General features: G+C 39.8%; 6 protein-coding genes across 8 annotated transcripts; 2 read left to right on the top strand and 4 right to left on the bottom strand.

Annotated features, from left to right (window-relative positions):
- The first annotated feature begins 5892 nt into the window (after nt 1-5892).
- On the top strand, nt 5893-11313 carry LOC125591524 (ABC transporter B family member 11-like). Of its 3 annotated transcripts, none has more exons than XM_048765910.1 (11): nt 5893-6035; nt 6440-6744; nt 6837-6891; nt 6988-7163; nt 7260-7481; nt 7574-7812; nt 7880-9530; nt 9651-9917; nt 9984-10247; nt 10358-10657; nt 10738-11313. In XM_048765910.1, the coding sequence occupies exons 2-11, from the start codon at nt 6448-6450 to the stop codon at nt 11089-11091; spliced, it is 3825 nt and encodes a 1274-aa protein (XP_048621867.1). In that variant the 5' UTR covers nt 5893-6035; nt 6440-6447; the 3' UTR covers nt 11092-11313. The 3 variants fall into 3 exon arrangements, with proteins under 3 accessions (XP_048621867.1, XP_048621866.1, XP_048621868.1); XM_048765911.1 differs by lacking the exon at nt 5893-6035 and adding an exon at nt 6135-6352; XM_048765909.1 differs by lacking the exon at nt 5893-6035 and having other exon boundaries at nt 6132-6744.
- Nucleotides 11314-25405: 14092 nt separating this feature from the next.
- On the top strand, nt 25406-27361 carry LOC125591783 (ATP-dependent Clp protease proteolytic subunit 5, chloroplastic-like). Its single transcript, XM_048766631.1, has 8 exons — nt 25406-25722; nt 25793-25907; nt 26006-26098; nt 26176-26221; nt 26323-26395; nt 26589-26623; nt 26725-26813; nt 26941-27361. The coding sequence occupies exons 1-8, from the start codon at nt 25541-25543 to the stop codon at nt 27133-27135; spliced, it is 828 nt and encodes a 275-aa protein (XP_048622588.1). The 5' UTR covers nt 25406-25540; the 3' UTR covers nt 27136-27361.
- Nucleotides 27362-50172: 22811 nt separating this feature from the next.
- LOC125591782 (zinc finger MYM-type protein 1-like) lies at nt 50173-56847 on the bottom strand. Its single transcript, XM_048766628.1, has one exon. It carries the CDS (start codon nt 53291-53293, stop codon nt 50708-50710), a length of 2586 nt encoding a protein of 861 aa, XP_048622585.1. The 5' UTR covers nt 53294-56847; the 3' UTR covers nt 50173-50707.
- Nucleotides 56848-57444: 597 nt separating this feature from the next.
- Nucleotides 57445-59076, bottom strand: LOC106399906 (equilibrative nucleotide transporter 8). The gene is made up of 2 exons (XM_013840351.3): nt 58495-59076; nt 57445-58197 (listed from the first exon to the last, which is right to left on the bottom strand). The coding sequence occupies exons 1-2, from the start codon at nt 58973-58975 to the stop codon at nt 57509-57511; spliced, it is 1170 nt and encodes a 389-aa protein (XP_013695805.2). The 5' UTR covers nt 58976-59076; the 3' UTR covers nt 57445-57508.
- A 143-nt stretch (nt 59077-59219) lies between these two features.
- On the bottom strand, nt 59220-61939 carry LOC106398651 (phospholipase A1 PLIP2, chloroplastic-like). The gene is made up of 3 exons (XM_048766629.1): nt 61036-61939; nt 60531-60950; nt 59220-60461 (listed from the first exon to the last, which is right to left on the bottom strand). Exons 1-3 carry the CDS (start codon nt 61594-61596, stop codon nt 59415-59417), a joined length of 2028 nt encoding a protein of 675 aa, XP_048622586.1. The 5' UTR covers nt 61597-61939; the 3' UTR covers nt 59220-59414.
- A 2483-nt stretch (nt 61940-64422) lies between these two features.
- LOC125591511 (F-box/kelch-repeat protein At4g38940-like) lies at nt 64423-65047 on the bottom strand. Its single transcript, XM_048765880.1, has 2 exons — nt 65032-65047; nt 64423-64955 (listed from the first exon to the last, which is right to left on the bottom strand). Exons 1-2 carry the CDS (start codon nt 65045-65047, stop codon nt 64423-64425), a joined length of 549 nt encoding a protein of 182 aa, XP_048621837.1.
- Nucleotides 65048-70673: the final 5626 nt, after the last annotated feature.

The raw sequence follows: 70673 nt of genomic DNA on the forward strand, positions 1-70673 counted from the left end.
ATGAGACGCTCTTTATCTATCACCACTTCGTCCATAAAGTTATGGACAACTATGGGAAGCAGATCCACGAGTGGAAGAAGAAGTGGAAAATCAATAAGGTTCGATTTAATTAATTGAACAATTTTTAATTTATTAAACTATTTTTTAATTTATTAAACTATTTTCTTTTTTTATTATTAAAAGGTTCCAAAGTCGATAAACAACACGGTCTGGACTGAGTTGTGTGCGCATTGGGATAAGGAAGAGACGAAAGAAACTTCTTCCACCAACTCCACCAACCGCAGGAGCGACCGTAAAGGGAAGGGCGTCTTCAAGCATAACTTGGGTGCTCAATCTATTGCCTCTCTGGGAGATCGCATGGAAAGTTCAGCCGTTTTTTCTTCAATTATTTAAGTTTTGAAATTTTATTTTTTGTCCATTTCTTCTAATTTCTAGTGTTTCTTTAATTTATGTTTTTTTTCAAGGCGGAAGAAAATGATGGCGAGCCGGTTGATGATCCCGCCCTAATGAAGAGGGCGTATACCAACAAGAAGACCGGCCAGATTGATGACGGTCTTGTGAGGGAAGTGGCGAGCCTGGTCCAAACTCAGGTGCAAGACGAAGTGTCTCAGCTTCAAACCGAGGATGACGCTTCGACGGCTTCGACCAACTTGTCCCGGTTTCGAATCAACGAAATCGTTGAATCCGTAAGTTCTTTTTTTAAGTTCAATTTATTTATTTCTTGATTTAAATTTGTAAATTTGGCTATTTTCTATTTCAGTCGGTTCCAAAGAAGAAGAGACGTTTGGTCGGTTTGGGTCGTCGCACCCGGTCGGTTGCTCCTTCTTCTGCACCACCGCTCTTTGTTGATCCAGAAGTACTTACGGCTCAGTTGAAGGACAAGGATGATCGCATATCTTTGTTGGAGACCCAGATGGCGGCTCAACAGGCGGGCTATGAGACACAGAGGAGGCTGAACCAGCAAATGATGGAGATGATGCAGAGGATGTACCCGAACGAGGTGTTCCCGGACGTGCCAGACCCGTAGTTTTTTTTTTTCCAAAAACTCGGAATGTTTTATTTTTATTTGTGAAACTTTGAATATTTACAAATTTTAATTTTAATTTTAATTTTAATTTTAATTTTAATTTTAATTTTTATTTTAATTTTAATTTTAATTTTAATTTAAATTTTAATTTTAATGATTTCAATTTTAATTTTAATTTTATATTTTCGAATTTAAATTTCAAAAATTTTATTTTTAAAAAAAAATTAATTTTTTTTTAAATTCCGAGGAACGGGGTCCCTCAGAATATACCGAGGGACATGTTCCTCGGAATATACCGAGGGCCCCCGTTCCTCAGAATATACCAAGGGACATGTTCCTCGGAATATACCGAGGGAAATGTTCCTCGGAATATTCCGAGGGACACCGTTCCTCGGAATTTTCCGAGGGACACGTTCCTCGGAATTTTCCGATGAACATTTCGTCGGAACTTCCGAGGATTGGACCATCGGAAAATCCATCGAAATATCACGAGGAAGCTCTCCCTCGGTATATTCCGAGGAGCTTTCCGACGAACAGGTGGTCCTCGGAATTTCCTCGAAAATTTGTTTACTCGGAATTCCGTTGGAAAATTCCGAGGGATTTCCGAGGAAAAATAAATTTCCGAGGAATTATTTCCGAGGACTTGTTTCGTCGGTATGTCGTTGGAATAACGTTATTCCGACGACATACCGTTGATTTTTTCCCTCAGTATGTCGCTGTTTTCTTGTAGTGTTGTGTTTACAGCAGAAAAGTTTTCTCTTAAAAAATATATGCTGTGATGTGTTTCTTTTATTATTTATGGTTTGGTTATGTTTATTCCTTTGGGTCTGTATTGAAATTTTTTCTTAAATGCTTATGCCTGTCCGTCAAAGGTCAGGTTGTGCTTCATTTTCATGTGTCTGCATGGTGAGCTATGTAGTCTTGTACCTTATCCCGGTTCTGGTTACCAATGTGATAACCGGATAAACCTCTATAATCAGCAGTTCCTCTGGAGAGCTCTTTTCTTAGCTGAACATTTTGGTTATAGATTTTTAGGTTCTTGTTTGGTTTGTTTGGTTCCTATTGGGGTTCTGTCAATCACGGCCGAAACTTATGGTGGTTTTTTTTAGTTCCTCTTTGTCTTGGTGACCTTAAACCAGAAGTTCTGTGATGAGAGAAGTAGGGAGCTCTCTAACCATATATTACACAATGACACAATGAATTTAGAATGTTTTAGATAATTTCAGATACACAACTGCCATCAGAAAATGCAAAAGAATGTATTCAAAAAATGTAATGTAGGTAAATCAGCTGATTAGAAAGGCCATTTAAAGGCCCAATTGTTAAAATGTACAAGTCCAAGCCAGAGCTTTGTATTAGATAGGGTCTATATATAACAAATGTGATAGCTTAACAATTGTAAGAGACGTCCAAAAAAAAAGATATCTGGACATAAAAATACGACGACGTTAAAGTAATCATACAGTTTAATGCAAGCGGGGCATGGGAATTGCGGCCCCCACGTTTACAGCGAATAGATTCAGTTTTTCAAGATAGTAAAAATATTCTCATGTTGTAGTCAGCGTCATGTGTAATGTGTTTGTACGAACACTGACGCAAGCAGTGACGGTGCAGGTAGTTCGAGTTGCTTTCATGACTTTGGGGGATTTTACATTGGCCAAATCTTAAAAATAGCACATTTTTAAATTTATATCACAAAAATAGCATTCAAAAACTAAAATGACCAAAATAACATCTTTCTAAGTTTATCCTTTGAAAATTTTAATTTTTATATTTTTCAAAATTTGAAATCTTATCCCCAAAACCTCATTTCTCAACTCTAAACCCTAAACCTTAAACTCTAAACCCTAAACTCTAAATTCTAAACCCTAAACCCTAAACCCTAAACCCTAAACTCTAAACCCTAAACCCTAAATCCTAAACCCCACCCTTTAACTCTAAACCCTAAGTTTGTGACTTTTGATAAACATTAAGTGCTATTTTTGTGAATTTTGACCTTGAGTGCTAGTTTGGGAACAAAAACTTGATTTAGTGCTATTTTTGTCTTTTTGTCTTTTACATTTCATGTCTATTAAGAATAAATACTCATATTAACATCTTCTAAAACCCCTCTTTACTTAGTACTAGTATTTTATTTTTACTGTTACATTTACATGAAATCTTTAATTATAGTTTCACACAAAATGATGTTTTCTACATTGTATAATGTATACGATTACTATATAGGATTCTGAGATTTTTCTTAGCTTGCATTTAATCACCCACCTGCAAGTTGCAACATTTTATATTAACCTGTGATTTGAATTTCTGACATGTGATTTTTATAATTATTAGATCAAATCGTTGGGATTTTATATTTCCCCTGGTCTTATTAGGAGTAGTCAGCATTCAAATTTACTTTTTCGGCACATAAACATTAACTTCTATGAGGTTGGTTTGGTTACAAAGCTATGATTAACTTTTATTTTATAATTATTGGACTATCATGACATAATTAAGTTCCTTACTACGGAAGACAACATAAACGGACGAATGATTATAATCAATCACGAAAAGAGCGAGTGAAAAAAAAAGGCTGAGCGAGTGAAAAAAAAGCAGAGTCGTCGTCTTTTCACCTTCTCCGGCCGCGGCATCTCGCCGTTGGTTCCGTGAGAAGGTGATTGCATGTTCCTTCTAGTTTTATGCTCTTTTTAGTTTAGATGGTCTCGAATCTGAATAGAAGCTTCATGTCTTCGGATTGAAGTGAAGAGATTCAGATCTGGACGCAGCAGACATCGATCTTGTCATATCTATGGTCTGTGGTGGTTGGCTAATGGTTACCTGCTGTATGGAGAAGAATCGTGTTAAGTAAGGCTTGGGTGGCCTTGTTGTGGTGTGGAGGCACGTACGTAGAAGGCGTGTGGTGAGTCCTTTCAAAGTCTAATGGCGAGTTTAAGTTGGAATTGGAGGAGGTCAGTGGAGTACAGGCGCAGAGGAGGAGGAGGCGCAGTCTACAGCAACGGTTATATATTAGCTAACAGTCCAGTTTGTTTCTTGTATAAATGGGTTTGAGTCTCGTCTAGATGTTTGTAGTCATCTGCCTTTATGGTCTGTGTCTTCTAGTTTATGTGTTGTTTTCTATATTTTCATCTTTGGCTCCAGGTAATATTGTTTACTATGCTGGCTACTGGCTCCGGAAGAATCTTTGTCTTGTCGGCTTGATGTAACCTTTGTTCAAGTTTCAATATTAATCTAACAAATGACAAAAAAAAAAAATTATAATCAATCACTAATTGTATAAAATCAGTCAATGCTTGAACATAAATACTAATATTTATATACATACATTATGACAATAGAGTTTATCGAAATGCCTTAGCGGCCAAGAAAATGAATGTATACACTCTTAAGGGTTGATTTATGTTTTACTGCAATATATAAAGTTGACTTTTAGCTTCCTTTCCAAGGAAGTAGCCAACTTCCTCAAAAGTGAAAATTATCTCCATCCTCCGTAATTTTCATTTTTAGACCGTTTGATTATTTGATCACGCTGATAATTCAATGCACGTGGCTCCTTAGTAAGAGTATTTGATCATGATTCAGAGCAATGCGGGTTTCGAGATTTTTAATATATGTATATAAATATTAGTATCTATGTTCAAGATATTTAATAGCCACTTATTAGTTTTTTTAATTAAAAATTAAAAGACGGTTTATTATACTACGCTAAGAAGCTCTTCCTAAATCCCCCATTAATCATGCTTTAGAATACGTTTTTTAGTTTTTTTTAGTTAAAAGCTAAGAGACGTTTCTTATATTACGTTAAGAACTCCACCCTTAAAACACCTCCAATAGAAGTTCTACCCATTGGAGTTCTAAACTTGCATATATATATATATGTATATATTGTATATGTTTTATGACTAACTCCGGTCTCTTAACCAGGGTTTTTGACTCATGATATAACATTTTTTTAATTTTTTTGACTAAAAATCGTCTCTTAGCCGAAACTAAGAACTCTAGTTAAAAGACTGGGGTTAATCATAGTCTAAAAAACTTGCATTAATCATGTTCTTATGTGTAAGAGGTTAGTGCTTTAGAAAAATATTTCCCCCAAACAATCAAGTAGTTATTAAAAACATTTCCAATCATACTCCGTTTTTTTATTCTAAAATAAAATTTAAAGTAAAAAACGTTTAAACTTTACTTTATTTTCTAGTCCATAATAAAACAAGAATGGATATAATTCATAATATAGAATAATATATTTATTTTTTTGTTCTTTATTAATTTTTTAATTCCAAAATAATATAGAATTAAACTAAACTACATTTCATATGAAATTACTATATTTCAAAATAAAATAAAGAATTTTAAATTATAGATACTCTAAGTGAAATGTATTTAATATGTGTTGGTCTAATATATATTAGAAGTTGATTCACTTATCTCCAATTAGAATAATTTAATTTAACAGCTATTAATTTTACAACTAAATTAAAGTTATATATATATATATATATTATGTGTTGATCGGATAAAATTGTATTTATCGGATCTATATATTAGACCAGATAAATTCAATTTTAGTATGTTCACTAAAATTCTGCAATAAAAACCCTATAATATTATTTGAATGTACATAAATATTTTAAATTTCAATAAATACTTCTCTAGGAGGCATAAGTATACTTTTTCTTGCGTTTGGTTCAAGGAAATAAACACATCAAAATGCATAATTATGACGTTTTTTGACTGAACGAGACGGTGAGAATAGTTTAATGAAATTGCAGTACTCCTTGCTTCTCAAGCAATTTTCACAGAACCCAAAAGGAAGAGTTGTATATAAAATGGCCAAAATGCTCTTTAGTTTCAGCAGATACAAATTGGAATCTTTAAAAGTAGAAATGGTATAAAATAAGAGGTAAACAAAGTCTTTTAACAACTTCAAGACAACTACACAGTTTTTGTCTCACGTCAAGCTTTCAAAATATTTTGCTTTTCTCAGCTTAGCATCTTCAGTAATCAGGTCCGTTCTCTTTTTAACTTCTTCATTCATCTTTAATTTTCTAATTGAGTTGCGTATTAAGTATGATTCCTGAATTTTCGGGTAATACAAAAAATGTGACTTCTTTTCCCATAACAGACTCTGTTTCATTGGGAAAACTCTTTGGATTGTAATTACAAAAAAGGAACAAATTCTTCTTTTTTTCTGCACAAGTGGTGTCTTTTTTATTTACATTAGCAAACTCTTTAGGTTTCTCTAAAAAAGGATTCAAATTGTAAATGTTTTCTTAAATTCTCCAACTTCTCAGCCTTTTCTGGTTTTTAAGAAAAAGTCAAAAGGTGCCTTCCTTTATGGTCATTCTTTCTTTTATTATATACCGTCGGTCTCCATCTGTGTATTCGAACTCTTTTTTCTTTCTCTACCAGCGTCGAAAATGAATCGTGACGGCGCCGGAGCAGGCAACTCTGTTTCACACGAACCTTCAACTTCAAAAACTCCCAGAGAGGGAGGAGAAGAAGAGACAAAGAAGGATGAAAAGGCGAAGACAGTTCCCTTCTACAAGCTATTTGCATTTGCGGATTCATATGATGTTCTCTTGATGATATGTGGCTCAGTTGGAGCTATGGGGAACGGTGTTGGTTTGCCTCTCATGACATTGTTGTTTGGTGACCTCATTGATTCCTTTGGTCAGAATCAGAACAACAAAGACATCGTTGATGTTATCTCAAAGGTATGTCTTGTTATCACCATTTAAAAATTCAGAATTATGTTCTTTTGGTTTAATATAGATAACATTTACTGATAATGTTATTCTCTTAATAGGTTTGTGTGAAATTCGTCTACCTTGGACTTGGAACACTAGGAGCAGCCTTTCTTCGTAAGTCTACTATTTAAGCGTGTTTCTCCATTTATACAAAAAAAACAAAGAACTCAGGAATAGAGGTTTTCAACTGTAATTTTACTATTTTTGTAGAGGTGGCTTGTTGGATGATAACGGGAGAAAGACAAGCGGCGAGGATAAGGAATATGTATCTGAAAACAATTCTGAGACAAGACATTGGATTCTTCGATGTGGAAACAAACACAGGAGAGGTTGTTGGTAGAATGTCTGGAGATACTGTTCTTATTCAAGAGGCCATGGGTGAGAAGGTAAGTAAGCATTAGGATCCTCTATATATTGCAAAAAAGAGGCTTTATATATAATATAATGACCCCATCTGTTCTGTTAAATATTGAATATTGAAGGTTGGGAAGTTTATTCAGTTGATAGCAACGTTTATCGGTGGATTTGCATTAGCTTTTGCTAAAGGATGGTTATTAACATTGGTTATGTTAACTTCAATACCTCTCCTGGCAATGGCTGGTGCAGCCATGGCTATTATAGTCACTAAAGCTTCTTCTCAGGGACAAGCTGCTTATGCCAAAGCAGCTACTGTTGTCGAACAGACTATCGGTTCTATCCGAACGGTAATAAAACTCAAACTTCCTCCTAAGCTACAAATTATTTAAAAGAAAAACATCTTTAACTGAAATGTGTTTCTTCAAATTTTGTCTTTTAGGTTGCATCATTTACGGGAGAGAAAGAAGCGATAAACAAGTACAAAAAGTTCATAACATCGGCGTATAAATCAAGCATACAACAAGGATTCTCGACTGGGTTAGGACTGGGAATAATGTTATTCGTGTTATTCAGCAGCTATGCTTTGGCTATTTGGTTTGGTGGGAAGATGATTCTCGAGAAAGGCTATACTGGTGGTGCTGTCATCAACGTACTCATCATCGTTGTCGCCGGTGCCATGTAAGTTTTTAACCCCAAAGGCAAAAATCACTTGTACATATATGACATAAATGCTCTATTTTTGAAGGTCGCTTGGACAAACATCTCCATGCGTAACCGCATTTTCCGCGGGTCAATCCGCAGCCTATAAAATGTTCGAGACCATCGAAAGAAAGCCTTTGATTGATGCTTACGACTTAAAGGGGAAGATTCTCAAAGACATCAGAGGAGACATTGAACTTAAAGACGTTCATTTCAGCTATCCAGCTAGGCCTGATGAAGACATATTCGACGGTTTCTCTCTATTTATCCCGAGCGGCGCAACAGCAGCGTTAGTAGGAGAGAGCGGAAGCGGCAAATCAACGGTCATCAGTTTGATCGAGAGGTTCTACGATCCGAAAGCCGGACAAGTACTAATCGATGGTGTTAATCTCAAGGAGTTTCAGCTGAAATGGATCAGAAGCAAAATCGGATTGGTTAGCCAAGAACCGGTTCTGTTTTCGTCGAGCATCATGGAGAACATCGCTTACGGGAAAGACAACGCGACGATTCAAGAGATCAAAGCGGCCACGGAGCTGGCGAACGCGGCCAAGTTTATAGACAAGTTGCCTCAGGGGTTGGATACGATGGTGGGAGAGCACGGGACGCAGCTCTCTGGTGGACAGAAACAGAGGATAGCGATCGCTAGAGCCATCCTTAAAGATCCGAGGATACTCCTTCTCGACGAAGCAACGAGCGCGCTCGACGCGGAATCAGAAAGAGTGGTGCAAGAGGCTTTAGATAGAGTGATGGTTAACCGGACCACGGTTATCGTCGCGCATCGGTTAAGCACGGTTAGAAATGCGGATATGATTGCGGTTATTCACCGCGGGAAAATGGTGGAGAAAGGTTCGCATTCGGAGCTGTTGAGAGATCCGGAGGGAGCTTACTCGCAGCTCATTCGGTTACAAGAGATAAACAAGGACGCAAAGGCTGCTTCCGGATCTTCTTTCCGGAACTCGAGTCTTAAAAAATCTATTGAAGGATCATCGTCATCGGTTGGAAATAGCAGCCGTCATCATTCTTTGAATGTAGTAACCTCAGGACTAGAACATGGTGGTGGTGGTGGCAGTAGAGCAGGCCAAGAGGATAAACCAGGAACCGAGGCTCAAGAACCGGTTCCAAAAGTGTCGCTAACCCGAATCGCGGCTCTAAACAAACCGGAGATACCGGTTCTCCTTCTAGGAACCGTAGCGGCAGCAATCAACGGTGCTATTTTCCCGCTTTTCGGGATTTTGATTTCAAGAGTCATCGAAGCTTTCTTCAAACCGGCTCACGAGCTAAGGAGAGATTCAAAGTTCTGGGCGTTAATATTTGTAGCTCTTGGAGTGGTTTCCTTCATTATCTCACCCACTCAGATGTATCTGTTTGCTGTTGCTGGAGGGAAACTGATACGAAGAATAAGATCGATGTGTTTTGAGAAAGCGGTTCACATGGAGGTTGGGTGGTTCGATGAGCCACAGAACTCGAGTGGGACGTTGGGTGCAAGGCTTTCCGCTGATGCAGCGTTGATCAGGGCTCTGGTTGGGGATGCTTTGTCCCTAGCGGTTCAAAACGCTGCGTCTGCTGCGTCTGGATTGATCATAGCGTTCACTGCGTGTTGGGAACTGGCGCTTATAATCTTAGTGATGCTTCCTCTGATTGGTATCAATGGTTATATTCAAGTCAAGTTCATGAAAGGATTCACCGCCGACGCTAAGGTCCGTTTAATAAAACTTATGGTTACGTTTATTTTTGTTTCCTTGTGGGTCAAGAAACTTATGTGGGGGGGGGGGGGGGGGGGGGGGGGGGGGGGGGGGGGGGTTTGGATATGAATGCAGTCAAAGTACGAGGATGCGAGTCAGGTAGCGAACGATGCGGTGGGGAGCATTAGGACTGTAGCGTCTTTCTGTGCAGAGGAGAAGGTGATGCAGATGTATAAGAAGCAATGCGAAGGTCCGATTAAAGACGGAATAAAGCAAGGTTTCATCAGCGGGTTAGGGTTTGGATTCTCCTTCTTCATTCTGTTTTGTGTCTACGCCGCAAGCTTCTACGCTGGTGCTAGACTGGTTGAAGCTGGCAGGACTACTTTCAACGATGTCTTCCAGGTAAAGTAGCTTTTTAATCACTTTTGGCAATGAAGAAGAATGGATATTGACCTAAAAATCTTGCAGGTGTTCTTTGCATTGACAATGGCAGCGATTGGGATTTCTCAGTCGAGTTCTTTCGCACCGGATTCTAGCAAAGCTAAGGTCGCAGCTGCTTCTATCTTTGGGATCATCGATAGAAAATCGAAGATAGATTCGAGCGATGAGTCAGGGACAGTCTTGGAGAACGTTAAGGGAGATATCGAACTTCGCCACATAAGTTTCACTTATCCAGCAAGACCAGACATTCAAATCTTCCGTGATCTTTGCTTAACCATTCGTGCAGGAAAGGTACAATAATCTTTAATGTTTCAAACTCAAAACTTTAAACCTTTTAGAGAAATGTTCCTCAAGTTTTATGAAGAGGGATAAATTTATGTCTTCTTGTTTTTTTCTTTCAGACGGTTGCTTTGGTCGGAGAGAGTGGGTCTGGAAAATCGACGGTGATCTCGCTGTTACAGAGATTCTACGATCCGGATTCCGGTCATATAACACTAGACGGAGTTGAGCTTAAGAAGATGCAACTGAAATGGTTGAGACAGCAAATGGGACTAGTGGGACAAGAGCCTGTCTTGTTCAATGACACCATACGAGCCAACATTGCTTATGGCAAAGGAAGCGAAGAGGCCGCCACTGAGTCTGAGATTACAGCTGCTGCAGAACTAGCCAATGCACACAAATTCATCTCTAGCATACAACAGGTAAAGGAATTTGAAAAATATATATATATGTTCTGTTTTTTTCAAAGTTAACTTAGGACGCAAGCAATGCCTTTTTATAGGGCTACGACACGGTGGTTGGAGAAAGAGGGATTCAGCTATCAGGAGGACAGAAACAGCGCGTGGCTATAGCACGGGCCATAGTGAAAGAGCCGAAGATATTGCTTTTGGACGAAGCAACGAGCGCCCTTGATGCGGAATCCGAAAGAGTGGTCCAAGACGCACTTGACCGAGTGATGGTGAACCGAACCACGGTGGTTGTGGCTCACCGGTTATCGACTATTAAAAATGCGGACGTGATCGCTGTGGTGAAGAACGGAGTGATCGCTGAGAAAGGAACTCACGAAACGCTGATCAAAATGGAGGGCGGGGTTTATGCTTCGCTTGTGCAGCTTCACATGACTGCTTCTAACTGATATATATATTGATAAATTTCTTTTTTTTTTTGTTTTGGTTTTATGGAAGTTCTAAAACTATAGTTTTGAGTCACTTGAGTCAAAACTAGGCTATGTATTAAAGATTTTACTTTTGGTTTTTCATAACATGTTTTTGTTGTTGTTATATACAAGTAACATATGTTATGGTTGTTTGTTTCACATGACTAATGTTATGCTTTTATCAAGAAGCTTTGTAACATATATATTTTGTTGTTGTTTTTCTGTTTTGTGACGTAGATAACTTTATCTATTTAGTCAATCAGTGAACACAAAAATTGCATGTGGATGGATTTAGTGCATTATAAGACTAAATTTTTCTAAATAATCTTGTTGAAAATAACGACCGGGACAAAGGCGTTTTGTAAGTAGCGAAGGCTATTTGTAAGTAGCGAAGGCTAAAAACAAAAAAAAAATGCGTTTGCGTGTAATGTTATCGGACCTGAAATGGACCCGTCCCACTGGGTTAAAACCCGACCCGAAACCAAAAGCAGATATCAATTAGAGCATCCTTATCCCTAATAGGTGTTTAAGGACTCTTAAGCATATTTAAATATTTTAAGTTGGAAAAGTTAGATTAAGAGTCTTAGTTAACAGTCGGGACAATTTACATGGTCCATTGCAAGTATCTTATTTACGGGTTCTTAAAAAAAATTATTTTGTTAAACTTAAATTTTATTAATACAATTATTAAACATAACATTTTACATATAGATAATGATAAATAAAAACAAAGAAATAAAGATTAGTTAAAAAATATGAGAATAACTTGAAAGAAGCATCCGAGCTCAGTTGTTGTCTTGACTAGATCCATATTTATGCCATATATTTTGAACCAAATCATCTTTCAGTTGTTAATGCATTTGTCTATCACGAATATCATTTCGAGCTTCCATCATTTCGGTGATATGTGTAGGCATATGTGAAGAAAAATTGAGATCGACATGTGAAGTTCCGGTGTCTTCTCGTTCATTGAACCCTGCAAGATCATATTGAGTGTATCCATCTCGCTCATCTTCGACTATCATATTATGGAGTATGATACATGCTCTCATAATGTTGCCAATTTTGACTTTATCCCAAAACAGCGCCGAATTTTTAACAATGGCAAAACGAGCTTGCAAAACTCCAAAAGCACGCTCCACATCTTTTCAGGCAGCTTCTTGTTTTTTAGCAAATAAAACTGCTTCCGGCTCTTGTGGTAAAGGAATAGATTGGATAAAATTTGTCCATTTCGGATATATACCATCGGTGAGATAGTAAGCCATATGATACTCTCTTCCATTGACAAAGAAAGTGACATTCGGAACTTGACCGTTTATTATGTCATCAAAAACAGGGGAACGATCAAGAACATTGATATCATTTAAGTACCTGGAGGTCCAAAAAACGCATGCCATATCCAGAGATCGAATGAAGCAACCGCCTCCAAAACGATCATTGGTTTACCTGAACCACGAGAATATTGTCATTTCCAAGCGGTGGGACAATTCTTCCACTCCCAGTGCATACAGTCGATGCTTCCTATCATCCCGGGAAAGCCACGATACTCTCCAAAGTCAAGTAGACGTTAGAGATCAGCTGGTGTCGGTCTTCTTAAGTACTCATCGCCGAACAAATATATTATACCTTTCACAAAATATTCCACACATAACCGAGTTGTTGTTTCACCGAGCCGGAGGTATTCGTCGACAGTATCAGCTGCAAAACCATACGCCAATACACGAATTGCTGCAGTACACTTTTGAAGAGGTGTGAGACTATTCCTTCCGAGAGCATCTGTTTTTTCCCGAAAGTAATGAACTTCATTGGAGGTCGATAAACGATGTGCATGAACAATCGCTTGTTCATTCTGAAACGTCGTCGGAAGATATTTTCAGGATACGTTGGAGTTTCACTGAAATAATCATTCCATAAACTAATATGCCCCTCTTCACGATGTCTTTCGATATAAGCTAGTTTTTTTCTTTTTTTTCTTCGTTCTTCTTGATTACTGAGAAAAGTTAAATTCTCAAAGGCTTCCTCAAAATGTTGCTCACAGAGCTCTTCAATTCTATCATCAACCGATTCATCAAATGTATTTTCAGAAGAAGAAGCCATATTTTAAAAATATGGCTTTGGTGTTTAAGGATAATATGAAAGAAGATGAGTTTGTTGATATATGGTTGGTGTTTAAAAAATAGAGAGAAGATGAGTTTGTTGATATTTGGTCTTTTAAAGAGAAGAAGAGTTTGTTGTTCTTCTCATGGAGAGAAGATGGGTATGTTGAAGAATATAAATAGATTTTGTGACATACAAAATGCATAAAAACGTTCATAGTCCGTGACATAAAAAAGTTCATAGTCCGTGATACATAAAAAGCTCATAGTCCGTGAGCTTCAAAGTCTAAAACAGAAACAACTTCATGACTCCCGTGACAGAAACAAACAAGACCAGACACAACAGAAACAAACAAGACAAGAGACAGTACAAACAAACAAGACAAGAGACAGTACAAGCTGTCTTCATGAAGTCCGTGAGGATTATCCTTCCTCTAGCTTGATTCCAGACCTCAAAACCTTGAACTTCTCCTCTCTCAGCTTCTTCTCTTCCTTATGCATCCTTTTCAACATCCTTCTGACCTCAGGTTATATGTCAACTTCTGATTCCTCCACCCTAATCAAGTAACCCATACTCCTCATGTATTCTTCGCTTGATAACTCCACCACGCCGGCTTCTTCTTCATCTGATATCTCCACTACTTCTACTCCAGCTGGTGTGACATGTAAGGCCCGATCCCGGCTCTAAGCCCAAACTGGTCCGCGACCTTACCATCCAACATTTGAATGTCTGATTCCGGTTTTAAGGTCTTTTAATTACTAAGTTCAATTCCATTTCAAATGAGGGTCATGATCAAAACAATCTTATCAAGTGAACATAAGGCAAATCGGATTGTATATATAATAAATGAGATCCATACATCATCCATAGATTCATACTAATAGGTTTACACACTTAATTTATCATAAGTTCACAGTTTGCACAATAGGCTATCAATACTTCACATCTATCCACAATGACCCATTCACCACACATCTTCCCTTGGCTTGAATCCTCACGGCATCTTTCCTTTACCACGGTCAAGGTCCGATCCTGAAACCACACAAACCACAAGATAAACACAACAGGCCGATAACCTAACCATCAAGTCTAAGATTGCATGGTTCGTCCCTAAGAACTAGGGTCTGTCCAAAATGGACCTACCTAAATAAATTCCCAAAAACTAAATAAAATCCATGACAATTCATGATAATTCCCAACCAAGAGATTCCCATAATCAGATCTCAACCGATCCAACCCGAGGTATGAGATCCGACCATAGAACAGCCCGGCCAATGCCTAAGGCTTAGTCTCTGAACCGGCCAAGGCCTGGGTTCAGCGTTCCCTGTCTCCATCAATCCAATAACATCACATGACATAATATAAAAACAGATTCAGAAGAAGTAAAGAGTGTGGATGTATCTGCCAAGCAATCCGACCACAAGTCCATACGGATCATCCGCAGGCCCGGGGCAGTCTCTTGCAATCTACACCACTAACCTTAGGAAATCTTTCCCCTGGAGGCACGTCCTTCTCCTTCTCTTTCTCCTTGTCCCTCTGTATGGTATCCATCTCTACGGCTTGGTCTTCCCACGATCAGAACACGCCAGCAAGATCACACCACTCCACACGGTTCTCCTCTCTTAACCGCCGGTCTCTCTCTCTTTATCTTTCTGGTAAGATTTTGGCAGAGCTTTGCCTAAGGAATTTCGTGCCATTATCTGTGCCAGGGACTCTTTATTTATAGGGAAACTGAGCCCCAACTTCCTTGGATAAACCGGCACAAGCAGTTAGAGAGAAAGGGCACAAAACTGCCCCTTTTGCACCTTTTCGGAAATAACTGCCCAACTGCTCTTCTCTCCTTTGGACTGTCCAAAAACTAGGCCCAGAACATCATCCTGAGTCCCTTGTCTGAGGCCAAGACCCACGGACCCTTGGTGGTTCATGTCAAGATCCCATCAGCCCATAACCGCCCATGACCCGACCACACCGGCCCGGACCATAACACTCCACCGAGCTGAGTTGAGCTGGTCACCAACTGTTCCCAGCTGAGTGAGCTAGTCTATCAGCTCCAGTGAGCTACCCAAGACTGAATGAGCTAACTCCACACTATCATCAGCTGGTTGAGCTTGCTCTCGGCCTTTGTCCAGCTACCGGTCACTCACCCAGCTCTCTTAAGTTTCCCTTTACTTCATCCTGGTTAAGTCTCAGCTTCCTGATGCCCTTAACCTTGTCTTTGAGCCATGATACGCTTGTCCTTAGGTCTGATGACCTGACTGGTGCGTCTCCTCGCACCATGGCTCGTCCCAACGATCCTATCTAGGATCGGGGATGCTACAAGTCTCCCCCACTTGATATGGATTCGTCCTCGAATCCGCACCAAGTACTTCTTCTTCGAATTGTTTCATCCACTCAGGAAACTCAGCTTTCATTCTTGCCTCTATCTCCCAAGTTATTTCTTCTCGCCCATTGCTCTCCCAAATCACCTTGAGCATTTGGGTTGTTTTGTTCCTAGTCATCTTCTCCATTCTGTCCATGATCCGAACCGGCCTTGTTTCTAAGGTGAGGTTCGTCCCTAGATCAGAAGGAATCTCTGGTATAAAGACATCCTGATCCGACAGGCTCTTTCTTAGTTGAGAGACATGGAACACATTATGAAATGCATCCATCTTGGACGGCAAATCCAACTTGTACGCCACTGCTCTCACTCTCTCAACAATTTGGAATGGACCCAAGTATCTCGGATCTAACTTCCTCCTACCTGAGATTCTCACCCTTCCTTTGAAGGTTATCATCTTCAGGTACACCATATCACCAACTTCGAATTCAAATTCTTTCCGACGTTTGTCAGCATAATGCTTCTGCCGGTCTTGTGCTGTTCTCATCTTGTCCTGAATGAACTTGATCTTCTCAGTTGTTTCCTCAACTATCTATGGCCCTATCATGCTGCGGTCCCCCATTTGGGTCCAGCATAATGGTGTCCTGCATGGCCGCCCATATAAGGCTTCATAGGGGGACATGCCAATACTATGGTGAAAGCTGTTATTGTATGCAAACTCCACCAATGGTAGATATCTTTCCCATGAGTCGCCCCAATCCAGGACACAGGCCCTTAGCATATCCTCTAGTGTCCTGATTGTGCGTTCTGATTGCCCATCCGTCTGGGGATGGTAAGCCGTGCTCATGTTCACTCTCGTTCCTAAGGCCTTTTGAAAAGCCTTCCAGAAACGTGAAGTAAACCTCGGGTCCCTATCTTACACAATGCTAGATGGAACACCATGTAGCCGCACGATCTCGTCCATGTACTTGACCACGATCTGGTCGACCCCATCTGTTTTCTTCAAGGGCAGGAAGTCTGCTGATTTGGTGAGTCTATCTACTACCACCCAAACCGCATCATTCCTTTTCCTGGTTGTGGGGAAGCCGGTCACAAAATCCATTGTGATGTGATCCCACTTCCATTCCGGAATGGGCAAGCTTTTTAACAACCCACTCGAAACCTGATGCTCCGCCTTGACTAACTGGCAAGTAGCACACTTGGTCACCCACTCAGCTATGTCTACCTTCATTCGTATCCAATGATAATACCTCTTAAGATCTTGATACATCTTTGTTGCACCAGGATGTATTGAGAACTTGGATTTATGAGCGGTCCTCATAATTTCTTCTTTCAGATTCTTATCATTGGGTACACTGACTCGACCTCGTACCATAATGGTTCCATCTGACGTGATCTGGTACTTAGTCAGTTCGTTCTGAGCAACCTTTTGTAGGTTCGCGTCTAAGCCTTGTGCTTGCCTGATCCTGGTGAGGAGATCAGCCGGGTTTACTGCCTCTAAACCCAAAGGCTCGTCCTCGCTGGCCAAAGTGTTCAGATGCAGAGACCAGACCATCCCTTCCAACACCTCTGCTTCCTTCTCAGCTGATACCTCGGCCCTCCTACGGCTCAAAGCATCTGCTACCAAATTTGCTTTACCAGGGTGGTAAGCAATATCCAAATCATAGTCTGCCACAAACTCCATCCATCGTCTCTGCCTCAAATTCAACTCTGGTTGAGTGAATATGTACTTGAGGCTCTTATGGTCGGTAAGGATCTGTACCTTAGCACCATATAGATACGATCTCCAGATCTTCAATGCAAACACCACGGACGCCATCTCCAAATCATGGGTTGGATAATTTCCTTCATGCTTTCTCAGTTGTCTCGAAGCATAGGCAATCACCTTCCCATGTTGAGTCAGGACACACCCCAACCCTGTGATGGACGCGTCCGTGTATACTACATAAGGTTGATCCGCCTCAGGTAGTACCAGAACTGGCTCACTTGTCAACATGTCCTTAAGGGCCGTGAAACACTCCTCACACTTCCCTGTCCAGACAAACTTCACGTCCTTGCCTGTGAGTTGTGTCATGGGTTGAGCCAAACTCGCAAACCCTTTGACGAACTTTCTGTAGTAGCTGGCCAACCCCAGAAAGCTTCTGACCTCCGTAGCATTCTTATGTTGCGGCCAAGCCCGGATAGACTGAATCTTCTCCGGATCTACAGACACTCCCTGGTCTGAGACAATGTGTCCAAGGAACCCAATGCTCCTCTGCCAGAAACTACACTTGCTTAACTTAGCAAAGAGTTGCTGTTCTCTTAGCCGTTCCAATACTGCCCTCAGATGCCTCTCATGGTCTTCCTTGCTTCTGAAATATACAAGTATGTCATCTATAAAGATGATTACAAATTCATCCAAAAAGTCTCGGAAGATACCATTCATCATTTTCATGAACGCAGCTGGAGCATTGGTCAGACCAAATGGCATAACCACAAACTCATAGTGGCCATACCTGGTCCGGAATGTCGTCTTCCTGATATCGTTGGGCTCTATTGGGATTTGATGATATCCCGAGGCCAAATCAATCTTGGAAAACCACTTGGCTCCCTTAAGTTGATCCAACAACTCATCAATCCTGGGTAATGGGTACTTGTTATTCACAGTCACCCTATTCAACCCTCTGTATTCAATACACAGCCTGAAGCTACCATCCTTTTTCTTAACAAATAGGACTGGTGCCTCCCAAGGCGAGACACTCGGGCGTATAAACCCTCTGTCCAACAACTCTTCAAGTTGTTTCTTTAGCTCGGCCATCTCGGCAGGAGCCATTCGATAGGGACTTTTAGACATTGGGGCCGTCCCTGGTTCCAGTTCTATTATGAACGGATCTGCCCTATCAGGGGGAATGCCCTGTAGCGTCCGAAACACATCCTCGAACTCACTGACCAGCGGTATCCCATCTGGGTCACCACCCCCCCACGACCTCCTTAGTGGTGATTGTGGCCAAGTAAGCCTCACAACCCTTCTCAAGCATCTGTTCTGCTTGGATTGCTAATACCATTAAGCAACCTGAGGCCGGTTTAATACCCTGGAACCTGATCAGGGGTCCACACCCACTCTCAAATTGCACCCTACCCCGGTGGCAATCTAAGGTTGCCCGATTCTTTCCAAGCCATTCCATACCCAATATCACCTCGTGATTCTTAAAGGGGACTACAACCAGATCCACGGGCATTACCCTGTCCTGGATCATCACTGGGATGTCCTTAACCAGTCCTAATGAATGCATCACTTGGCCACCGGCTGCATATACTATGCATGGATCACCCCCCGTCCCAATCTGGAACAAATCCTTTCCGATTAACCCTGGGCTCACAAAACTGTGTGTAGCTCCAGTGTCGAAAAGTACGTGTGTTTCCACACCACCAATACTTAGGATCCCTACAAAGACTCAATCTAAGTATCTAATCCGTTCTAGGTTCTGTACCATGCAATTCTACTGAATTGAAAAAGAATAAGCCCAGAGTTATTACCAGTGATCGACTTGAACGGTTTAGTCTCGTCCTCTTCCTTGGACAGCTCGTAAACCCTTGACGTAGAGGTCTGGCCCCGACTCTGGCTTGACTTACTTGCCTCCCCGCGGCCCTTCTCCTGTTCTGCTTGAAGTTTGGGACATTCTCGTTTGAAATGTCCCGCCTTCCCACAATGGCGACATCCCCTGGTATCACCCCCACTCGACCCCTGTCTGCGGCCATGTTCCGGCCCTAGACAGTCCCGAGCTGAGTGATCCATCTTGCCACAACGAGTGCAAGCTCCCATAGCCTTCCAGCACTCGCCTCCATGATGTCTTCCACACTTAGGACATTCAGGCCTACCACTTGAGGTTCTACCCTCCTCGGCCGTGTCCCTTTTCCTCTTCCGGTCACTACCGGAACCACCAGAAGACACATGGCTCCTGGATTTCAGCTTAGCCTCTTCGGCCAAGTTAGTCTCAACCAGAGCCATCCTCTCCACGAGTTCAGACACCGTCTGGAAATGACCAACCGAGCAATCGGTTCGCAGTTCGACCCTTAGGCCCCGGACAAACCTACGTATATGTACCGTCTCCTCTTCCAGCTCCTTACCTACGTAACGTCTGAGCCTGTTGAACTTCTCCTCGTACTCACGCACTGACATGCGTCCCTGAGTTAAGTCCAGGAACTGAGACTCCAGACGATCCCATGCTTCAGCTGGAAAGTACTTGTGGTTGAACTCCACCTCAAAGTCTGAGAAACGCTCAATACTCCCATTGGTGCGTTTGTCCAGAGCTAACCACCAGTTGTGTGCATCACCTTCCAGGAAGTGAACTGCAATGTCCTTCTTGTACTCCTCTGGGCAACGAGTTGAGCTGAAGTTCCGAGCTAACCTGCTCCTCCACTCATCGGCCTCGATAGGATCAGTACTACCAGCAAACTGCTTCGTACCTAGCTTGGAGATGTGAGCTAGCAAACTCAAATAATCCACTCTCCTAGCTGGACGAGCTGGTGGGTCAATCTCCATTACATCAGCCTCGACCGTAGCTCGATCCTCAACTGTCGTAGCAGCTGTTCGAGCTACCTGTGCAGCTGCTTGCGCTACACCTGCTGCTGTCCCAGCTGTCTGAGCTGCCCTCCGAGTTTCCTGAGCCGTGGCCTGAGCTGGTGTGACCTGGCCCACAGAATAATTCACCAAGGGGGTTAATGCTCAAGTGAACGCCAACATCTGAGTGCCCATGGCCTTAACCACGTCCAACACCTCGCGCATGGACGGCTCGGCCAACTCTACTGCACCCGTTCCACGACCTGTCTGATCTCCTGCATGGGAGGATTCACCTTCCTCTTCACATCCCAACTCCTGTTGCTCACCCAGGTTATCTACCTGAACCTCAGTAGGTAGGATCGGCCCCAGGGGCTCCCCGTTCTCATTGTTAACCAGCCCCATCTGGGTTGGCAACACTTGGGTGGGATTGGTCCCATCTCCAACAACCGGTACAGAAGCACCAGCCACTTCCTTGCCCCTCCGTGACTTTGTCCTCTTAGTTCCCTTAGGAGTTGAAAACACAAACCAGTTAGTCCCATGAACTTGTTTAAACCTCAATCAACACACACGGTTTAGTAAAACATCATTTACTACCCAATCTTACCCTGAGACCCAAGCCAGAAGTGTGGTGAACACATAACCCAACAAATCCTAGAATCAAGCAAGCTCTGATACCAACTTGTAAGGCTCGATCCCGGCTCTAAGCCCAAACTGGTCCGCAACCTTACCATCCAACATTTGAATGTCTGATTCCGGTTTTAAGGTCTTTTAATTACTAAGTTCAATTCCATTTCAAGTGAGGTTCATGATCAAAACAATCTTATCAAGTGAACATAAGGCAAATCAGATTGTATATATAATAAATGAAATCCATACATCATCCATAGATTCATACTAATAGGTTTACACACTTAATCTATCATAAGTTCACAGTTTGCACAATAGGCTATCAATACTTCACATCTATCCACAATGACCCATTCACCACACATCTTCCCTTGGCTTGAATCCTCACGGCATCTTTCCTTTACCACGGTCCAGGTCCGATCCTGAAACCACGCAAACCACAAGATAAACACAACAGGCCGATAACCTAACCATCAAGTCTAAGATTGCATGGTTCGTCCCTAAGAACTAGGGTCTGTCCAGAATGGACCTACCTAAATAAATTCCCAAAAACTAAATAAAATCCATGACAATTCATGATAATTCCCAACTAAGAGATTCCCATAATCAGATCTCAACCGATCCAACCCGAGGTATGAGATCCGACCATAGAACAGCCCGGCCAATGCCTAAGGCTTAGTCTCTGAACCGGCCAAGGCCTGGGTTCAGCGTTCCCTGTCTCCATCAATCCAATAACATCACATGACATAATATAAAAACAGAATATAAAAACAGATTCATAAGAAGTAAAGAGTATGGATGTATCTGCCAAGCAATCCGACCACAAGTCCATACGGATCATCCGCAGGCCTGGGGCCGTCTCTTGCAATCTACACCAATAACCTTAGGAGTTCTTTCCCTTGGAGGCACGTCCCTCTCCTTCTCCTTCTCCTTGTCCCTCTGTCTGGTATCCATCTCTACGTCCTGGTCTTCCCATGATCAGAACACGCCAGCAAGATCACACCACTCCACACGGTTCTCCTCTCTTAACCGCCGGTTTCTCTCTCTTTATCTTTCTGGTAAGATTTTGGCAGAGCTTTGCCTAAGGAATTTCGTGCCATTATCTGTGCCAGGGACTCTTTATTTTTAGAGAAACTGAGCCCCAACTGCCCTGGAGAAACCGGCACAAACAGTTAGAGAGAAAGGGCACAAAACTGCCCCTTTTGCACCTTTTCGGAAATAACTGCCCAACTGCTCTTCTCTCCTTTGGGCTGTCCGAAAACTAGAACCAGAACATCATCCTGACTCCCTTGTCTGAGGCCAAGACCCACGGACCCTTGGTGGTTCATGTCAAGATCCCACCAGCCCATAACCGCCCATGACCCGACCACACCGGCCCGGACCATAACACTCCACCGAGCTGAGTTGAGCTGGTCACCAACTGTTCCCAGCTGAGTGAGCTAGTCTATCAGCTCCAGTGGGCTACCCAAGACTGAATGAGCTAACTCCACACTATCATCAGCTGGTTGAGCTTGCTCTCGGCCTTTGTCCAGCTACCGGTCACTCACCCAGCTCTCTTAAGTTTCCCTTTACTTCATCCTGGTTAAGTCTCAGCTTCCTGATGCCCTTAACCTTGTCTTTGAGCCATGATACGCTTGTCCTTAGGTCTGATGACCTGACTGGTGCGTCTCCTCGCACCATGGCTCGTCCCAACGATCCTATCTAGGATCGGGGATGCTACATGACATCCGCAACATGAACTTCTTGTGGGAGAGGTGGTATGATTCCTCTTGTTGAGAGGCCACAGACAATCGGTTTTCTTGCTTCCATTTGTGGATGTGTGTTACTTGAACCCCTGAAAAGCAAAAATAAACAGAGAAATTATTTAGACATTGACAGTTTAAAAGAAACAGAGAGATTATTAAACACATTGAATTGCTTCACCGAGTTAAATTAAAACATTGGCAGTTAAATAAAAACAAGATAAATGCACATAAACTTATATCACACATCAAGTTTGATAACATTGACAGTTTAAAACATTACATAGATAACATTTCAGTAATGAGTTTATCCTTAAGCACCACTTCTAATTCAGTAAGTGGCTCTGTCCTGGAGAGCAAACTGTCAAGCAGTTTGGTCTTGTTAACTTCCTGCTTCAAAGCTAACACCTGTTGCAGATTCTTCCCTTCGTTAACCAGTGACCTTTTACCCTTCGCCGTGGATGCCTTGGCTGCCTTAACACCGACAGGCCTTGTTTCATTCTCTCCATTGACACTGGGCATAGATGATGATGAGTGAAAAGTTTGTTCTTCCTCGACTCTCTTTCGTTTTGAACCAGAGCTTTGCTGAGTACTTCCATAAGTCCCACGCAATTTCTGATCATTCCTAAGCTCCCTCCAGGCATGCTCCAATGCGAATTTCACCTTGTAATCGTTGAAGAAAATTTCATGTGCAGCCTTCAAAACATCATCTTCACTCTGCCCACTAGTTCTCTGTTTTGTTGCAGCGTCATAGCATCCCACAAACTTGCAGACACCTTCATTTATCTCCCCCCACCTTTGCTTGCACTTGTTTTGCTCTCTCTTAGCCAAACCAACGACCTTGGGACTTGCATTATAGTAAGAGGTTATCCTCAACCAAAAGTTTCCAGCTCTCTGTTCATTCCCAACTACTGCGTCCTTGGAGGTGTTCAACCATGCACTGATGAGGACCAGGTCTTCAGCAGTTGACCACTTCGACCTTTGCTTACGGTCCTCACCAATTTATGCACGTGAACCAGATCCTCTAAGGTCTGGAGAGGGTTGAAAACTCATAAACTGAGTTGGGTTTTCATTGATAGGTGGTTGTTGACTGTTTAGTAAGTGTAAAAAGCTAGAGGATTGGCTTTGATGAGAATCCATAGAGAGAGCAGTTGAGAAGATATGAAGGAGATGATAAGAAAGAGAAGGAGGAATGTGAGTTTATAGAAGGCCGAGAAGGAAGAGAAGGAGGAATGTGCATTCAGATGCATTCATGACAACAAACAAACAAAGAGATTTGATATATATCTACTACATTAATCATAGTAAGCCTTAGCAATTCTAGCTAGCCATCACTTCAATTTATCACACAACCATATCCTTACTCTAACCAACACATTAATTACACTTGATTCAATTCTAACCACAAACTACATCAATTCGGTTCTTCAACGAGATGACAGAGTAACACTAACCTTATTTGTGCAGTGTGCTCTGTCCTCGATGAACCTTGGAACCTTTAGTTGATCTTCAGCTTGATCCTTGTACCTGACAAGAGAATGAATTTATTACACTTCAACCATTAAACCTAGTTATTACTAACACAACCATAATATTTTACTACCTAAAGCATAGCAAATCAACATTGATCGCAATAGGTCTTAGCAGAAACAAACGTACAAACAAATCATATTTGATCTATCCAATTTTTTAATTAACACAAACCGAATCAAACATGTCAAAATTTTAAAACTGAGATCATAACAAGTTATAGAAAAATCAATCACATGCGTAATGAAACAAGAGAAGATCCGGTTTACCCTTCGATTTGAGGTGAGCCACCGATGGAAAGCTTCGAGGAGACGACCCACCGAGAGACGGATCCGAAGAGTTCCAACAAACTACATAGAAAACAACCGATCAGACCAATAATATACATGATTAAGACATGCATAATCAAGAGGAACACAACAACCGCTTACCTTTCGAGGAGAACCACCAGGAGAGAGAGAGAGAGAGAGAACCACAAAGAGAGAGATAGCGACAAAGAGAGACGTCGCCGATAAGAGACATCGAAGGAGACGTCTCTGAGAAGAGCCACCGAAGGAGAGCTCCATTGTCTCGAGGAGACCCACCGAGAAAGAGAGACAGAGAACCACCGAGAGAGAGAGACATAGAACCACCGAGAGAGAGCCAGAGATCACCGGTTGAGACGTCGCCGCCAAGATCCACCGAAGGAGACGGTAAATCGCCTTTCATCGACAGAGAGACCTTTCGAGAGAGAGAGAGAGAGAGAGAGAGAGAGAGAGAGAGAGAGAGAGAGAGAGAGAGAGAGAGAGAGAGAGAGAGAGAGAGAGAGAGAGAGAGACTTCAACGCGTTTAATGCGTAACCGATCCTAGAGCCTATCCAGAATTGACGCGTGGCACAAAGAGGCAACCCTTCACTATCTTTATGCAAGAGGCGTGTCCAACCTTTCCTTTTTTTTTTTTTTTTCTTTTATTTCATTTAGTGCTAAGAGGATAGTGTTTGTACAGGATTCAGTCGATTAGAATAATGAACTTAGAAAATGGGGTGACTAAAGACGTTTTTATTAGAATCAAACAGAGGGGTTACAAGATTAACGGGAAGTAAGGAGACAAGACTTAAGGTTTAAGCAACAAGATCAAAGAGATGATTGGGAAACCCTAAATCTAGCCGCTTAGTGTGTAAGTTATCCAAAAGTCCCCTTTTCGTTGTCTCCTCATCCCTTCTTATAGTGTCTTCGTCCGTGATGCCCTAATCGTGTCGTCCTTTGGGCCCTGTCGCTAAAGGCCGAGTATGCGGGCTTTGATACTGTTCTCTCTAAGCCGAGTATATTTGATCGGCTTAACTGATCGGCTAAAAGTATTCTGGGGTCGAGCCGACATCTTTAGCCGCTTAAGCCGATTAAACTGGTCAAGCTTGCCGGGCTAGAGCATGTTATTCGATGGGCCTTGTGGAGAGATATAATCCATTACGGATAGGGATGCTCGTAGAGAGCCTCTCGTACCGTACACACCATTTCACTCTTGGAAGCGGAAGGATAAGGGGCCGGTAATAAGTTTATCGCCGGTGAAGGAATTAGGGTATAATTGAAGAAGAAGAAGATGGCTCATGCTTGCGTCTCCAGGTTTACAGCTGGATTCGTCTCCAATGGCTCCTCCTCTTTCGATTCTCAGAAGTTAGTTAGCGACAGAAAGAATTGGAAGAGGTCATCATCATCTGTATACTCCGGAGGCAATCTCTGGACACCTGAGCCTCCCTCTCCTCAAGGAGTTTGGTCCATCAGGTTATACCTTTCAGCTTAAAGATCATCTTCTTCTTCAACTGTGATGGCTAAATCTGGAACTCGTTGGCAGAGATGATTTACAAGTGCCTTCTTCTCCGTATTTTCCTGCGTACGCTCAAGGACAAGGACCGCCTCCTATGGTTCAAGAGCGTTTCCAGAGTATCATTACCCAGCTCTTCCAATATGTATGTATTTAATAATACTCACTCTCTTTCTTTTTTAAGCTTTATCAAAAAGTCTCCAGCTTTTGATTAATTTGTTTCCCTTTTATTTATTTAATTAGAGGATTATTCGTTGTGGTGGTGCTGTGGATGATGATATGGCCAACATCATCGTTGCTCAGCTTCTTTACCTTGATGCCGTTGATCCTACTAAGGTCACATATTTATTAGTATAAGACTCGATTTTATTTGCTTAGATTTCTCATAGTGCTTGCTTCTTTATGTTGGACAGGATATTGTTATGTATGTGAATTCTCCTGGTGGATCTGTTACAGCTGGTAATCATAACACTTTCTTAGCTTTTACCTCTTTCAGTTTCTCTTTTCTTCGTTTTTTAGTGTTTTTAATGACTCTTGCATCTCTCTCTTTCGTCCTCTAGGCATGGCTATATTCGATACTATGAGGCATATCCGGCCTGATGTCTCCACTGTTTGTGTTGGTCTTGCTGCTAGGTACCATCTTTTTACTCTCATCATTCTGCGTTTATGTTTTCAGGGTCTTTGGTACTTTGATAGTTTTTTTTTTGTTCACGGTGTTAATGTTGGATGCATGACCAAATTATCATTTATGATTTATGGAAAACAAAGTCCTTTTCTCCGGGTAGTTTGTATGGATTGTAATACCTTCTTCTCTTCTACTGAACAGTATGGGAGCTTTTCTGCTTAGTGCTGGAACCAAAGGTAGTCTCCTAATTCGTTCATTCATGGTAAACCCTTTAGTTTTAAGTCTTTTCTTCTCAATTTCTCGATGCAAGCTTAGCTTTATTTTGTCATAAGTGCAGGAAAAAGATACAGTCTACCAAACTCAAGGATAATGATCCATCAGCCGCTTGGTGGAGCTCAAGGTGGCCAGACTGATATAGACATTCAGGTCATTCAATTCATTCTAGCCTTTTGTCATAAGTTCTTGCAGAGACTAGATTGTGTTGTTATCAATTTGTTGTTCTTTAAAAAAAAAAAAAAAAAACTAACCGGGCAAATTCATTGTGTGAGAGCAGGCAAATGAAATGCTCCACCACAAGGCGAACCTAAACGGTTACCTCGCTTACCAGACTGGTCAATGCCTGGAGAAGATAAACCAAGACACTGACCGTGATTTCTTCATGAGTGCTAAAGAGGCAAAAGATTATGGACTTATCGATGCTGTCATCATGAACCCTCTTAAAGCTCTTCAGCCACTTGCACCAGCTTAAGAGCCTGAAGGTAATACTTCTGCTTAGCACTTTTAGTAGGCCTTTTATGAACTGATGGAAATCAGATTTGTTTGGGATCAAAATCATTAGTATCTGTGATACATTTATGAAGAACAAAGTAAAGTTTTCTTGCTGTTTGGTTGAATAACATTGGCCTTCAAGGAATGTTTTTACCCTTTGTAATCGAATTATTGGCCCATTTTAATCAATTTTCTAGTTTCATACCCTTCTTTCTTCATCAAGCCGATGTCAGGAGGCTTAAAACACAATCTTGTCTCTCACTATCGTCTCCGCTCTAATGCACAATATGTCCTGTAAACTAGAATGCTCCGTTTTGGCATTCCCATCTCTACATCTGCTGGGTCGTTCTCTTCATCTTCCATGCTTGTTTTGTCTTCAGAATCGAAGGAACCATGAGCTGGACCATGTCTATAGATACATAATCCATTTTGCATTTAGGAAACAAGAAAAAAAGTAATTGCACTAGGAAATGTATCCGGATTACAAAATAAAATACGTGCTTACTGCCAACAAAGGGGCTGTAGTTTAGTGGTAAGAATTCTACATTGTGGCCGTGGAGACCTGGGCTTCCAGCAGCCATACTTTTTTTTTATTTTAACTGGAAAAGGTTATTTAATGTTTTTCATAATCTTTAAATCCCCATCAGATCACTACCGTCTATCTCTCCACCTGTCGTCTCTGTTTTTGCAGTAGAAAAAACATTAATTCAGATGTCATAATCGATTCCACCTCCTTGTAGGTGACACAGTACGTGAGATGTAGGATGAAGGCAAGAAGAATGTTTTATCCTCTAATTACATGTATAGTGGGGTTTTTTTAATTAAAGCTATCTTAGGATTCTTAAGTCTTAACATAATTTACATTTGCTAGTGGTCAAAGATTCCTATTTTGAAATATGTTTGTTTTCATTAAAAAAACAAGGTTTGCAGATGATAAAAATTAAGCCAAATGGTGCTGTTGCTCTTCCTCCTCCAAACCATCATTTTCTTCTTCAGAGGACAACGCATCTTCTTCAGATTCCTAATAAAATCCCAGCAACAAAAAGTTAACATAGAGACACAGTCACACAGAAGTCCAACTACTTATTGTTACAAGTAGAGTAGTGTTACCGTTATTTACTAATTTATTAATGTTTTGGTTAAATATTAAACCAAACTTAACCAACTCTGAAATAGATAACTTTAGAATAGGGAAAAACGTCAATAAAATCCCAAACTTAACAAAATAAGCTAAAAAAAACCTCAATTTTTAAGTAAACCAAAATATTCCCAAACTTTAAAAAAAAAATCCAAAATAATCATAAACTTATGTTTGACTCTATCGTTTTAAGCATCCCAAGTCAACTGTTAACTTTTTATAAACTTCCGTTAATTAATAAACGATGAGTTTTACTCTATCATAAAAAAAAAAACTCGTCGTCTTCTCTTTTTCTCCATCGATAACAATCCCTAATTCCCAATATCATTCACCTAAATCCATAGATTACTACACAGGAAACAAGCTTAACTCTTGACTATTTTAAGAAAACAGATGGAGAGGCCGAAGAAGCTTGATCATAAACGTCGTAAGAAGAAAGCTACATCGAATGAAACAATTGAAGAGGAGCACGATGCAGGGAAAGGTCGTGAGCTTGAACGAATCACCGCAGAGGAGAGACGCAACGAACCTCGACCTGACACTGAGAGAGACTGTCATGATGAGGATGTTGACCGAGATGATGGAGAAGGAGATGGTGGTGATAACGAAGAGGATGAGGTTGAAGAAAATCAAGTAGAAGAGAATGGAGAAAATGGATTAGACGTGGAAGAAGAGAACTGTGAGGACTTATCACAATATTTTGGAGATGTCGCGAGAGAAGAAGAAAATGTAAGTGATGGAGAGAGTGGTGATGATATTTGGGATGATGAGAAGATACCGGATCCATTATCTTCCGACGAAGACGAAGAAGAGGTAGAACGAAGAGAGTTGCTTTCCAATAGTGTTGACAGTGAAGAGCTTTTGGTATTGGGGAAGACATTTGCTTGTGCAGCAGATTTCAAGTTGGCATTGTTACTGTACTCTCTGAAGACCCGTTACGACATTAAAATGTACAAGTCTACATCAAGGAAGATGGGTGCGAGATGCTCTGATGTTGAGTCGAATTGCCCTTGGAGGATTTACTGTTCTTACGAACCAAGGAGGCACAAGATGCAAGTGAAAGTGTATATCAATGAGCATAATTGCATGAGATCAGGCTACTCGAAGATGCTTAAGGTATCGTCAATTGCTTGGCTGTTTGCGGAGAGGTTAAGGATCAACATGAAGTTTACGAAAAAGGAGATGGCTGAAGAGGTCAAGAGAGAGTACAATTTGATTGTCACAGAGGAACAATGTGCAAAAGCGAAGTCTAAGCTATTCCGACAGAGAAAAACAAGCCATGAAGTGCATTTCTCACGTATATGGGATTATGAAGCCGAGATAAAAAGGTCCAATCAGTATACATCAATGGTTATTGAGACTATTCCCGGTGCTACTCCAGGAAGCAAGCAAAGGTTTGACAGGTTATATGTTTGTTTCACATCTCAAAGAGAATCTTGGATAGAATCATGTCGACCTATCATTGGGCTAGATGGTGCATTCTTGAAGTGGGATATTAAAGGGCATCTACTAGCTGCTGTAGGAAGAGATGGAGACAACAGGATTGTGCCAATTGCTTGGGCTGTTGTTGAGATTGAAAATAATGTGAACTGGGAATGGTTTGTGAAGCTTTTGAAATCGGATTTAGGACTGCAAGAAGGAGCAACAACAACAATAATATCCGACAAGCAGAAGGTTCGTGGTGTGCTAATTTCTGCTTTTTTTTGTGTTGTGCTTTTTTGATTGTGTTTTCTTATCAACAGGGACTTGTGAATGCTGTCAAGAATGAGCTTCCAGAAGCTGAACACCGAATGTGTTCAAGACATATCCTTGCAAACTGGAAAAGAGACAATAAAGATCCTGAATTAGAGAGATTATTTTGGAAGATATCAGGAAGCTACACTCTAGGGGATTATCAAGAGCATATGGACACACTAAAAAAATATTGCTCAGGTGCCTTTAACTGCCTTCAGAAAACAAACCCCAATACATGGTCAAGAGCTTTTTTTAGGTTAGGATCAGATTGCAATGACAACCTCAACAACCTTAGTGAGTCATTCAACAAGACAATTAGAGAAGCTAGAAAAAAGCCATTGTTGGAAATGTTAGAGGATATAAGAAGGCAATGCATGGTTCGTAATGCCAAAAGAGCTATCAGTGCTTCACATAGTAAGACTAAGTTCACAAAGAAAGTTCATTTGGAGGTTGAAAAGACTAAGGAAAAAGCAAAGGATTGCATCAGATATATGGCATGTGGGAATGTTCATGAAATTGATGATGGAGGTGTCGCCTACAGTGTTGATATGGATTTGAAAAAATGCGGGTGTCTCAAGTGGCAGCTCAAAGGAATTCCATGTATTCATGCTTCATGTGTAATAGCTGCAAAGAAACTAAAGATGGAAGATTTTGTGTCCAAGTACTACACAAGTGACATGTGGAGAGTGACATACTCGCGTGGTATCAGGCCGGTGCAGGAAATGAAATTGTGGCCTAGGATGAATAGGGTACAAGTGTTGCCACCACCCTATAGACTAGGTAATCGTGGTATACCAAGCAACTATGATAGAAAAAAAGGAGCTAATGAATCTTCTAATTCCTCAACAAAACTGGGACGAGAAAAGCGTATGATGACTTGTTCTAATTGCCTAGACACTGGTAACAACAAAACTACATGTTCTAATCCGACAGCTGAAAGAGAACCAAAAAGGCCAAGGGGTCGGCCAAGACTTCAAGATGTGGTATGTTTTCTTTTTGTTAATCACTTGTTTAGTCGAGAACATGTTGCATATGTCGCTTACACTTGCGTTTTTTGTAGGGGGAATCAACACAAGGTTTTTCACAAGAACAATCTCAAGCTTAATCAATTCTTCTTCTTTTTATTATGTAATGGTTCAGACCATCTCTTTTGTTATGTTACGACTAAAACCATCTCTTTTCTTATGTTATGGCTGAAACCATCTCTTGTGTTATGTAATGACTAAAACAATCTCCTTTATTATGTAATGACTCAAAACTCTCATCTCCTCTCATTTTGTTAACAGCACATCATCGATAACACGTCTTTCTTGTTACACGCCTTTTACGTCTGTTACGTTTCTTTGCCATCTCCTCTCTTGTGACCCAAACGGTTCCAACTATCTCTTTTATTATTTTGTTTAACACCATAACAACATATCTTCTTAATCATCATGAACAACACATGTTCTTAAACATCAAAGCAACACAATTTCTTAAACATTATAGCAACAAATTGTTTCAAAGAAGTCTAAAACAATAACTTCTCATCTAAGAACTTCTCAGACCAAATTTTCTTAACATATCATCATTTATATCGGTTTTGGTCAGAGAAACTTTGCCCCTATCTCTCTTACTCACGCACCTAAAGAACGCTCGACCAGGATTTTCTTGCGTCCTAGACGTGTACATTTCACAAGCTCATGACATACACACTTGCTTGGAAATCCACGAGCTTCTGAGTTGATCCCATGGTGAAGAGGAATTTTTTTTTCCTGGGAATTAAGGATTTGCAGAGTCGATGAAGAAGAAGAAAAGACACGAGTTTATGTTTTTAATTATAGAGTAAAACACATCGTTTCACTATTTAACAGAAGTTTAAGCAAAATTAACGGTTGACTTCGGGATGTTTAAAAAGGCTTAGTCAACATAAGTTTAGGATTATTTTAGGAAATTTTTGAAAATTTGAGAATTTTTTGGCTTACCCAAAAGTTGAGGATTTTTATAGCTTATTTTGGTTAGTTCGGGATTTAAATGACGTTTTTCCCCTTTAGAATATTATAGATGATGATAATTATAGGAAGTGGAAATTATTTGTGGGAGCTTACGAGGAATTGGTGTTGGAGACTGCTCTGGATAGCTGCGACAGTCCGAATGATAACGAGCATTGGCAATAGTATACCAATGGCCTTCAATGCGAATACCTGCCATTGATTTTCCCATTTAATTAATAATTTTAATTAATACAAAACTATAAACTCCATCTGTTTTGATATGTAAGTAATTTTACCAAAAAATGTTTGTTTCAGAATGTAAGATGTTTACATAATCCAAAATACATTTTACATTTATTATATGTTGTATGACCAATTAAATAATTCATACTTTTTTATTATTGGTTGAATTTATGTATTAAATGCTATTTTTTCAAAAGTAAAAGTTTTCTTAATATTGACATTTTTAGCTAAAACTACTTACAAATAAAAACAGAGGGAGTAGTAATTAAATTCTACTAACAATATCAATTTTAGCCATTCATTTGTAAAATCAAAGTTATAAAATGAAACTCAATTTACCGTGAAAATCGTAAAGGGATACTCGTTGGCTCCATAAACCACATCAAACGCATGCTTTATCAACAAAACCACCGAGAACTGCAAAAATAATAGTTCATATTTTAATTCCAATGTCACGCCGTAAAAGAGGTTCCATAAGAATATAGATATGTTTTTTTTTTTTAACACTGAATACTTCAATATAAGAGGACCCATAAAAGGATCGAGAGTTAGGGAAAACCCCTGAGTGATACAAACGACATAGAAAAACAGAGAAACATAAAAGAGCACATAAAACTAAACAGTACCAGTAGGTACTTTGAAGCAAAGATCAGAGAGATCAGAAACTAGGTTATGAATGGCCTGAGCCGGTAACCTTTTTAAGCAGGAGGAGGTCAAAAACTTCTTGTGTCTTCTAGGATCATTTGATGGAGCCAACGAGGACTTCCAGAAGCGACGTATGATTGGACCCGAGAACCAGATATAACACTTTCTGCGATCGTCTTGGCCACCTTATTCTTTGGGTCCGACACATGAAATATAGTCCACTTCTCAAAGCAATAAAGGAGCTCCAAGATTTTCAGGATCAAAGATAAGAGAGTAGGACATCTGTAGGGGTTTAGTAAGGATTCACGAACTTCTACCGAGGAAGCTTCAAAGAAAACCTTCTTGTGGCGCAAGCCTCCCATTGCTTGAACAGCCCAAAGTAGGGATCTAAGGTCAGATTCCGTTTTAGAAGAAGAACCAAGGAGAGCCTGACGACTGTGGTGTAGGGATTTTCCTTGGCAATCTCTTACTATCCAACTAGAGCCGCTTATATGATCAGGTGCCTCCCAAGCCATACCTACATTACACTTGACAATATCAGCCGGAGGTTTTTCCCACACATCATGGGGAGCGTTGGGAGAGGCCGTTGTCGTGTGTGGAGGATGGTCATTGGAGAGAAGCTGGTACCATATCTCAATTTCCTCCAGAGCTTTAGCGATTGTTGAATGAGTTGTGATGCGACTTCTTTCAAAGACTAGAGCGTTCCTCCCTTTCCAAAGACTCCAAAGAATCCAAGGAAAAGCTTTTAAATTGCTATGATCACTCAGTTGCTTTTTAGATGCTGCCACCAAAAAATGAAGGTTAAGAAAAACAGAGGTTTGGGAGAAACCAGCTGGGGGAGGTTGAATTCCTGCTAGTCTCCAAGCTTCAACTGCAGTAGGACAGGTGAAGAGCACATGACATATCGTTTCCGATGCTTGACCACACGCCCGACAGGTTGAATCACTGCATAGGCCTCTTGACTGAAGTCTCTCGGCTACAGCTAAAGCTCCTGAAAGTGCTCTCCACAGGAAATGCCGAATTTTTGGAGAAGTTTTGAGTCTCCATATGCTCTTCCATAATTGTTTTTCCACTGGAGGTAAAGGCCGGTGATCTGGTGAGTTTGTTTCATGGAGAACAGTCAGCATTTTATACGCACTCTGCGTAGTGTAGATTCCGTTTTTCGTGAAACCCCACACATCTGAATCTTGTCTGTTTGAAGTTGGCTTGATTGTCAGTATCTTCAGTAAAAGTGTCAAAAACCTTTTGTGCATTCCACACTTGGGTGTTTGGAAACCAGAGGTCTCTGACCTTGAGTGTAAGATCAACAATACTGTCCTGTTTATACATAGGAGGACGAGCTTCTTTCTCAAGTAACCAGTTAGACGTCCAGACATTGGTCTGATCACCATCGCCAATAACACGGAGTAGACCTGACTTCAGAGCCTCTCTGCCGTGCAATATACTACGCCATATGAATGAGGGACGTGTACCAATACTTGCTTCCAAGAAGGAGGAGTTTTTAAAATACCGACTTTTCAAGACCCTTGCCATTAACGAGTTAGGCTGCGATAATACTCTCCAAGCTTGTTTGCCAAGGAGAGCTTGGGTGAAGCGACCAATATCATGGAACCCAAGGCCCCCATCTTCTTTGTTTTTACATAGTGTGTCCCAAGCAACCCATGGCATTTTCTTCCTAGAAACTCCACTGCTCCACCAGAATTCTCTCATTGCGGAGGTTAGTTTTGTACAGAGATCTTTAGGCAATTTGTAGACTGACATTGCATATATCGGTAGCGCCAATCCAATGGAATTTAAGAGGATCTCTTTACCTCCGTGAGAGAGAGTTCTAGCAAACCATCCGTGCAATCTATGTTGGAGCTTCTCACGGATGTAGTTCAGGATGAGTTTCTTTGAGCCTTTAAAAACTTCAGGAAGGCCAAGATAAGTTCCTTCTCCTCCTTCTTTGTCAATCTTAAGAATCTGCTTGATATCCGCTTTCATTCCTTCTTCAACCTTATCACCAAAGATTATTGAAGACTTTGCAAGATTTATCTGTTGTCCAGAGGCGTCTCCATAGAGTTTCAGGCAACGCTAAATCTCCATGCTTTCCAACAGGTCCGCTTTGCACATCAAAAGACTGTCGTCAGAAAACAATAGATGATGAACCGCTGGTCCATGTTTGTCAAGTTGAATGTCATTAAGACGTCCCTTTTCTCCCCCTTTATTCAGGACACTAACTAGTGCTTCAGCTGCCATGATGAAGATGAAAGGAGACATGGGGTCCCCTTGCCTAATCCTACATTCTGGTCTAAAGAAACCATGTGTTCTTCAGTTCAGGAGGATTGTATAAGACACGGTAGTTACACATGCCATCACCCAACAAACCCAACGACGGTCAAAACCCATTCTTTCCATCAGTGTTTCTAAGAAATTCCACTCTACACGATCATATGCCTTAGACATGTCCGTTTTTACAGCCATGTATTGCTCATTGATCGATTTCTTAGTTCGCAAGCAGTGCACCATCTCATGTGCTACCACTATGTTGTCTGAGATCAAACGACCTGCAACAAAAGCGCCTTGTGTATCTGATATGATAGCATCCATGATCGGTTTCAATCTCGTAGATAGGAGCTTAGAGACTATCTTATATTGGACAGAGCAGAGGCTAATTGGTCGCATATCTTTCATAGACTCAGGTTTTGTGATCTTAGGAAGGAGGCAAAGTTGTGTGTGGTTCCAGCCGGCAGGTAAGGTAGACGTCAGAAAAAAACTGCGAACCTCCTCTATGATTTGAGTACCCACAATGTGCCAGTAGTTCTTGTTGAAAACCCCGGTGATACCATCCTCCCCCGGTACGCTACTACCCTTGACTGAGAAAGCTGCAGCTTTGATTTCCTCATCTGTGATCTCTTTTGTCAGCACTTCATTCATAGCAGGGGTTACACGGCTCTGAAAACCTTCAAAGAGAGTTTCTAAGTCTGTCGGGTTTGAGCTCATAAACAGCTCCTTGAAATATTCCACCGCTAGATGTCCTTTTGCACCCTCTGAAAAATGTTCTACACCCAAGTCATCTTTCAACATAAGAATGTTGTTTCTGATCTTCTTGCCTTTAACAACATTGTGGAAATAAGATGTGTTTCGATCTCCTTCCCTAAGCCATTGTTCTCTACTTCTTTGTCTCCAATATCTCTCTTCCTCTTTGTGAGCCTCCGCCAACTCCATTCTTAACCTTTTCATGGACCTGACACTAGGGTAGGTTTTCGCAATTTCCTTCTCTAGGTCCGCATGAAGTTTCTGAATCTTTGAGAGGGAGTTGAAATGAACTTGTTTCTTCCAATGTGAAAGTTCCCTTCTACATTTGGAGAGTCTATCCATAACAGAGGAAGCTGTCTGCGAGCGGTCTCCTTCCCAGCCACGGGCGATAGCCTCTTCTATACCAGCTTTGCCAACCATTCTCTTATCAAAGTAGAAACGACCGTGACCTCTATCTTCTGGTTCTAACGAGAATGAAAGAACGATAGGCCTATGATCAGAGGGCCACATGTCGAGGTATTCCAAGTTAGAGCGTGGGAATAAACAGAACCAGCTATCATTACCGAAGCTGCGGTCTAGTCGACACTGGATCCAAATATTGTCTCTCCATCCTACCCAAGACAATACATTTCCAATCTTCCTCACTTCTTTTATCTTACCGTTTTCAACCATGTTTCGGAAGTCCCAAAACGTTGATTCCTGACGAGCAGGGCCACCAAGTTTCTCAGAGTTATCAAGAAGCTCGTTAACATCCCCAATGAGGATCCAAGCATTATCTCTAGCAACACCAATATTTTCCAGTCTCTCCCAGACGTGATGTCTATTTTCACGTACAGGATCACCATAGACACATGTCAAGAAAAAATGAACCGAACCAAACTCAATTTTCAGGTCAATGATCCTCTTATCTGAAGACAAGATCTCAACCTTATAGCAATCTTTCCAGAAGACTGGCAAACCACCACTCAAACCAATCGGAGCAACTGTGAACATTTTATTGTAACCTAACGTTTTCTGTAAACCAAGCACGTAAGGATCTTTTTGCTTAGTTTCAGAGAGAAACAAGAAATCCGGAAAATACTTTTTACGCATCTCCGTTAAACGACGAACTGCCTCGGTGTTTCCCGCCCCGCGACAGTTCCAACTCAATATGCTCATTGGGGAGACAGCAGCCTCAAATCGGAGGCCACCGTATCTTCTTTGGTTTTTTTGGATTTGTTACCTTGTGAAAGCTCTGTTTCCTCTGCTTTCCTCTTTGATGGACCAGAGTCTCCCTCTAGCTTGTCAGACACAACTTGATCCTTGTGCATCACGTTTTTGTTTGGTCTAACATGTCGAACCCATGCAGGAGGACGTTGTCTAGATTTCTTCTTGTTCCTTAAGATCCCGGTAGAGGTGGAACCTAAGGCTCCAGCCGAAAACACCGTCGGACCCATCAGAACAGAGTGAGAATTATTACTTTCTCCAGAGGAAGATCCAGCTTGAGAAGCACGTGTATGATCACCACTCCTAGCTGACACTGCATGGCGAGATGGTTTACCAACCAGGGGAAAACCCTCTGAGTGTGGCATATCATAGGAGAACACATGCCCTTTCTCCTTGTTCACCTCATGAGAGATCTTGGCCAACACAGTCGGGGTTTTATTTTTATCCTCTTCAATAGATTGTTGTACTCGAAGGATGCGTGCACGGCGCTCTGTTTCATCAGCATGAGAGATATACTGAAGAGCCATTGTTCTCTCTTCACCCTGTAGCTCTGGGAACAACGGGAGAAAGCCAGGCGGGCCTTCTAGGCGAGGAGCTTCATTTGTAGGTGATACCACTGCCCTGGGGATTTTATCCTCTGTTTTCTGGTTAGACTTCTGAGTGCGCGACTTAATATAGGGGCATGCTGACTTTTCATGAGTCAATCTATGACAGCTAAAGCACCTTTTATGAATCTTCTCATATTCATACTCAATGACCACAATTTCCTCAGACGGCAGAGTTAAATTCTTTGCCTCAAAGGCTGGGTTCGTTGCCGTGAATAAGACCTTCGCACGGATGTACTCTGTTTTCTGAGAGCTTTTAGAGTCATATGCTATCTCCTTCACGAAACCAACTTTAGATGCTAGTAAGTGCATCGTACCAATGGTGTAGTGGTTAATGGGGATGTTTCTTATGCGGATCCAGACCTCAAACGTGGAGAGGAAGTCTCTGGGAGGGGATGGGGTCCATCGTTCCATGACCAGTGTCCAGTGATTGTAGGACCATGGTCGATCATTCTGCACAGTTACTAGATCCTCCTCTCGTTGACAGACAAACTGGAAGCGATCTCGAATCAGAGCGATCCCTCGCACTCTATCGTACAGGCGCCAGGCTTGGGGCATGTAGTCGATCATCCTAGCCATGTTCTGAGCCTCGGGGTTCAACAGACGTCCAAGGATACTGAGCGCGTTTTCATCAAAGACATGGTACTTCGGGTCGTCTGGGAGAACCATCGGTTCATCATCTTCCAAAGACATGGATCGAATTGCTTTGTGGAGTTTGTCTGCCATATTCCACCAGAGATGAAAATCACGGAGGAGCTGCGGAGAGCTTTTTGGTAGTAGGTCAGCTAAGAAAAAGGAAGTTGTGCTATTATGAGTACAATATTCGGATATGATTTTGAAGGAAAGCATCAATTATTGTTTAGAAAATGGAAAGAAATCAAAGTGAGGAGGGAAATGGGGTGAGAAGAAGAAAGAGTAGGGACCAAGAAAGGAAGTAGGAGAGTAATACGGGAGAGAAAAGGGAATTAAGGATATTAGAGAAAATAAGCACCAATTTGGAAAGGAGTAACTTTCCTTTGATATACCGTAGCTATAGAAGCCGGTAAAGAAGGTCTACTCGACAAGGAGAGACAGAAAAGGAAAGAGGGCGATTTCCGGTGGGGAGCAAAGTGAAATCACAACGTTTTTTGCTGAATATAGATATGTTATGATAGGATATTTCGTCAAAATAAACTTGGTTCGGTTCAATTCGGACATGCATAGCTTTAACAAACGCGTTAAAGCTTATATGAAACGACACAACATCATGGGCAGTATGACCACTAACAACTGTGAACCATAACAGACATTCTGTGGGTTCCAAATGAATAAAAGTTTTTCTTTTGGTTAGGTGAGACCAAAGGGTTTTCTTATTAAAGGTTTATACGTAAGGTTCTTGGTCGACCAAAAAAAAAAACTCACCAAACCTTATATAGTGTCTATCTTTTGCCACGAAGCCTGACCATATATATCTCTTTTTTTACCGAACGTCGTCGATCAGAAGCTGCACGCATGCACCGTGGTTAAAGCTTATTTAAGTTGTTTGTTTCAAAAAAAAAGTTGTTTCAAAAAGACAATCGATGGTGACAAACGGTAAAATAAAACTTATTTTGGTAAAAGCAAGTGATATAGATTCACTTTCCATATTTTCAAAACAATATATTTTATTTTTCTTTGAATATTCTAGTACCCCGTTTGTTATCATTTATCAGACAGTCGTTACACCAGCTTTTGTTTAGAGTTGCGTATAGAAAATGATAACCGAGTGGATGTCTTTTTGTGTGTGTGGTTAACAATCATGCAAATCTTAAACGTCATGTTTAGTCAATAGTAGTGGTCCACCTCTCTGATTTAGACCTCACAAAACCAGAGGTATTTCTTATAATCTCATAATGTAGTTTAACTAATCATTTTTAAAGTCTACAACTCTATATCTAATTAGTACTGAACTCATCATATTACGTGAAATGTAATTAGTACTTACAAGGAGAGCCGAGTATCGACAACAAGAAGCGCCTCTGCCAGCATCAGAGTTGCATTCTTGAAAATCTGATTCAGTTCTATCCACTAATCTTCTATTTCTTCTTCCTCCATTTTGTCTTAAGACTTTTAAAAACTTATTTCTTGGCAAAAATTAGATAAAAAACAAGAAAGTAAGTAGATTTTGAACTAGAGATGGTGGTCATCTAATCCAATGGGTCATTAGTCCTAAGAAATTCCTCTTTTGCTGTCTCGCAGTGATGGCATTCTTGATATCTCGGTCTATGAACTTGAACACCTGCTGCGGGGAGAGATTGTGGGAACCGAAATTCGCACTGTCGATTTCTGTTTAAATAAGGAAACTGGGAAAAACCTAATTTCCCAGAGGTCCCGGATATCTGTTAATACCACACGCCAAGCAATCAGAACACAATAATGACAACGATAAAGTATAAGAAATCGAAAAGAGAGCAAAGTAGATCTTATTCCGAATTCGCGTTTGAGCGTTACAACAAGGTAAGAGCCTGGGCTACGAGAGCTGTCGGCGAGATTCCTAGTTCTAAAACCCTAAGACGGCAATAACCTAGTTGAGTCGCAGCTCGAATAACAAAAACGGAAAAAAATGTCTAATTGCTCTAAGTGCTAAGTTCGCTCTGAAAAAGTCCTCCCTCATGCCTCTCGCCTAGGACCCCTTATATACTGACTCCAAGGTCGGTTTATGCCTTTCCTCTTCTGCCCTTAAGCCGTCATAGCATAAAAATGGAGATATTCCATTTTTTCCGATCTTCGTAATTATCTTCAAAATTTCGTATTTATCAGCGGAAACTTGACATTTATCTTCCCTTGCGGACCAAGCTTAAACCGACATGCGGTTTACGGGCTGTTGGGTAAGAAATCGTAAGTTGGGCCTCGAGTCGTGTCTTAGGTCCCTTTGGGCCGTCTCTCGACTCGAAGCGTTTATTATGGCTTCTTTCGATAAAGAATGAACTTTCCGCGGTTTTTACGGTAAAGTTTGATTGATAACTTAGAAATGGTGGAGAACATGAGATGGGTTCGCTACGGTATTCGGGAGATAGCATCGAAGGGTAGACGAGAATGCATGGACTGATGTCGTATCGACGTTTCGGAAGAGCTCGTAGCGACCGAACTTTGGTTCAAGTTTGGTCGCTACGTAGCGACCGAACTTTGGTTCGAGCTCGGTCGCTACGTAGCGACCGAGATCCGGCTCGAGCTCGGTCGCTACGTAGCGACCGAGCGGAATGGGCGTTTGGTCGCTATGTAGCGACTGAGCTTTGGCTCGAACTCGGTTGCTACGTAGCGACCGAGCGGAGCACGCGTTTGGTCACTGTGTAACGATCCTTCTCGAGCTCTTGTCCGATGATTCGCGTTTCTTCCGCAAAGGTTTTTCGTAAAGAAGAATATATTTCGAAAAAGTATTTGTCGGAGAAGTTTCCAACGTTTTTCTTCTTCGGTGATTTTGGACGTTAACTTCGTCGTAACCGTTTTCGACCCCAACATTTAGCCCCCAGCTCGTTAGAGTCGAGACTCTTGCGGGCGGTTTAACGATTTTGGCGAAGTTAGGCGTTTTGAACGAAGTTTACTTCAAATTCCGCGGAAGAGAATTCTCGAGAAACTTTTATTTAAAAAATATAAAATTCTGAGTCCCCATTTCTATAAGTAGTGAGCTCTTGTCATTCATTTGCTTCACACCTTTCCTTCTTCAAACCTTCAAAAACTCTCTAGCTCCAAATCTCTCTTTTTTTTTAACATGTCTTCTTCCCACGGTGACAAGCGAAGTTCCGATGTGGAAATGGGCGAGGCTACATCTCCGGCGCCGATTCCGACTTCTCCCGTTGAAGCGCCGGCTTGCGTTGCCGATCATCTCTCCTTTCGAGAGAAATTAGTTCGTCGCCAAGCCGAGAAAGAAAAGGTTCGAGCCGGCGCCGAGTTACCGTCCTCTTCTGCACTGTCCATTGCTCCGGGTCATGGGACCGAGGGCGTAACTCCGCGAGATACGGGAACTCTCGCAGGCTCGGTTGTTCCGGATGCTTCGGCTTTACCTGCTCGATCGTCCACGACTCCGATTCTCGTCGAAGATAAGGAGAGGGCCGCTGACTCTATGCCGCCTCCTCCGGCCAGGAAGGAGATCGTTCTAGCGCTGCACGCTCCTAGTGTTGTTCCGGTTACGCAGCCTAAGGGCCGGAAGAGGAAGTTTACCAAGGGCGGTGACGGGGAATCTTCCCAGCAAGGAGGCTCGAGCATAGCGTCGGGGCTTCGCGGAAAGGTTTGTCGCTCACTCACTTTCTTTGATCGTTGTATATTTTTCTAAAAGACAAAGAATCTCTAACTTTCTTCTTGTTTCGCAGTTCGTGTCGTTGATCGACGGGATGATCAGCGAGTGCGGTTCTGAGACCAGTCGTCTTGCCGGGGAGTTGTTGGAACTTCAGGGTAGATGGTCTGAAACCGAGGCCATGCTGACGGCTGTCAAGGGTTCTCACTCCGTGAAAGTGTCAAAACTTGAGATCGCGATAGGGGGGCTCGAGAGGGACCTCGGGAAGACGGCGAGTTCATTGCTCAAGGAGAAGAAAGCCAGGAAAGCCAAATCTTCGGAGGTTCGTCGTCTTCAGCGTCAGATTGAGAACGATGCAGGATTATTGAGCCGCGGGATTCGAGAGGCCAAGGACGCTCTTAGTTCTGAGTTCCAAGCTTGCTTGGCGAAGATCTCCGCCTTTCTGGGCTCTCTCGAGTGCATTCGGAACATGGATTTAGCCTTGGCGACGATCGAGGGCGGGATGGCCATGGTTCAGTCGTTCCAAAGTGAGGGTCGGATGATGAGTTGTCGTCTCATATCCTTTTTCGATGTGAAATGTTTTGTTCGAGATCTGTTTCGAGAGTTTTTCCGCGAGGTATCGACTTCTCGGGATATCTGAAGATGTCGAACATAAACATAGAGGCATGGTTTTGGGATCTCGTATCTTTTGGATATCATGCCTTGAGATGTTAGAGACCAGTGCGCTGGGTTTAGGGCAAGACCTAGGTTTACTTTCGGTTTAAGATTTTGTGCGGTGACTAGCCGGCTATCGATTTATCTGTCGCGATTTTAACCTGATTCGTACCGATTTAAAGTCCGCGATAGGTTCTCGGCTTATATGACTTGTTAGATACGAATCGAGCATCTCTCCGGAGACAATTTTTAAGCCAACCGGAAGTGATGGACCAAATTTTCGGGTTTTTTTTTATAGCGCTATTATCCTTGTGTCGGATGTACGAGAGTCATCTTCGTAAGATGGCTATGTCTGTTTAGGACGTTCAAGAGTTCGATGTGATCAGCACCGAACTTGGCAGCAAATGCCGTTGTTTAGAGTTTTTACGCAAGATATGTGTTAAGATGTTCATCATTTTTTGACGGAGTGTCCGTTTTCGTCGTTCGGAAGAAGTAATCCTTGAAGCATCTCTCGCGACGTCTCGCGATGCCAATGGCTGCTTCTTCCTAACGACTGATTTATTTTCGAAATTCGAAAATGTTTTCGCGGATAAAAGATAATTTTCTTGGTTGAGATGTGTCGGAAACATCGAAGGCGTGGTCGGATGTTTACGAGTTTGAGAGTATACGAGTATACGTATCCACTCCCCTCCCCCTTTTTGATGAGGGGGGGACAGCTGAATTTGCCTTATGACAAACTGCCTACGTACTCCTTATGGAGATCAAGCCGTCTCGTAGTTCGGTGATTGCGAGTTGGTCAGTGATAGTATTTTTTGAGATGCATCGCGTTCCAGGTCCTCGGAATTTTTATGCCTTGCATGTTGGCTATTTCGTAGGAGCCGGGTCGGACGATTTTTTCGATTTTATAGGGTCCTTCCCAGTTTGCTCCGAGTTTTCCCGCGTTTCGTTCAGCGGTGTTTTGGAAGACTTTGCGAAGTACTAGATCTCCTCGATTAAATCTGCGATTCCGCATGTTGGAATTGTAGTACTTCGCGGCTGCGTGTTGGTAATTTTGGATTCGGATGAGCGCTCGATCTCGGCGCTCGTTAATGAGATCGAGGTCGTCGAGGAGCATTGCATTGTTGAGCTCCTCTCGTTCGGAAAGTAATCTTCTTCGAACACCGGGGAATTCTACTTCTGCGGGAATCATGCATTCCGTTCCGTACACCAGAGCGAAAGGGGTTTCTCCTGTTGCTCGCCTCGGGGTGGGACCAGAGGACTCCCTCAAGTTCGTCGGCCCACCTGCCTTTTTTTGCCTCTAAGCGTTTCTTCTGTCCGTCGAGAATGGTTTTATTAATCGTTTCAGCTTGTCTGTTACACTGCGGATATCTGGGCGTTGATTTGTTAAGCCGTATCTTCCATTTTTCGCAGAACGCCTCGAACCGGGTGGAGATAAACTGAGATCCATTATCGGTTACGATTTCGTAAGGAACTTCATGCCTGCAGATGATGTTTTTCCATACGAAACTTTCGACTTGGACATCTTTTATACTTGCGTACGAATCTGCCTCTATCCATTTTGAAAAGAAATCAGTGAGGACTAAAAGGAAACGCTTTTGCTTTGAATTATGAAGGGGACCGACGATGTCCATGGCCCAGCGTATAAAAGGATAGGGCGATGGGATGGAGGAGAGGACTTCGGCTCGTTGTCTGATGGTTGGAGCATGCCTCTGGCATTTTTCGCACTTTCATGCGAACTTCTCGCAATCTCCGATCATCGTTGGCCAGTAGTATCCATGGCGTTTGATTTTCACTGCCAGTGATCTTCCGCCGGAATGATTGCCACAGGACCCCAAATGTACTTCTTCCATCACTTTTTTCGCTTCTTCCCCTTCCAGGCACGTCATGAGTGGTCCGGAGAATCTCCATTTGTAAATTTTGCCGTCTACTGTTACGTATCGCGCGGTCTGTGTTCGGACTTTGCGGACTGCCCATTTCTCGGTGGGCAGGCATCCGTCGATAATGTAGTCTTGAATCTTCTGCAGCCACGGGGTATCGCAGCCGTAATCAGATTGCTCTGATTGCGGCTGTATTGCAACTTCTTCTTCTTCGTCGTCTTGACCTTCTATGAGGTTGACGGCGATTGGCGGTCCGATGCTCGGGTGTTCGATGAACTCGACCGGAATTACCCTTTTGAGCCCTGGATCAGAACTTGATGCTAAGGCCGCGAGAGCATCTGCCTGGACGTTTTCGGAACGGGGTATTCGCGTGAGGGCAAAACAGTTAAACTTTTGAGCTAGTTTTCGGACCAGTTTAAGGTACGCATCCATCCGTTCGTCCCTGGCTTCATACTCTCCGTTGTATTGACTTGCCACAAACTGGGAATCGCAGTAAGCGTGGATGTTTCGTATCGTCAAGCCGTGAGCCAAACGCAGTCCTGCGACGAGTGCTTCGTATTCGGCTTCGTTGTTTGAGGCGTGGAACTCCAGCCTAAATGATTGCTCTAAGATCTCGTTCGTCGGAGATGTGAGGCGAATTCCGATGCCTGATCCCTGCTTGGACGAGGATCTGTCGACGTGAAGGAGCCAAGTGGAATTCGGTTCCTCGTTGGTTATGGTCTCTGTCGGTAATTCGACCAAAAAGTCCGCAAGCACTTTTGACTTCGCGCTTGTTCTTGGTCGGTACTCGATATCGTATTCGCTAAGTTCTACCGCCCATTTGGCTAATCGGCCCGATTGACTCGGGCTATGCAGGATCGTTCGTAGGGGAAAAGTCGTGAGGACGACGATCGTGTGGGATTAGAAATATGGTCTTAGTTTTCGGACCGATGTTACGACCGCGCATGCTAATTTTTCCATCAGCGGGTATCTAGACTCGGCATCCAGCAAGGTTTTGCTGACATAGAAAATAGGTTTCTGTTCGCTGCGTTCTTCCCTGATTAGCACGCCGCTCACAGCTGTTGCTGATACAGCGATGTACAAGAACAAAGGCTCCCCCTCCACTGGTTTTGCGAGGACTGGGGGGAAGCCAAATACCGCTTCAGCTGTTGGAAAGCGTTTTCGCATTCTTCCGACCATTCGAATTTTTTATGTCCCTGTAAGACATCGTAGAAAGGCAGGCACTTGTCTGTAGATCGCGAAATAAAGCGGTTAAGTGTCGCGACTCTACCGGTCAACCTTTGGACTTCCCGTTTATTCTTCGGCGAAGCCATCTCGATCAGTGCGTTGATTTGTTTTGGATTAGCCTCGATGCCATAGAATGTGACTAGGTAGCCGATGAATTCCCCTGATGCCACGGCGAATCTGCATTTTGTCGGGTTGAGCTTCATGTTATGCGAATTTAACTAGGCGAAACATTCCTCGAGATGTGATACGTGATCCTTTGCTTGGAGGGATTTGACGAGCATGTCGTCGATATAAACTTCCATCGTTTTACCGAGTTGTTGAGAGAACATACGGTTCACGAGTCGTTAGTAAGTTGCGCCAGCGTTTTTGAGACCGAAGGGCATTACCCTGTAGCAATAGGTTCCGCGATCGGTAATGAATGCAGTTTTTTCGCGATCGTCTGGGTTCATCATAATTTGGTTGTAACCTGAGAAGGCGTCCATGAAAGACAGAAGTTCGTTTCCTGCCGTTGCTTCTACCAATCGATCGATGTGTGGCAGGGGGATACTATCTTTTGGACAGGCCTTGTTTAGGTCGGTAAAATCCACGCAAACTCGCCATTTTCCGTTTTTCTTTTTGACTACTACGGGGTTGGCGAGCCAGTCTGGATACTTCACTTCTGTTATTGACCCGACTTTAAGCAATTTTTCGACCTCGTCGTTGACCGCGGAAGCTCGTTTAGGTCCTAGCTTCCGCCTTTTTTGTTTGACAGGCTTGAAAGTCGGATCGATATTTAATTCGTGACACGTTATGTCAATGTCAATCCCCGGCATATCTTCTGCGGCCCATGCGAAAGTATTGAGGTTCTTTTTTAGACAGGTTACAAGCCCTGTCCTCAAAGGCTCGCGGAGATTGGCTCCGATTTCAACGCATCGTTCCGGAGATGCTTCGTCGAGACAGACCGTGACCACAGGCTCGCAAGTTGGTTCGCGTTTTTCCTCTGGGGCCGCGATGTTACGAGACTGCCAGTAGAGTTCAGCCGAATCTTGGCTTCGCGAACCTTGGTCGGAGACCTTTTTCTCCGTTTTTCTAGGAACGGTCTCGAGGTCTGGTCTTTTTCGTTTTTGTTCTGCGGCGTAACACACCTGTGATACTCTTCGGTTTCCCCATATTACCTCGATTCCGTTAGGGGTTGGAAACTTGAGGCAAAGATGATACGTGGATGGGATGGCACGCATAGCGTTCAACCATTGCGTTCCCATGGTAACGTTGTAAGATGCAGGACGGTCAACAACTAGAAACTCTGTGACTCTTGTCACGGTTCTGGCTTTGACTGCGAGATTAATCGATCCGTAGGCCATGGTCGTTTCTCCCGAAAGTCCCAGTAGTGGGCTAGGGTATTTCACGATTTCAAATTGATCGATGCCCATTTTCTCGAGAGTATCTTTGAAGATATATCGGCCAAACTTCCGGTGTCGATTAGAACCCTTGCGACGTCGATATCTCGGATCGTCAGTTCGATAACAAGGAGATCGTTTCGAGGTTTGGCTCGATCGACCGTTGCTCCCCCCTTGAACGAGATGACGTTCGCGCATGTTGAGTCTTGCATATCGTCCCTGATCATTGAGTGGTTTTTGCGGGTTAGATTGATCCGTACCCCCCCCCCTCCTTCTAGCGCCAAACTGTGGGAACCGAAATTTGCACTGTCGATTTCCGTTTAAATAAGGAAACTAGGAAAAACCTAATTTCCTAGAGGTCCCGGATATCTGCTAATACCACACGCCAAGCAATCAGAACACAATAATGACAACGATAAAGTATAAGAAATCGAAAAGAGAGCAAAGTAGATCTTATTCTGAATTCACGTTTGAGCATTACAACAAGGTAAGAGCCTGGGCTACGAGAGCTGTCGGTGAGATTCCTAGTTCTAAAACCCTAAGACGGCAATAACCTAGTTGAGTCGCAGCTCGAATAACAAAAACGGAAAATTGCCTAATTGCTCTAAGTGCTAAGTTTGCTCTGAAAAAGTCCTCCCCCATGCCTCTCGCCTAGGACCCCTTATATACTGACTCCAAGGTCGGTTTACGCATTTCCTCTTCTGCCCTTAAGCCGCCATAGCATAAAAATGGAGATATTCCATTTTTTCCGATCTTCGTAATTATCTTCAAAATTTCGTATTTATCCGCGGAAACTTGACATTTATCTTCCCTTGCGGACCAAGCGTAAACCGACATGCGGTTTACGGGCTGTTGGTTAACAAATCGTAAGTTGGGCCTCGAGTCGTATCTTAGGTCCTTTTGGGCCGTCTCTTGACTCGAAGCGTTTATTACGGCTTCTTTCGATAAAGAATGAACTTTCCGCGATTTTTACGGTAAAGTTTGACTGATAACTTAGAAATGGCGGGGAACGTGAGATGGGTTCGCTACGGTATTCGGGAGATAGCATCGAAGGGTAGACGAGAATGCATGGACTGATGTCGTATCGACGTTTCGGAAGAGCTCGATCGCTACGTAGCGACCGAATTTTGGTTCGAGCTCGGTCGCTATGTAGCGACCGAGCTCCGGCTCGAGCTCAGTCGCTACGTAGCGACCGAGCGGAATGGGCGTTTGGTCGCTATGTAGCGACTGAGCTTTGGCTCGAACTCGGTTGCTACGTAGCGACCGAGCGGAGCACGCGTTTGGTCACTGCGTAACGATCCTTCTCGAGCTCTTGTCCGATGATTCGCGTTTCTTCCGCAATGGTTTTTCGTAAAGGAGAATCTATTTCGAAAAAGTATTTGTCGGAGAAGTTTCCTACGTTTTTCTTCTTCGGAGATTTTGGACGTTAACTTCGTCGTAACCGTTTTCTACCCCAACAGAGATGCACACTGTTATGAAGGACGTTGTTACGATGTCTCCAAATGTGATAAATGGTCCCGTGACAGAGCAGCTTCCTGAGTGTTGAAGGAGCTGCTTGTGATGAATATCTGCACCAGGAAAGGAGTTCTCTCCTCGCTCTACGTAAATTCCCACTTCTCATAAATTAAACAAATGAAAAGTTTATTCGCTTTGAATCATAGGAATAATGAAAGTTTAATCTATCACTCTGCGCGTGAGTGATTTAAATAAACTGGAACTAATATCTATTTTGTGTCATTTTTGCCTATAGCACCTTTTAATATTTTTGAAAATAAATTTAAAAAATAGTTTTACAAACAAAAAAATTGAAAAAATAGTAACTATTGATAAAATACCTATATGAACTTAGTAGTATTTTTTTCAGTTCTAAAATATTTAAATCATAATTTTCAGATTCTGTTCTAAATAAAGTCGAAATGACATTCTACGAAGTAGAAAACGAAATACACTTTTTTCATTGAATCTACAATGTTTAGAATACGTAATCTACGTAAATAAGAGTATTCTAAAAATATTTAGAATACACATTCCACGCTTAACCTACCGATTTAAAATCTTTAGAAATCAAAATCTACACATTAATATAAATCTAAAACACGTATAAACTGACTTCTACAGATTTACTGTAAATCTAAAACATGTAGAATTCAAAATCTACACATTACTATAATTCTAAAAACCTGTATAAGCCGATTTCTACATATTAGTTGTATTCTACGAATAAAAAATCAGTTCTTAAAAATATGGAAACAAAACATTTGGAAATATTCACTTTCATATTTTGAAAAAATCGATTTAAAAAAAAAACAAAAAAAGCGAAAAAAGTGGTAACCTTCTTCTCACACCGTCTTCTATATTCCATTGATTGTTCACAAAATTTTTACATTATTTCTACCATGATTCATATCTATGCTTCCACGGATCGATCGGTCAATAATTCGAGATCGGTCGATCTGTATGAAATCGATCTTTGCTGATCAAGTGAAATGGACCAGGTCGATTAGTATATGCTCCGCGTTTTTTTATTCTGCATAATGATCAGGATCGATCGATCCGTTCGACCTTGTAATTTTGGATTGATCGATCCCGCTTGATCGAACTCATTATTTATTATATTTAAAAGTTATAATTTTAAAGGCATTATTATCATTTTGAAAATAATTAGCCTAATTAGACATAAAGTATACGAGATTAGTCTAAAAAGACATAGTAATCATTTTTTTGCTCTAAAAAACAATTTTCCCATTTTTTTTTACTTTGAAATCTTTTTTCAAGAAATTCCTAGTTCTCCAGCCATAATTAGAAAATAAATACGTGCACCAAAGTGTAATGGGTCCCATAAAACGATGGATCCAGTTACCATATTTGTTCCAAATTCATTGAATATCTAGATTAAATAAATAAATAACTCGAATAAGATATGATTAACAGGATGGCATTGGCTCATTGATTACGATATTTTAAAGAGACTCGAATATTTTTCTTCCCTGATAATGCAAAAAAAGATCACGGGACACGACACGAAGGAGTATATCTTTGAAACATGTAATTGTCTTAGAAAAAACAAACAAGGAGATAACGATCAATTTTTCTTTTTTAAAGACAAGATGAAAACAAATTATTTAAAAACATCAAAAGAATCAAATCGTTCCCGAAATAGTAATATTCGAACTTATTGATTTTTCTTTTTTTTTTTTTGAAAATTTGGATGAGAATTGGTCAAACCTGGAGACATATTTCATAAATGGTGTTTCCTTTCTCATCGCACCATCTTTGTATGCAATCTCTGTGCGCAAACTGATCAAACGAAACAAATCATCTTTTCATACTGACAAAATAGTTTTACAATAAAGATAAGCTTATTTCAAAATTGAGATGTTGATATTTCGATACCTTGAGGGTGCCTGAGCAAGAACAAGGAGCTTCAAAGCAGAGCCGGACCTGAGTTTTTCGGGGCCCTATTCAAAATATAGATGAACTTATCGTAGTTTTGATAATAAAAAACAGCATCGAAAAAATTATAGAACAATAAGAAAAAAAGAACAGTCTAAACATAATTAATCTTCAAAATACAGTACAATAGTTCTAAAAACACACAACAACGGTTCTACCGATTTTGAAAAATAACTCTTCTTGCAGTTTTTTCAGCAAAATCATTCATCAAACTTTCATAATTGAGATTTTGAATTAAAGCTTTCTCAATCGATAACATAGCCAATCCGTTTAACCTTTCCTGTGACATAGTAGATCGTAGATAAGACTTTATCAACTTCAACTTAGAAAAACTTCTTTCAGCTGAAGCAACTGAAACAGGAATGGTGAGCATTATCCTGTAAGCAATCCATATACTCGGATAGCTATCCTTCATTCTCTTCAAATAATCCAGCACTTCTACATTCTTCTTGAAAGTCTTTGGCAAAACTTCTCTGAAAATTTTGATTTCCATGAACAAATCATTCCCATCAATATCAGAATCTGCTCCATGCTTAAGAAAAGCTTCAAGGTTAGAACATTTATTCTTCAAAATATCATCGCTTGTTGAGTTGAGCTTTCGTAGACTGAACAAAAACCCAAAAATATTTTCATACTCTTTAAATTGTTCTAACCTTGTTTGGAAAGAAACAATAGCTTGGTCCATCATTTTGAAAAAATAATTGATTCTGAAATCATCCTCCACACTTAGAACCTGACAAACATCATCACCTTTGTCTCGCTCTTCATCAAAATGAGTTTTCCTTTTAATAAGGCGCTTGTTCCTCTTGTTAAACATGGGTTCAATATCCATAGCAATGGCAATTTTTGAAGCTTCAGCTTTTGCTTCTTGAAATCCCATTTCTCTATACTTTTGGAAAAAAGAAACTAACCCCTTTAGCTGAGCAATGGCATCATCGATATCAATATCTTCAGACTGTAGCGTCTTGCTCACAGTATTAACAGCAAACAGAACATCATACCATATAACCAGACCAAACAAGAACTCAAACCCTCCAATTCCATGTGTTTCACTTATAGCAAGACATTCAGCATCACTCCGTGCTCCTGGATCCTCACTGTTTTCTGCAAAGTAAAGTAAGACATCTCTGATTTCTGGAGCTTTAAAACGTATAGCCTTAACGCTTTCGAGGTGACTTTCCCATCGCGTATCTGATAGCGGTTTAAGCGTGAAACCTGCCACCATTTTTCTGTACATCTCCCACCTAGTCGTAGAAGGGTGGAAAAAATTATATAAACGCTGGATAATCCCAAAGAAAGACATCGCTTTATCAGAAGATTTAGCAATATCACAAATAGCCAAGTTCAGATTATGACAACCACATGGTGTATAAAATGCTCTCGGAATGATATCCAACAATCTCTTCTGCACTCCTTTGTTTTTTCCTTTCATGTTGGATCCATTGTCATAACCTTGTCCCCTGACATCATTAATATCCAGCTTCAAACCAACCAGTGTATCACATAATAGCTCAAAAAGCCCTTTTCCTGATTTATCTTCAACTTCGAGAAAGGTAAGAAAAAATTCTTCAATCTGAACTGGACTCACTGATATATCCACACATCGAATAATGAGAGACATTTGCTCTTTGTGGCTGATATCTGGAGTACAATCAAGAATAACCGAGAAGAATTTTGCCTCTTTAATCTTCTTAATGATTATTAACTTGATTTCAGAACTCAACATTCCAATCAACTCATTCTGAATTTTGTAGCTGAGATAATGGTATCGGGTTTCTCCTTTGGTGATTCGCCTGATGTGCTCCCTCATTACAGGATCAAATTTACCAATCATCTCAATATTCTCCAGAAAATTTCCATTGTTCTCTTGGCCAATTTTGTCATTAGATCCCCGAAATGCTATATTACTCTTAGCCAAATACTCCACCACTGAAAATAATCTCAGTAAAAGCTCCCTCCAATGATTCTTCTCTTTTTCGATTTCCTCTTGGACACACTTATCAATTGTCTGATTCTTTTGCAGCCTCATCTCTAGTTCCATCCACTGGCTCATACACATAATGTGATCATGACTGGTTTCATGTTGGCTCAGCCTTATTCCAGTATTATTCCAATCCAGAAATCCAATGCCTGCTAGTTGAGTAGTTTCCTTGTAACGGGTGAACAACTTGCAACAAAAACAATAGATCTTGTCGAATATTGTTGAATAAACTAACCAACGCCGGTGCTGCATATCTCCATTCTTCATGATCCTTTTGTAATTTCTATGTGAAAAGTGTCTACCACTTTCATTTTTGGGGAAAATATAATCTTCAGATGGTAGTGGGAGAGGACCTTTCTCAACCAAATAATCTCTTAACTTCTGGTCAATTTTTCTCCAATTTCCAGGATCCATAAGATCAAAGGCTGAATCATCTTCTTTAAAATGCTCGTCCGCTGCATTTGAGTTGACATCTTCATCATCTATCTCAGCTCTATCCCTATTCTCTTCTTGATCATGGTTTCCATATCCAGTTCTAACCCCATCAACCTCATCATCTGGTTCAGATCCATCAACCTCACCAGTTTCACTACTATCCTCACTAGTTCCATCAACCTCATGGTCCTCATCAGTTCCAAGCAATGCTGATTTCTTAAAATACTTTAACAGAGAACCTGACTGAGACTTCACTAGTTCTTCTACTCTTCTTTTCTTTGCTCTTTTTTTAGCTCCAGAAAGGTATATTCTTGATGCACTCATTTTTTTCTGCAGGATGAAGATATAAAATTTAAAGATTGTAATTCAGTTTTGACATTATAAAATTTGACTATTAAAAACCTTCAAACCAAAACGAGTAAATCAATTGAATTAGAGATGAATAAACAATATAAGATTTGTTAAACGAAAATAAAATTTGATTTTACCTAAGAATCAAAAGACAAAATCTCTGGTTTTCTTATGAACTTGCTTTTACAGAGAAGGGAAGAAGCTGAAAAGACTGTCTCGTAGCTCGTAAGTTTCCTTTGCTGAGTTAAAATATGATGCTTTTTACTTATTTAAATTTATTATAATATTTACAATTCTTTAAATAAAAAAAATAGAGATATCTTCAGACTTACGTGCTAATAATGTTCGTGACATGTATTTTATTCTGTCACTAGAAACCAAAATTTTACTTTTTAATTTGACTTTGCACCTAAGATTCATATATTAACATTACATACAAAGGAAAAAATTGGAAGTGGGGGCCCCATGAGGTGGGGGCCCCATACGGATGTTTCGCGAGATTGCGTACAAGCCCGGCCCTGCTTCAAAGTAGCTCTCGGCTTCTTCTTCGTGACAGATTCTGCAGCGTGAGAAATTTGATATTAAATCGCTAATATCTTCGATGAATAATATTACATCTCCCATCTCTGATCTCTCCGTCTCTGCGATTGAGTTTCTAAGCTCTGCTTTTTAAAAATGTTTTACTCTGTTTCTTGTTTCTCTCAGAGAACAACAACATATGAAAGAAAGAGAGAGAGAGAGTCCAACTTAAAAAGGTCTTCGTGATGAGTAGAACTGTAAACTGGACTGTCGGATGGGCGTCCATGTCTACATTTGGGCTTCCACTAATTTTATCCATATTTCCATGTGGGTTTTAAGTGGTCAGAATTTGGAAACCAATTTATCTATGGATTTTTATGGAATTGGGCAATGTGGACTTAGGTGGCCCAATAAAAAAAATTTCTAGGGTTTTCAATTTTGAGGAAAAATTAAAAAAAATTCATTTTTCTCTTTTCACGAAACTCGCGAGTCGGCATCTCTTTTGGCTATTGCGACGACGACGAAGCTCTCCGTTCTCCTCCTGTCCTCCGTCTGTTTTCCACTTCTCCTCTTGTCCTCCGTATGTTTTCCACTTCTCCCCCTATCCTCCGACCGTTCTCCACTTCTCCTCTCTTCCTCCTTCTGTTCTCAACTTCTTCTCCGTGACTCCGTCTGTTCTCATCTTCTCCTCCGGTCAGTTTCCATCCTTTGGGTTTGTTCATATTGATGATTTGTTTGAGATCTGAGTTGGGTTTTTTTTTATCTGAGATGGATTTTTGTTTGTGATCTGAGTTGGGTTTGTTCATATTGATGAATCTGAGATTGGGTTTTATGAGATTTGAGATAGGTTCAAGTTTACTGATCTGTACGCATTCAGTTTGTTTGTATCCGTTCTTGTATAGATATGGATTGATTCTTTGAGTTTCGTTCTATCCGTTTGTATTGCGTTTGAGATATGTAACTTAATGGTTTTGTTCTTTTGTAACAGGACGTTGGAGGTTCGAGTCCTTGACACTTGACAGACAAGAGTAGCTGAAGTGAGAGAGCGTTTCTGTAGTGACACACAAGGTAACTTGTCTCTTGCAAAACTGAATGTGTGTTTTATTGATTTGTTATGGGATATGATCAGCTGATGATTTGTTATGAGATATGTAGAGGTCATCGATGAGTTTGATGTGTTTTATGAGTTTGCTTGCTACTTTTATATGATTTAAACTATGATCAGATGTGCTTCTCACTATAGCACATATTTAAAAAACGAGTTATCATCACATTCTGTTTTGTAAAGTCTTTTATGTTCTGTAAAGTGGTCATCTCCTTTATCATGTTATCTCTTTTCTTGCCTTTTTGCTCTCCCTTAATTAATGCTTTATCTGTCACGCTTAATCTCCAACAATTATATTACATAATAGTGGTCATCTCCTTTATCATGTTATCTCTTTTTTTTCAGGATGAACAACGAGGATACAATGAATCTAAATGACGCAGAAGACTACATGAGTGGGGATGAGCTGATGGATGAAAACTCAGATGGAGATGAAGCAGTAGCAGTGGAGGATACTCTCATGAGCACAGCTGAAACCCGTGCCAAAAGAGGTAAACGCAGAACCTCTAGATGCTGGAAGCATTTTAGTATAGTAGGAGAGAAGTATCCAGATGGTTCGAGTGACGTAGTGTGCAAATTCTGCAAACACAACTACTACTTAAACCTGCGTAGGAGTGGAACATCTAGTCTTTTGCGTCATATGAAAGTATGTACTTTGAATCCTGTCCCTGGTACACCTGGATCTGGTAGGAAGATAGATCAGCTTGTGTTTCGTGAGATGATTGCAATAGCCTTGATTGAGCATAACCTGTCGTACTCTTTTGTTGAGTACTGCTGCTGTGCTTGATCCGAGGTTGAAGATTGGATTTCTAGAGTATTGCTTCACAACTCTAGATGCAGCGACATGTAAGACGAAATTGGATCATATTAAGAAGAAGTTGAAGAAGTTGTTTGATGTCTACAAGAAGAACAAAAAGAAAAACATGGCTAGAACTTCAGGATCAACTTCAGGAACTACAGCACAGACTACTTTACCAGGATATGATGTAAGATCGTTTCATTGCATTGCTCATTAGTGTGTTTATGCTTTCTTAAGGTCTGAGCATTACTGTTTTTATTTCGGGTTGCAGGCATACTATGCTTTCTTCTCACAGAACGCTGGTGGTAATGGGAAGTCAGCCTTGGATAAGTACCTAGAAGAACCGGTTTTAGACATGATGGCCTTCAAGAGTTTGAATGTTCTCTCCTACTGGAGAGACAATGCTAATCGGTTTAAGGAGCTCACATCAATGGCATGTGACGTCTTGAGCATACCCATCACCACGGTTGCTTCAGAATCATCCTTCAGCATTGGAAGCCGTGTATTGAACAAATACAGAAGCTGCCTTCTCCCTTCGAATGTCAGAGCACTGATTTGCGCAAGAAATTGGTTAAGAGGATTTGAGTCTTTAGACTGTAAGTTCTTGATCATTAGTCTCTGGTTATATCCTTAGATTTGTCTCTGGTCTTGTACTTGAAACTAATAATTGAATTTTCTTAGGTGATGAAGTGGATTTTCAACCCTTGGAGTTGGAGGAAGTTGGAGAAGAAGTTAATGAAACATGTCAAGTCTGAGTTCATGGGTAAGACTTGAGTCTGCTTGCTACTTATGCTTTCACATTGCTATCTTGTGTTGTGTATGTTTGAGTCTGCTTATACATTGCTATCTTGTGTTGTGCATGGCTAATTAATAACATTATCTCTTGATTTGGTGCAGGCAAGTGACATGTATGAAGTTGAGCACTTATGGAGTTTGAACTTTGAAGTTATGTCTTTAAGTATTTATGAACTGATGATATTTAAGTATTTATGAACTAATGCTATGTACTTATGAATTTATGGATGAATTTTAATCTTGTGAATTTATATTTGAATTTTTAGGCTTATAAATTGAAATTCAAAATATTCTTATATGGTTCTTAATGGACCCCATGGCAGTCCATATAAATATGGGTGTTAGTGGATTTGGGTCTTAATGAACATGGTCCTTAATGATAATGGTCACTCTTTGTCCACAAATAATAAATGGACAAACGGATATGGGCTAATGGACATGGACTCGCCAAGCTTACGGTTATAGTGATGAGTTGACAACTTTCTCTTTCAGTTGTCTTTGTTTTATTTGGATAACAATATCAATATTTTTTTTTTTGTCAACATATTCTTTTTTTACTAATATCTATATTCTTTGTTTATGCTCCTATAATATATCCTCATGTAAGTTGTAATAAGAATTTTCCAATAATCATTTTACTAATCTTGTAGATTTTTCCAGTGCTGTAATTTGTTTTGCCTTTTCAGATCAATATGACAGATGACTTATAAATTCATTTACATACTTGTATTACCTATATTGAGTTTTTGACAACTATTAAACTTGTTTACTAACAATCTCATAGTAGAATAGAATAAGTGAATAACCATGTAAATATATGATTCAATATGTATTCTAAAACTCGTACATGAGTTTAAATCATATATTTATTTTTAATCTATGGTATTTTGAAAATTATAGTATATATAGTTGCAGAAACACATTCATTTATAGTTTTATAATGAAAATATGGATGCACAGAATTAGAAGTTCAGATGAGCCAGACCCAGCCAAGAACTGAGCCACAAACAAGACCTATTCCTAGAAAAACAATCATGAAGACTGCCGCAAGTTCTGCTTCTGATGCGTGGACCGTTTTGGGAGCCATGATCATGAGGACACTAGTGAGATAGCCGTTGGTGAGGCCTAGCATGAACGTGAGAACAACCACTGGCACTTCTGTTCTAAGCCAATGCGGTCCACGTAGACACGCAGAGAAGAGAGGGTAAAAGAGAAGCCTAAGGATACAAGCCCAAGTAGCAGATTTAATATTCTGCCATAGATAGAGGGCGGTGAGTGACTTGCCAACGAAATCAGAGATGTTGTAGACTGTGATGAGCAAAATAGGATACCAACTCTGGAGAAGTTGGGACTTCAGATTCTCTGCTAGAAATCCTGGAAATATCGATAAGGTAACAGTATAGATTATCAGAACACCCGAGGCTGGCCACTTGATCTTCCTCCCAACCATCCATACTGTTAGATTTGAATACAAAGGTTGATGAAGACTAAGGTGGTGTTGCATCACTGGTAACTTGTATAGCACGTTACAGCAAAGGAGGCAGCATAGTAGGATGGTGGAGCTCACTATGAAGTAGCAATGAGCACTGGTTCGCATCCCCTGTGGTGTCTGTGGCAGCGAAGCTTTAGTCGTAATCCTAAGGACCGAAACTATAATACCTACCAAAAAGACAGAAAAATAGTATAAGATTAACGTTAATTTTGTTATTTTAAGGCTACTTGTTTAATTATTTATATATTGGATATTTTCTAAATAATTACTAACAACATAACGATAGCCTTTATCATAAGTGCGGTTTCGGATACCGGGTAAAGTGACCACCCCTAGCTTTATGTATATAACTATTTATTTTTATAAAAAAACTAGCCTCAAAATAGTATATATATATGGTGGTCAGAATCAAGTACGTAGTATGTGTATTATGCCATTTTTAAATGGAATTAAAAGAGGTTTACCTGAAGAGGCAGTCCCGGCAAAAATTGCTTGCATGTACTGTCTAGGAAGCTTTCCGGCTGAACCGATCAAACTTCCTCCGACCAGTCCATCAGCTAAACCACAGAGCACGACTGATCCAACCATCAACATATAAGAGATATTCTCATTCTTTTCACCTTTCCAAACCCAATCTATGATTGGCGAAACCATCATGGAGATGATGAACATGGAAAAACCCAAGTTCAACCTCAGTCTATGGCTCAACCTTGTGTTCCAAGTCATCATCAAAACCAGAACAAGGACCGAGCAACTCATGTAAGCCACGGTGAACGTCTTCTCCACATGCTTGTCGGGATACAAGTAGCCAAAGTAATCAACGGCAGTGATCAAAGCGTTCCATGGTATTAAACTACCAGCACCCAACAAGAAATGGATCACGTACGCCGCTCTATACGCGTCTCTTGTGTCGACTTCATCAACAATCACTTTCTCACCCACCATTTTCTCTCTCTCTCTCTCTTTTCACTAAGTTTGCAATCTAAGTTCTTGAAAACTTTCTGATGATGCTGGCTTCATTATAAAGCAAGGGTGGTGGGAGATTTGATTAGATTTGCTGTGATGTTTGGTGGTGGGCAAGACACACACGAGTCAGATCCTAACATTTATTATTATTCGGGATTGCGATTCTTTGATCATCAGAGCTTATATCATAAAAGAAAAAAAAAACTGTAGAAGGTCTGGTTGGTGGGACACAAAAACAGATGGGTTAGAATTAAAGTTACTACTTTGTGTGCATGACATTGGTCAGGACTTTCGTCCTTTCGATACCCTTATATTCCATTTACTGCATTAACGCAACAAAACATGAATAAAGAATGATCTAAACCGGTCTATACCGGAATATAATCAAACGACTTTAAACCGCCAAAATAAAACCATTTCAACGGAAACTAAGGACGTTGAAAGCTTCAAGGAACAACAACTTAACCGGAAACAAGAGAACAACGATCAAAGGCATATGTTGAGAGGCCACAAGGCGGCTAAACCTCTGCAAAGACTTTCTTCCTGTCTTCATCATCCCTGAGAAATCCTGACCGTTGTTACCGATGGCAGTCCCCGAGCTCCTCCCGCTTTCTCTAGCAACCAGAATAGGCCACCAGAGACTCCGACGATGCTCCCTCTTCAACCTCCTTATCTGACTCACTTCTTTTCTTATCACACTCCTAACCGCTTTCAGATATGAGTTCATGTCATGGTCCCTTTGTATGGTCCCGCTCGACCCGTAAGCTGATCTGTCGCTAAGGATATCCAGAGGATGCGGCGTGTTCAAGAAAACCGTTTGCGCAGCTCTCAACCGTTGTTCCTCCTCATCATCCAGCGATTCAAAACCACCACCGGTTAGAAGATATAAACCATTTCCTATAGGAAGTAGATCGTGTCCTGGAGAGAATGACTCATCCGGTTGGAGGATTAGAAGCTCCCCCATGGGAGAATACAACATACTCTGCTTGTTAAGACAAGGATGGCTACGGAAGTGTCCGTTAACAGCTTTGAGAAGCTCTGCTACATGGTAAGGGTAGTTACAAGAAAACGCTCTCGGGACAATGTCACGGTGCATTATGATGGCTTGGACATGGCTTTTAGGCAATCCTAGCATTTTAAGAAGACTGTCGCCTCCACATAGTACAAAGGGCGCACCAAATGTTATGACAGGGAGTAAAGAAGAAGCAGGTACTTCACCTCGAACCAGTAACATGAGGTTTAGTAATAAGGATAAGCTTCCGCCTAGAGAATGTCCGGTGAAACGGAACTTAGCTCTGTTTCCATGGGCTTTGATGTGGGCTTTGACTTCAGGTAGCATTTGTTCATACATTCCTTTGGCAGCTTCGTATATACCTCTGTGAACAATGGCACCATCATCGAGTTCCTCAAATTCAATTGGCTCAAAGAGAAGGTTTGCTTGCCAAGAAGCTAGAGATTCCGATCCCTACAATATAAAACATCATAAGAGAATGAAATCTCGAATTTGAACTTTTTGTTTTGTGTTATTTATTACCTGAATGACAAAGAATCTGGTGAGAGTTTGATCATCATCGCAAATAAACCAATCACAAGGAGAGGAGATGGTAAATTTCAAATCGTCAGCAACAGCTTGTTTGACATCTTCCTCAGCAGCAACAACACAAGTAACAGAGCTGGTTAAAGAAGAAGAAGATGACGACGATTCCTCCTCATCATCGTTTTTGGAGGAAGAAGGGAAAGGAAGAATGTTGGTGGTACGAGACTGAAGGTAAGAAGCAGCTGATGCAACAACCTCATATGCAGCAGACGCACCTTTGTTCTCCTCGTCTTCAACTTCTTCATCCTCCTCCTTCGGCTTGGTCTCAGCTGAAACTTGAGCCTTTAAAGCTAATTCTGTTTTCTCAGCTGACGAAGTTACGAATCTAAGGCCGTAATACTTGGAGAGATTGGCAGGCTGAATTAGAAAATTCCAGACAAGAGAATGATATATCAATACAACAAAAAACAATGTCGAATAATATTATGGATAAAGTTCGAACCTTGATCTTTGAAATGGAATAAGCCAAATTTCCCAAATAAGACATTTGGGCATAGAGTTTTGATTCGGACAAGGAGACCCTCTTGAGCAATTTAGAGAATGACTCTCTGTGCATCTGAAATTTGTTTTCTTCGTCACCATCTTCCAAAACCGAACATACACCGTCGTCTTCAGGCAATACAGCGTCGTTTAGCTCCTCCTCCTCTTCTTCTTCTATCTCTTCATCTCTCCACATAGAATGCACATCCAAGATCTTCAAAATCCAGCTCCCATTTCGCCTCTCCGTCTCCATTTCCACCGCCGACGGCTCCTCCTCCGCGATTGGCTTTCTTGAATCGCCAGAATCCACCAGAACAGCGTCATCCAGACCCAAGCCGCTTCGTCTTCTCGACGCGATTCCACCACCGCGGGACCAAAAGGGCGTCAATGGGTGTTTGAAAGAGGACCCAGAAGGTCTCCTTTTCTGCGATGCGTTTGCTCTCACTTCTACAACTCCTCCACAACCGCTTCCAACCGCTTTGATCGCTGGAATTACGCCGGGATTCAGACACAAACTATCCATCTTTTGTTCTGTTTCCTTTTTTTTTTTTTTAAAAGAGCTTTTATTATTGAATTTTGGATTCTTCTGATTCCCACTTCAATTTATTACTTCAAACTTTATAATTTCTTTGGGAATGCAAAATTCTATTCCACAAAAGATTTAGAACTCAGAAAATTTAGAAGGGGAGAAGAATAAATTGTTATTTATCAACCGAAGAGGAAACTTTTGTGTTGAGATCTTTCAATGCTATATTTTCGTTTCTCTTTAAAATAGAAAAAACACAAGACTTTTCCCTTTCTCTTCTTTCTTTGCGATATTTGTTTTTGTTTTGGGAGAAAGAAAGAATAATAAAAATGAAGAATTCTAGGCGAACCGAACGTCGTCGTTTACCATTACACATACATACGTGTAATACGCGTGACTTATCCATCCAACACGTTTTGCCCCACACGGATCCCCCATAAGCAATGGGATAGTCGACATTGGTTCAGAAATTTTGCCGACTTTCAAAATTTAATGTTTTTATAAAAGGCAAATGTCCAAAATAGCACATTTCTAAGTTTATATCACAAAAATAGCACTCAAAAACTAAAATGACCAAAATAACACCTTTCTAAGTTTATATCTTATCCCCAAAACCTCATTTCTCAATTCTAAACCCTAAACCTTAAACTCTAAACCCTAAATCCTAAACCTTAAACTCTAAACCCTAAACCCTAAACCCTAAACCCTAAACCCTAAACCCTAAACTCTAAACCCTAAATCCTAAACCCTAAATCCTAAACCCCACCCTTTAACTCTAAACCCTAAGTTTGTGACTTTTGATAAAACATTAAGTGCTATTTTTGTGACTTTTGACTTTGAGTGCTAATTTGGGAACAAAAACTTGATTTAGTGTTATTTTTGTATTTTTCTCTTTTATAAATGGGTATTTCATTTCATAAAGGGCAAATCTCCAAAATAACACATTTCTAAGTTTATATCACAAAAATAGCACTCAAAAACTAAAATGACCAAAATAGCACATTTCTAAGTTTATCCTTTGAAATTTTTAATTTTTTAATTTTTCAAAATTTGAAATCTTATCTCCAAAACCTCATTTTTAAACTCTAAACCCTAAACCTTAAACCCTAAACCCTAAACCCTAAACTCTAAACCCTAAACCCTAAACCCTAAACCCTAAACCCTAAACTCTAAACCCTAAACCCTAAACCCTAAACCCTAAATCCTAAACCCCATCCTTTAACTCTAAACCCTAAGTTTGTGACTTTTGATAAAACATTAAGTGCTATTTTTGTGACTTTTGACTTTGAGTGCTAATTTGGGAACAAAAACTTGATTTAGTGTTATTTTTGTATTTTTCTCTTTTATAAATGGGTATTTCATTTCATAAAGGGCAAATCTCCAAAATAACACATTTCTAAGTTTATATCATAAAAATAGCACTCAAAAACTAAAATGACCAAAATAGCACATTTCTAAGTTTATCCTTTGAAATTTTTAATTTTTTTATTTTTCAAAATTTGAAATCTTATCTCCAAAACCTCATTTTTAAACTCTAAACCCTAAACCTTAAACTCTAAACCCTAAACCCTAAACCCTAAACTCTAAACCCTAAACCCTAAACCCTAAACCCTAAACTCTAAACCCTAAACCCTAAACCCTAAATCCTAAACCCCATCCTTTAACTCTAAACCCTAAGTTTGTGACTTTTGATAAAACATTAAGTGCTATTTTTGTGACTTTTGACTTTGAGTGCTAGTTTGGGAACAAAAACTTAATTTAGTGATATTTTTGTTTTTTTCTCTTTCATAAATGACATGAAAATATTTAAAGTTTTTTATTTAGCTTTAAGCCAAAAAAAAAAGAGAGTTATTTAGATTTTAACACCGTGCTAAAAAGAAATTAATTAATTTAAGTTTAGTTATTACAAATGAAAGAAATTATTTTAAAAGTTATAAAGTTTAAATGTAAGTTTCCTACAATATCCACGTGGGACCACCAGGACAAGACTGCCACGTCATAATGTATAAATGGATATAGGTGTACAAACCAACGACGTGTTCCAAGATTTTGTGTTCTATCCAATGGGAGACGTGGCATATTCAGAATGCTCATGCACTTTGTCTTCCCACTGTTGTGTGCTTGCATGCATGTCTTTTTAGGTGAGTCTTTTTGGCTAGTTGGTGAGGTATATGTCCAAAATGCAATCCCAACTACTTGCACGACACTAAAAGCTTATTAGTCTTCTTTTCTTGTTTACCCTTTTACCATGATATATTTCAAACATACGTTGAAATGGTATACTAAAAACATATATAAAATTTTCAGAAGAGATTACAAATGTTATATATATTTTGGAAAATGTCGTCAAACAACAACAGTAAGACAATTTGAAAAGTAACCGAGCCCACGAAGCAAAAGTTGACACCACTCAACCTTTCCCCAAATCTCTCCCACCACTGGATTGACTTGTGATAAAGAAATCTCAGCACCCCAAATCTCATTGCCATCCTGCATCAACAATATCATGAGCTTTTCACCACAACTAGCAACGCACGCCTCTTTACAACCCTTAACGAGTCCTTCCACACCTTTAACCACTCCGCAAGGCAACCGGTGCTTTAGATCATACGCACTTAAACAATTGTTACAAGTATCATAGCTATAAAATATGCCGTCTATGATACAACCTGGACCAGTATTCCCTTTCCAACTAGAATGCAGCCTTTTGTCCGTACAAATTTCCCATCTACCTTCCCTTGGGTTGAAAACAAAGTTATTCTCATCACCCTTGATGATGTATATCTTTTCCTCGCTAATCAGCCTACAACCCGCCTCAAGACATTAGTTCTCCTCACCGCATTCCCACGTTTGTGTTTCCGTGTCTAACACCATCATCCTGTTTGATGACCACGAACCGTTTTCGGTATCCCGGTAATGACCTCCAACTACGTATATCTTTGCATCGATGACGTTAGCGACCGAATCATTGACCGCCTTAGGCATGACGCAAAAATGGCGCACCGTGTTAGATCCACAGTCGATCACTAACACATCGGATGTGAATTTTCTATTGTAATATCCACCCATGACAAATATCCTTGAACCCACTACTACGTAGCTAGCCTCCTCCAGTCCTCCCACATCTGGGGAAGGCAGAGGAGGAAGCGAGGGGATAGGGACCAAACACTTGCTGCTACGGAGGAGAGTATACAAGCGGGTGTTCGAGGTGGAACCATTACGGATGGGTACATAGATGCAAGTTTCGGTGCGTCCTAATGAAGACCGTCTGGCGTAAAGCTGAGGGGAAGCAACAATGGAGCGGAAGAGCTTAGAAACGAGGGAAAGAGTGACATACTCGTCTTTAGAGACACGAGCTATGCACTCAATCAAAAGATCGTCAGGAAGTGAAAAGATCGGAGACGTCTTCTTTATTTTCCCATGCCCCCCTACACATAGCAATCCCCATTTTGAGAGAGAATCTGAACGAGCGGAGAATGCAAGAGAATCAGTGACACAAGTTCCTTAGTTACATATATTTAGATGCAGTTATAAAAGATTTGGTAATATTTAAAAGAGCAAATTAGGGAAATATACTGTAAAATGTGAGATACCATACAATGGGGGGGGGGGGGGAATGGTAATGATGGAGGGAAAAAAATTAAGGGGAAATAGAGTATGGATTGCAAATATGAGAGGTTTGGTGTGTAAGGGATACAAATTCTCTATTTAAACTAAGGTCACATGGGGAAAAAATGTTAGACTAATCATTTATCAACTGATTATAGTTTGAGTAAAGTTTTACTAAATTAATTGATAAAAATTATAACGATTCCCATGTACCATAAAGGAGAATTAAAAATACATTAATACAAATGTAGAATGTGGTTATAAATTTTTAAACAGTACTAAAAGTATATGATTCAGTATATAGAGCGTTTACGTAAAATTCAATATTTTCGTCGGGGTTTATACCTAGATTTTGAATTTTTTTTTAAATATGACAATATTATTTTAATGCATAGTTGCATCATGTACTAACATATGATGATGGTCAAAGAGGCTTGAAACCTTTGTTGTCTATGTTTCTCTAGAGAATAGCGATTTTATAGTGGTTAGTCCACTGATTTAGGGATTATATGAAGTTTTACTAAATTAATTAGAAAAAATAGAATAATGCTCATGTACATGAAAGAGAGTTTAAAATACATTAATACAAATTTATAATATGGTTAAAAAATTTAAAACAACACTAAATATTTTTTTAGGCTTCAGTATAAAGAGCATTTGCCGAAAAGCTCAATATTTTCGTAGGAATTGTTAAGACATAGATTTTGTGAAAAATTCAAAAATATAACAATAATTTTTTTAATGCATAGTTACACCTGCACTAACATAAGATGATGGTTAAAGAGTTTTCGAATCTTTGTTGTTTCCTTTTCTCTAAAATATCGATTTTATAATGGTTAATCCACTCATTTAAAGATTATATGAAGTGTGACTAAATTAATTGATAAATAATTAGAACGATGCCCATGTACCATGAAAGATAATTTATAATACATTAATACAAATGTAGAATGTGGTTAGAAATTTTAAAACAACACTAAGGATTATAGGCTTAGTATATTGAGCATTTACCGAAAAACTCAATATTTTCATAGGGGTTTAACACATAAATTTTGAAAAAAATTCAAAAAATATGACAATATCGTTTTAATGCATTCTTACATCCTGCACTAACATATGATGATGATCATAGAGGTTTTGATCATTTGTTGTCTCTGTTTCTCTAGAAAAATTAGATTATAGGATTCAATATATTAACCATTTACTGAAAATTGAATATTATGTAGGAGTTAACACATACATTTTGAGAAAAATTCAAAAAATTACAATATTGTTTTAATGCATAGTTAACATATGATTATGGTCAGAGAGGTTTGGAACCTTTGATGTCTTCTTTTAACTAGAATAGTGATTTTATTGTGGTTTGACCACTGATTTAGGGAGCATATGAAGTTTTACTAAATTAATTGATAAAAAATAGAACGATGCCCATGTACCATGAAAGAGAGTTTAGAATACATTAATACAAAATTAGAAAGTGTTTTTTTTTTGTCACAAAAATTAGAAAGTGGTTAGAAATTTTAAAGAAACACTAAAAATTATAGGCTTCAATATATTAACCATTGGCCGAAAAGTGAATATCTTGTAGGGGTTAACTCATAGATTTTGAGAAAAAATCAAAAACATGAAAATTATGTTTTAATGCATAGTTGCTTTCTTCACTAACATATGATTAAGGTCAAAGAGGTTTGTAACTTTTGTTGTCTCCGTTGCTCTAGAGAATATCGATTTTATTGTGGTTAGTCCACCAATTAAGTAGTATTATGGAATTTTACCAAGTTAATTGACAAAAAATTAAAATGATGTCCATCTACCATGAAAGAGAGTTTGAAGTACATTAATACAAATGTAGAAAGTGTTTAGAAATTTTAAAACAACACTAAAGATCATAAGCTTCAGTATATTGAACATTTATAGATTTCGAGAAAAATTCAAAAATATGAAAATTCTGTTTTAATGCATAGTTGCATCATTCACTAACATATGATGAAGGTCAAAGAGGTTTGAAACTTTTTTTTGTCTCCTTTGCTCTAGAGAATTGCGATTTTATAGTGGCTAGTCCACCAATTTAGGGAGTATTATGAAGTTTTAATAAATTAATTGACAAAAAAATTAAAACGGTGCCATCTACCATGAAATAGAGTTTGATAAACATTAATACAAATGGATATTGTGTTAAGCAATTTTAAAACAACACTAAAGATCATAAGCTTCAGTATATAGAACATTTACTGAAAACTCAATATTTTCGTAGGGGTGAATTCATAGTTTTTGAGAAAAATTCAAAAATATGAAAATTCTGTTTTAATGCATATTTGCATCCTTCACTAACATATGATGAAGGTAAAAGAAGTTTGGAACTTTTTTTTTGTCCCCTTTGCTCTAGAGAATAGCAATTTTATAGTGGTTAGTCCACCAATTTAGGGAGTATTATGAAGTTTTACTAAATTAATTGACAAAAAAATTTAAACGATGCCCATCTACCATGAAATAGAGTTTGATATACATTAATACAAATGTAGAATGTGTTTAGAAATTTTAAAACAACACTAAAGATCATAAGCTTCAGTATATAGAACATTTACCGAAAAACTCAATATTTTCGTAGGGGGTTAACTCAGAGATTTTGAGAAAAAAATTCAAAAACTATGGAAATTCTGCTTTAATGCATAGTTGCATCTTTCACTAACATATGATGAATGTCAAAGATGTTTGGAACTTTTTTTTGTCTCCGTTGCTCTAGAGAATAGCTATATTATAGTGGATAGTCCACCAATTTAGTAGTATTATAAAATTTACTTAATTAATTGACAAAAAATTATAACGATGCCATGTACCATAAAAGAGAGTTTAATATTCATTAATACAAATGTATAATGTGTTTAGAAATTTTAAAATAACACTAATGATCATAAGATTCAGTATATAGAACATTTACCGAAAAACTCAATATTTTCGTAGGGGGTTAACTCATAGATTATGAGAAAAAATCAAAAATATGAAAATTCTGTTTTAATGCATATTTGCATCTTTCACTAACATATGATGAAAGTCAAAAAGGTTTGGAACTTTTGTTGTCTCCGTTGCTCTAGGGAATAACGATTTTATAGTGGTTAGTCCACAAATTTAGTAGTATTATGAAATTTTACTAAATTAATTGACAAAAAATTTAAACGATGCCCATCTACCATGAAAGTGAGTTTAATATACATTAATACAAATGTAGAATTTGTTTAGAAATTTTAAAACAACACTGAAGACCATAAGCTTCAGTATATTGAACATTTACCGAAAAAAACTCAATATTTTCGTAGGGGTTAACTCATAAATTTTGAGAAAATTTTAAAAATATGAAAATTCGGTTTTAATGCATAGTTGCATCATTCACTAACATATAATGACGGTCAAAGAGGTTTGGAACTTTTTTTTTTGTCTCCTTTGCTCTAGAGAATATCAATTTTATAGTGGTTAGTCCACCAATTTAGGGAGTATTATGAAGTTTTATTAAAATAATTGACAAAGAAATATAAACGATGCCCATCTACCATGAAATAGAGTTTGATGTACATTAATACAAATTTAGAATGTGTTTAGAAATTTTAAAACAACACTAAAGATCATAGGCTTCAGTATATAGAACATTTACTGAAAAACTCAATATTTTTGTACGGGCTAGTTAACTCATAGATTTTGAGAAAAATTCAAAAATATGAAAATTCTGTTTTAATGCATAGTTGCATCATTCACTAACATATGATGAAGGTCAAAGAGGTTTGAAACTTTTGTTGTCTCCGTTGCTCTAGGGAATAGCGATTTTATAGTGGTAGTCCACAAATTTAGTAGTATTATGAAATTTTACTAAATTAATTGACAAAAAATTAAAATGATGCCCATCTACCTTGAAAGAGAGTTTAATATACATTAATACAAATGTAGAATGTGTTTAGAAATTTTAAAACAACACTAAAGATCATAAGCTTCAGTATATAGAACATTTTATAGAACATAGATTTTAAGAAAAATTCAAAAATATGAAAATTCTGTTTTAATGCATAGTTGCATCCTTCACTAACATATGATGAAGGTCAAAGAGGTTTTGAACTTTTTTTTTGTCTCTTTTGCTCTAGAGAATAGCAATTTTATAGTTGTTAGTCCACCAATTTTGGAAGTATTATGAAGTTTTACTAAATTAATTCACAAAAAATTAAAATGATCCCCATCTACTATGAAATAGAGTTTGATATACATTAATACAAATGTATAATGTGTTTAGAAATTTTATAACAACAGTAAAGATCAGTATATAGAACATTTACCGAAAAACTAAATATTTTCGTAGGGAGGTTAACTCATAGATTTTGAGAAAAATTCAAAATTATGAAAATTCTGTTTTAATGCATATTTGCATCATTCACTAACATATGATGAAGGTCAAAGAGGTTTGGAACTTTTTGTCTCCGTTTCTCTAGAGAATAGCGATTTTATAGTAGTAATTCCACCAATTTAGTAGTATTATGAAATTTTACTAAATTAATTGACAAAAAATTAAAACGATGCCCATCTATCATGAAAGAGAGTTTAATATACATTAATACAAATTTAGAATATGTTTAAAATTTTTAAAACAACACTAAAGATCATAAGCTTCAGTATATAGAACATTTACCGAAATACTCAATATTTTCGTAGGGGTTAACTCATAGATTTTAAGAATAATTTAAAAATATGAAAATTCTGTTTTGATGCATAGTTGCATCATTCACTAATACATGATGAAGGTCAAAGAGGTTTGGAACTCTTTTTTGTCTTCTTTGCTCTTGAGAATAACGATTTTATAGTGGTTAGTCCACCAATTTAGGGAGTATTATGAAGTTTTACTAAATTAATTGATAAAAAATTAAAACGATGCCATCTACCATGAAATAGAGTTTGATATACATTAATACAAATGGATATTGTGCTTAGAAATATTAAAACAACACTAAAGATCATAAGCTTCAGTATATAGAATATTTACCGAAAACTCAATATTTTCGTAGGGGTTAACTCATAGATTTTGAGAAAAATTCGAAAATATGAAAATTATGTTTTAATGCATAGTTGCATCCTTCACTTACATATGATGAAGGTGAAAGAGGTTTGAAACTTTTTTTTTTTGTCTCCTTTGCTCTAGAGAATAGCAATTTTATAGTGGTTAGTCCACCAATTTAGGGAGTATTAGGAAGTTTTACTAAATTAATTGACAAAAAAATTTAAACGATGTACATCTACCATGAAATAGAGTTTGATGTGCATTAATACAAATGTAGAATGTGTTTAAAATTTTTAAAACATCACTAAAGATCATAGGCTTCAGTATATAGAACATTTACCGAAAAACTCAATATTTTTGTACGGGTTTGTTAACTCATAGATTTTGAAAAAAAATTCAAAAATATGAAAATTCTGCTTTAATGCATAGTTGC

The sequence above is a fragment of the Brassica napus genome, chromosome C8, assembly GCF_020379485.1.
Source record: "Brassica napus cultivar Da-Ae chromosome C8, Da-Ae, whole genome shotgun sequence".
NCBI classification, from domain to species: domain Eukaryota; kingdom Viridiplantae; phylum Streptophyta; class Magnoliopsida; order Brassicales; family Brassicaceae; genus Brassica; species Brassica napus.

What these genes read in the sequence shown, in the direction of transcription:
- LOC125591782 (XM_048766628.1), bottom strand. Translation starts at nt 53,293, where the DNA reads ATGAGTGCATCAAGAATATACCTTTCTGGAGCTAAAAAAAGAGCAAAG.
- LOC125591783 (XM_048766631.1), top strand. Translation starts at nt 25,541, where the DNA reads ATGGCTCATGCTTGCGTCTCCAGGTTTACAGCTGGATTCGTCTCCAAT. An exon ending in ATGCCGTTGATCCTACTAAG is followed by an intron (nt 26,099 to 26,175) that starts GTCACATATTTA and finishes TATGTTGGACAG; the next exon opens with GATATTGTTATGTATGTGAA. An exon ending in TGGTGGATCTGTTACAGCTG is followed by an intron (nt 26,222 to 26,322) that starts GTAATCATAACA and finishes TTCGTCCTCTAG; the next exon opens with GCATGGCTATATTCGATACT.
- LOC106398651 (XM_048766629.1), bottom strand. Translation starts at nt 61,596, where the DNA reads ATGGATAGTTTGTGTCTGAATCCCGGCGTAATTCCAGCGATCAAAGCG. An exon ending in ATTCCATTTCAAAGATCAAG is followed by an intron (nt 60,951 to 61,035) that starts GTTCGAACTTTA and finishes TTTCTAATTCAG; the next exon opens with CCTGCCAATCTCTCCAAGTA. An exon ending in CCAGATTCTTTGTCATTCAG is followed by an intron (nt 60,462 to 60,530) that starts GTAATAAATAAC and finishes TTTATATTGTAG; the next exon opens with GGATCGGAATCTCTAGCTTC.
- LOC125591524 (XM_048765910.1), top strand. Translation starts at nt 6,448, where the DNA reads ATGAATCGTGACGGCGCCGGAGCAGGCAACTCTGTTTCACACGAACCT. An exon ending in ACTAGGAGCAGCCTTTCTTC is followed by an intron (nt 6,892 to 6,987) that starts GTAAGTCTACTA and finishes CTATTTTTGTAG; the next exon opens with AGGTGGCTTGTTGGATGATA. An exon ending in ATCGTTGTCGCCGGTGCCAT is followed by an intron (nt 7,813 to 7,879) that starts GTAAGTTTTTAA and finishes CTATTTTTGAAG; the next exon opens with GTCGCTTGGACAAACATCTC.
- LOC106399906 (XM_013840351.3), bottom strand. Translation starts at nt 58,975, where the DNA reads ATGGTGGGTGAGAAAGTGATTGTTGATGAAGTCGACACAAGAGACGCG. An exon ending in TGCCGGGACTGCCTCTTCAG is followed by an intron (nt 58,198 to 58,494) that starts GTAAACCTCTTT and finishes TCTTTTTGGTAG; the next exon opens with GTATTATAGTTTCGGTCCTT.